This window comes from Sorex araneus, chromosome X (genome assembly GCF_027595985.1).
Source record: "Sorex araneus isolate mSorAra2 chromosome X, mSorAra2.pri, whole genome shotgun sequence".
In the NCBI taxonomy this organism is placed as follows: Eukaryota; Metazoa; Chordata; class Mammalia; order Eulipotyphla; family Soricidae; genus Sorex; species Sorex araneus.
This window is the reverse complement of record NC_073313.1, coordinates 247,116,724-247,188,812: the sequence shown is the minus strand read 5'-3', so window position 1 is coordinate 247,188,812 and position 72,089 is coordinate 247,116,724.

Genomic DNA, 72,089 nt, shown 5'->3' with positions numbered 1-72,089 from the left:
AGCTTCTTTGTAGGCTGATGCAAATATTCAGTAATAAGGTTACAGGGAGAGGCTTTTAACTCTGTGTTTACAACTCTGTAAGTATGCTTAAAATCATGCTACTGTATTTTAAATAGGGACATGCCTCTAAGAACTATAAGTGACTTCGAAATAAATTGGGGACCAGAGAGATAGTCTAGTGTGTAGTGTGCTTACTTTGCATGTGGCGAGCATGAGTTCGATCCCAAGCTCCACACAGAGTCCCCTATATCCTGTCATAAGTCATCCCTGAGCACAGATCAGGAGTAAGTCTGGAGCACCACTGTGTGCGGCCCCCAAACAAAAGAAATAAATTCATTAGAAACAAACATGGCTGCATAGATGGTCGATTGATCCACATAAACACCTCGATTTTTCAGTTTTATTCCATATAAGGACATAGAAAACAGCTCTTCTCTGGTGGGGGTGGGGGTTCCTAGCTGTGCTTAGGAGGCCCAGAGACCCCAAAGACGAGTGGCAGTCAACCAGGTGGGGGTCCAATGCAAGGGTCTGAGGATGTGATGCTGCTGGTTTCTTGTAGAGTCAGGGATAAGTGGGCCACCCTGGGGATGCTTGCGGGGTCTGTTGGTCCACCCTGGGGATGTTTGCAGCACCTCTGGGCTATACCTGATGATGCTAACAGAGCCTTCTGGTTTACCCTGTGGGTGTTCTCAGGACATCCTGATTCACCTTGGTAATGTTTAGAAGCTTTCCTGGTCCACCCTGGTGATCCTCACCGGGCCTTCTGGGCTATACCTGGTGATGTGCAGGGAACCATGTAGTTCCAGAGAGCAAACCTGGGGCCTTGCATGTACCATAATTCACGAATCACAAATCACAAAATCCCGTTAATCGTCGATTTCTCGAGCGGGCTCAGTAACCTCTCATTTCGTCCTTTCCCTGAGATCTTAGAAGTCTCTCTCGACTCGGCCCTCCCAACGATGTCGCACTGGAGGCTCTTTCAGGGTCAAGGGAATGAGATCCAGCTTGTTACTGGATTTAGCATATGAATACACCATGGGAAGCTTGCAAGGCTGTCCCATGTGGGCAGGAAACTCTCAGAAGCTTGCCAGTTTCTCCCAGAGAGAGAAGCAGGCTACATGATACCGCACACTTCTGATAGCTTGCTTTTAAGTCTCTCTCTGGATGTTGGCCGTTGATGGGATTACACACACCTGGGTTCCTCTGCCGGTACCTTCATGCATGAGGCCTGTCCAAACGTGTGGAGAGGGGCCTCCAGCATGGCTGTAGCTAGGTTCTGGTGGTCTTCGGCCGCCGGGAGCTCTGCTCGGGGTGGGGAGGGAAGTTGGAGCCCATCCCCTCTGAAGAACTCCGGGGAAGACAGGCAGGCATGTGGGCAAGAGACTCTCTGCCCATAATTACTGTACTTTTAGCTCCAACATTGCCTATATTTTTTTGTTTGTTTGCTTTTGGGCCACCCTCTGTAATACTCAGGGATTACTCCTAGATTTGCACTCAGGAATCACTCCTGGTGGCTCTGGGGGCCATATGGATTGCCAGGGATCAAGCCCGGGTCCACCCAACACAGAAACACTATTACACCACACACAAAATAATGGGATATTTGGCTGCTTCCTCCATTTTTCCTCCATTTGAATCCATATCCCAGTATTTCCTGAAGTGAAAAGGAAGCTTTCTTCTTGGCCTAAAAATGAGGGAGTGAGGAACAAACAGCAGCACGAGAGGGAGAGGCATATAGGCTTGTGTTTCTGCTGATGAGGCCAAGATGACCGGAGAGGAGGTGACACAGCCATGGGCACTCATTTGAAAACCTTCCTCATCTGATCCCAAATTCTTCGTTATTAAAAATGGACCCTCAGGCCGGCCCCAATATGATGATGAACTTCCGAGTAAACTCAGTCTACCTGTGTGGTGAATGACTTTGCCCTTTTTTTTAATTAATTATTTTTTTTTAATGAATCACCGTGGGGTACAGTTACAGACTAAGAAACTTTCATGCTTACGTTTCAGTGACCCCCTCACCAGTGCCCATTCTCCACCACCAATGATCGAGGTATCCCTCCCACCACTCCCACCCTCACTCCCACCCCGCCTTGCCTCTGTGGTAGGGCATTCCCTTTTGCTGTCTCTCCTTATGGGTGTTGTGGTTTGCAATAGAGGTATTAAATTGCCATCATTTGGTCTATGGCCTACTTTCAGCACACATCTCCCATCCCGAGCGGGCCTTCCAAGCACCCCAGCCTTGGTGGTTCCTTTTCTATCTGAGCTGCCCTTTCCCCCTGCATGTGAGGCCAGCTTCCAAGCCATGGAACAATCCTCCTGGTATTCATCTCTACTATTCTTGGATGACTTTGCCTTTTGATTAGATCTGCTTTGCAATTCTTTGTGGGAGTCTATAGGTCTTTAATATTTTATATCTCATTGTCATATTTTTGTCTTCTTTCCTATCTCAGGCCTGTGAGTTTATTTTTATTCATAATGGAGTCCTTGAGGGAGATAACTATTCTTTTATAAATATTTAGCAATACATTTTGCTGTTTGTTTCTAATAAGTCATTTTAGCAGGTTAATGACATTTCTTCTATTTGTTGATGAATAATTTTTCCTCAAAATCAGGGATGAATGTGAAGTTTTACCCAATTTGTGGGGGCATCCATCATAATGGTTGCATGTGTGTTGATTTTTTCCTTCTTTAATCCGTTCATGTGGAGAATTGCATTAATGCATTTCCTAATCTATTTTCAATCATTCATTTGGCATTCATTTCACACATATTTGTTTAGTGCCTTCTACATGGCAGATGCTGTTCTGAGTACCAGTGATACAGTAATAAGCAAAACAGACATTATTCTTTAAAAACATTGCTAAATGCAATCTGCTAACATTTATTTTTCTGCACTTACATTTTAGACTCTATCTCAAGAATTATTTAAACACACACACACAAAGATATATGGCACATTGTTTAAAAATGTTAATGTCTATCCATAGGGGAGGGTTGAAATGCATTTTGTCTTAGCAGTATCAAATGAAACATAGCAGTTCAAATACACACAAGTAGGGCGAGACTGAAATAAAACCAAGAGGCGGTTTTATGTATTTGTATTATCTTGTCATTTGTAAAAATAAATAGGAACCTATATGTGTTCATATCATCCATGGGCAATAATATCTAGAAGAATATGAAAAAAGAATGCCAAAAAGGGGAGAGAGAGAGGCAGAGAGACAGAGAGAGAGATAGAGATAGATACAGAGATAGAGTGACAGAGAGACAGGGAGACGCAGGGAGAGAGAGCAAGAGGGAGAGAGAGAGAGAGGAATTGCCTGTTACAGATGAAGGTGGGAGGTAGTGGTTGGGAGGGCAGAAGGGAAACTGAGGACAGTAGTGGCAGGAACTATACACTGGTGAAGGGATGGGCATTAGAACACTATATGACTGAAACCCAATCACAATCAACTTTGTAACTGTGTAAAAGAAAAAGAATATGAAACGAAGGGCAAAGATATTGAACCTGGGCAGGGTGCTTGCTTGTCTCACAGATGGTGGGCCTTGGTTCTATCCCCAACAGCACATAAGGTGCCCGAAGCACTGAGCCAGGAGTGATCTCTGAACACAGAATATGACACAACAACTATTAATAGAAGATTTTTTAGTAGAAGAGTTTGGACCACACCTTATAGTACTCAGGGTCTTACTCCTAGCTCTGTGCTCATGGGTCACTCCTATTGGTGCTCCAGGGGCCATCTGTGGTGACAGGGATTGAACAGAGGTCAGCTGCGTGTAAAGCAACTGCTTTAACCCTTGTACTAACTCTCCAGTCAAGTAATAGATTCCTTTAAAAAAAATTTTAATTTATTTTGACAGTATTACCAGTATTATATTACCAGCAGACTCCTTTGAAATGCTGATGAGAAATGAAGGCACAAAGACAAATTTTCAGTTTTCAATATATATCCTAGTACTTGATATGAAAAGTTCCAATTTTTGCAATAGGCAGGTGTGATTGTTGCAACTACAAAGGGAGAAAAATTAATGACAGAGCTTGAGGCTTGAAAGGAGGACACGGAAGAACATTTTGAACTCCGTGGGTCATTGGTCAATTGCAAGCCACGGAGCTGTCAAGCGAACTTGAAGAAGATTTTTTTTTCCCCCGCACTGTGGAAAAGAGTATATAATAGCATCAGAAAGGCTGAAGCAGTGGTAGGTAAAATTTCTAGAGACACTCCCCGGCCTCACTTCTCTCTGCTGCTTCACTGCTCTCAAGACAGCTGCCACCAGGAAATAAGAAGTGTGGCCAGGAAGCTGGAGTGCAGGATGTGGCCACCTCACGGTCAGTCTCCTGTCCCATTCAACCCACTTTCAAATTCTGTTCCAGCATGAGAGAGTGTTTGATGGAAAGAATTTAAGTCTCGTCGGAAGCCCTACTTGCAGAGGAGTCTAAAAATAGAATTTTCAGGTTCCCCAAATGCACCTGTATGCATTCTCTAGAGAGAGAACGCGTGCCTCGACCAGCCAACAGCACGTGACTTTCAAATATAATAAATGGTTGCTTCCGCACAAGAGCTAAGAAGATCATTTGTTCACTGGAAACGTCCCTTGCACTATGTTAATAATAGATATTTATTGTAGAGAAATGAGAAAATAAGCAAGCACACAAAAGAAAAAGGTCAGTAAAAATCATCTGAAATCTCACCATTCAAAGTAAGTCAGGCATAGTATTTACATATGCCTGACCTTTTGGGCGTATGTACAGAAAATCCTCACACACTTAAAAACCTAGAATCCTATTGTTGATGGAATCTACTTTAAATGTGTAGAAAAGCTTGATGCGGAGTTTAAGAAACAAAGTTAATTAAAAGTCACAAAACATGTACTGCCTTAATAACTTAATTAAAAAACTTGTTGAAATAATAGACACAGTGGTTTTTAAAAATGAAGTTCATGTTTGAATTGCTTTTATCAAGTCTAAGATAGGCTATCCTTTCTTCAATTTTAATGCATTCTATTGTTTTATCTCGTAAGCACTTGTTTTGTGGGAACTTAAAACATTTTTTTTGTAACATCTCCTTTCATATCTTAACTAGTATTGGGGAAAGTCTAAATACTTTTCAGCATTCAAACAATGGAATAAACTTACAATACTAGTAATTAGCACAACGGGTAAGACGTTTGCCTTGCACGCTGCCAAACCAGGTTCGATTCCTCAACTCCTGTCAGAGAGCCTGGCAAGCTACCTAGAGTATCTTGCCCCCATGGCATGGCAGAGTCTGGCAAGCTACCTGTGGCGTATTCAATATGCCAAAAACAGTAACAAGGCTCACAAAGGAGACGTTACTGGTGCCTGCTTGAGCAAATCGATGAGCAATGGGATGACAGTGACAGTGACACTAGTAATTAACCATGCAACATGTCCCACAGACCACAATTTCTCAGTTGCTACCTTCATAAAGTATATAGGTCTAACCTGCTGTCAGGTATAACTCTGCAAGACTGGACAGCCCATGAAGAGATTATCATCCTTAGGTGAAAGCTTCAGAATCCTGACTTTGATGTCCAGACCTGCTTTATATGTCCCAGGTGACCTTGAGCTCATTATGAATCATTGGATGTCTGAATTCATGAATCTGAGCATGGGGATTAAAAGTAGTTCCTATTTGCTTCCTGGAGTTTGACAAGGGCTGCCAGCTCCCTTGCAGAGAATGTCCTATATACATACTAGAGCTAATTAAAGGAAGGACAGTAATGTGGTCCAAGAGATAGTTAAATAGAGTTCTTTGATTTGGGTGTAGATTTTAATCTTGAAAGAACAGCCACAAGCAATGACCAAATTTTCAAATAGCAAAAGAGCGCATATTTCAGATCGTGAATGGATTAGAAGACTACTTCAAATGAAAGATTTTTTTTTCAGCAATATACAGTCTTCTATCTACTGGTCAAATAAGCTTAGTACATATTCCATATATTTACATATAGTATCGGGTAAGACTTACATAAATTAAATGTGCTTATTTATGGAGATGGAGCTATATGAGAACTGAATTTTCCAACTTACTAAATTATTTCCCCAGAAAGAATAGGTTTTATTTATTACTTAGAAAACTATAAGCAAATGGATTTTTAAATTTATGTCATAATGCAAGTTGTGCTTTACTGGATGTATTTTGAGGATGGGGCAGGTAGGTGAGGGAACAAAGAAAGGAAAAATGTGCTTCTTAAATTATTTTTCCTAGTGTATGTATGTGCATGGGCTGGAGCGATAGTACAGTTGATAGGGTGTTTGCCTTGCACGCAGCTGACTCAGGGTCAATTCCTCTATCTCTCTCAGAGAGCCGGGAAAACTACCAAGAGTATCTCGTCTGCACGGCAGAGCCTGGCAAGCTACCTGTGGCATATTCGATATGCCAAAACCAGTAACAACAAGTCTCACAATGGAGATGTTACTGGTGCCCGCTCGAGCAAATCGATGAGCAATGGGATGACAGTGACAGTGAAAGTGATGTATGTACATACTTGTGTGGGGGGGATTGGAAGAGGTGAGAGGAAAGGGGTAGGTGAGAGGAGTAAGACCCTTTCAGTTATTTGTGACCCTAACTTCTCACCTGTCAGATGACCTGAACTTTTACTTGCAGATTTTTCTGTACAATCAATGTTGTCCTCTCAAAACTCAATTTATCTTCCTCAACTTTTATTTTCCCATATATCACTAGGTGAAGAACTTAACTCATTCCCTCCCTCGCCTTTTTCATTCAAGAGTGTATAATTATTCCATCCTATGTTTTCAACTTACAGCTCCTGAATCTAGCCCAGTCCCTTGTTCTGTTACAATAACATCCTTTCCACTGTTTCCTGAACATGGCTCACACACCAGCACTTTTATGTTCAATAATCACCAATACTGAGCAGGGGAGATAGATCAAGTGGTAGAGCACATGTTTAACATGTGTGGAATCCTGAATTCTATGCTGGCACCTCTGGGTATCCTGAATGGTGTATTCCTAATGGCCCAAAGCACCACTGGGATGGCACCATCACATTGAGAACCACTAGCTGTGTCAACTGAGCTCTGTTCAAATGGTCTTGATGCCCTCAGCATTGTCTCCACAGAAGAATTAACCTTAGTAAAAGATAATCAAATCCAACCATACCCATTCTCAAAACCCTTTCAGATATTTTCAAGGCCTTCCTTATAGATTCTTTAACCTACCTTCTCAAGCTTAAAGAAGAGGGACAGACATAGAATGATTGAATTCATTAGAACCTCATGCCCCTGCACCAGGCTGTCTTCACCAGGGCCTCTAGGAGGGGGCGGGTTGAGTTTCCCTCCCTGCCCCAAGCAGAACCCCGGCAGCAGAAAACCTCCAGAACTCAACCACAGAAATGCTCAAGGCCACTCTCCACACACTCAGATGAGCCTCATGCATGAAGGAACTGGCAGAGGAACCCAGGTATGTGGGACTCAAGACAGAGATCTCCAAGCCTGCTCGGATCAGGACTCCACACAGAACCCCCATTTTCCAGTAGCTTGGCAGTCACACCCACAAATTGCCCCTGGTGCCATGGAATCCCATCAACGGCCAAGATCCAGAGACTATAAAACAAAGCTCCAGGAAGTGTGTGGCCGCAAATGCGGCTGAATGACCTCTTTTAGTCTAGGCTACTAATGTACCTAAAGCAGCACACGTGTTTGGTTTTAACATACTTGCTTGAATTCTCTTATATACATTCTCCATCCCTCTTGGAGAGTCTGGCAAGCTTTTGGGAGTGTCCTGCCCACACAGCAGAGCCTGGCAAGTTCCCCATGGCATATTTGATATGCCAACAGCAGTAACAATAATGGGTCTTATTCCCCTGATTCTGAAAGAACCTCCAGTACAGCACCGATGACAAGGATGAGTAAGGAGAGGCTGCTAAGATCTCAGGGCTGGGATAAATGGAGATGTTACTAGTGCCTGCTCAAGCAAATCGATGAACAACAGGATGATAGTGATAGAGTGATATATTATGAGACGAATATCCAAGGACAATAAAAACAAGGACCAGGAGGATTGGTCCGTGGTTGGCAGCCTGCCTCAAGAGCTGGTGAAGAGAACAGTTGGAATAGAGAAAGGACCATTATCGCAATGATGATTGGAAATGATTGCTCTGGATGGGAGATGTGTGCTGAAAGTGGGTAGGGGACCAAATATGATGGCCTCTTGGTATCTGCCTTGCAAACAATAACACCCCGAAGTGGAGACAGAGAGAGAGATAAGAGAGAGAGGAGAGAGAGAGAGAGGTATTTGGGGGATATTGGTGGTGGGAAATTAAACTGGTGGAGGGATGGGTGTTGGAACATTATAAGACTGAAACCTCATCTTGAAAGCTTTGTAACTATATCTCACAATGATTCAATTAAAACAAATTGAATCAAATTAAAAACAATAAAAAATAATCCCTTTTGCTCCTGCTGTTTGCCCTGCTCATGCTACTTCCTTGGACTTCACCATCACTTCCACACATCCATATCCTTGTCATTTCAGACGCACTTCAAAGTCCTTGGGAACTGTCTGCCGTTCCTCTCCCTGAACTGCTCAATATCTTTCTTTCATATCACATAACACTCCATCTTTTCTTTTCTTGGCCCTGGCCACTTTCCATGGTGCACTGTGGTTATTTGTGCTTTCTGGGTTCCCAGTTATAAATACCTTGTCTTATTTGACTTGGTATTTTCCACTGTAGACGGGTAATAAATATAAGCTATTAAAGATTTGGATTCAAGACTGTTTCTGGGTTAGATCCCACCAGGGTAGCTATACCACGATGTCTATTGAGCTTTTGAAAAAAAAATTAACTTCCCTGGCCACAAAAGCACCATTTAGTGCATGAGGGCAACAATTTATTAAATGATCCTTTACCAGAGGATAGTTGTGATTTTTAGTTATTATCTTTAAGATGAGTTGCCAATATTTAACACCACCTGGTCTTGTGGGGGTAGGAATTGTGAGCTTTTTGTGGATTGTAAGCCCTAAATCCACATGGATGTCTCTGAAGTTAGAAAATAGTGGAGTAGTTTATTAATAACTTTAGAAATTACAGGCAATGAAATGTGTTTTAAATTTCTCATTATACTTTGTCCACTTTTTTTCCTCTGCTCTGCCTCTTGCCCTTCTGATTTATTTGTTTATAAACTTCTTTCTTGTACAGGTGAGCTCCAGGCTATATTTTAGTGGTTCTGTTGGGTGAGCTGCCAACCTCTGTGAATGATCGCCCACCGTGCTTTCGGCGGTGGGAGGAGCTTGGTGAGGAGAGAGGGGAGGTGTTTACTTAGAGGAAGACGGGGGTTTTATTGAAGACCAGATGCGATCTCTCAGTTACATCAGCCATTCACCTCCATCCTTTGGTGGGTGGGGGGTTACTCGTAGGCCACAGAAAACCCCCCAGCTATATAACTAATTGTACAGGTTTCCAGTCAGCAGCATGCAGTTTTCAAAGAGAAGAGTTATTCAAACATGGAACGTGAAGAAACTTTTTTTCAACAAACCAGTTTGTGATTTGAGCATTAGACCAATTACATGCATTATCTTCCTTGTTTATTTGTTTTGGGTCCCTACCTGGTGGTGCTTGGAAGTCACTCTTGACATGCTCAGGGGAGCAGGTAGTGCTGGGGTCCAACCCAGATCTCCTGCATACTCAGCCTGTTGAACTTTCCTGCCCACAGATGTACCATTGATATGCACTTAGGTTATTTCCTTTGATCCTAAGGAGTCTGATTAATTCTGGTTTCCCTAATCTGATTTCTAGACTTAAGGGCTGTGATCAAAGTCCCTGACCCACAGGAAACACCTGCAATGTGCTAATCTTGACAATCTTTTGGGGGATCGCCCAATTCTTTAAATTATAGGAAACGATTAATGGGGGAGAGAAATGGCATTTATTTGGACAAAGTGACCTGTTTTAATTACATGTAGGATTATATTCTAAAACAAGCCTAGACAGGCCTTTATACTGCCTAACTCCAAATGAATTATCCTCTCAATGATTTAGTAAAAAAAAATATATAAAATTTTTACTGAACAATATTTGCAATTGCTGTGAAATTACCCAAAATTCGCATTGGACACTCTTAGGAAGAATGCACTCATTTTAACACTCTGATAGATTAATTGAATGGGGGGAAATTAGAAAAGACTATAAAAAGAAAATAAAGCCACAGTAACTTATAGCAGATTTCTTCTGATCATTGAGTTTCAGCAGAAACTAGGAAGGCTAAGACTAGTACTCGAGGTTGCATGCACTCCACGTTTAAAAGTGACATGCGAACCATCTATGTATTACAGCATAGAGGAAGAGGTCAGGGCCATTAGACCAAGGTGATTACCCATGTGGAGAGCTTGGAACAGTTAAATTTCTTCTTCCTTACCTTAGTCAAGTGAAATATGTCTTGTAGAAGGTCTATTTGAGGACTTGACCTTTGTTCTCTGGAGTCTGATAAATTCAGAACTGAGACTTACTTAGAGAAATCCTAAGAGTCTGAACAGAAATGCTCATGAGCTGTTTCCTTGAAGATAGGACAAAAGGTGTTTCTTATGGTTCAGACACAGATTCTGTTGAAAGGAACAAAGGAATTATAGTAGAACAGAATTTGTCAGGGGCCAGAAAAGTAGTACAGCAGGGAAGGCTCTACTTGTTTGTCCTGGGTTCAACCCCCAGCACCATATATGGTCCTTGTGCAATGCCAGCAGTGATCCCTGCTCACAGATGCAGGAGTAAACCCTGAGCACAGCGGGGTTTATTTTGTTGTAGTTTGTTTTTTGCATTGCCTTGTAAAAAAATTAGAATTTGAGACTGGAGTGATAGTACAGCAGGTAGGGCGTTTGCCTTGCACGCAGCCTACCCGGGTTCGATTCCCAGTATCCCATATGGTCCCCTGAGCACCGCCAGGAGTAATTTCTGAGTGCAAAACCAGGAGTAACTCCTGTGCATTGCCAGATGTGACCCAGAAAAGCAAAATAAAAAAATAGAATTTGCCAGACTACTACATGAAGGGGCATTGTGGACTCAATCTCATGCAAAATAGTGCAAGTCTAGGAACTGAAGGGAGTGTATTAGAGGACCTGCACTGTGAGTGCAGGAAGCAGTGACAATTAGAGGCACCCAGAGATGAATGTCCAATGGATTTGCAAATGATCCCTCTGAAAGAAATCAAGCTCCAAATTGAAGAGCAGCAACTCCACAATGCAGTAAGTCATCCAGAAAGGTCTTTCTTTTGCCTCTAGCCCTCATCCTCTCCCCTGACCAATACCAGAAGCCACACATTTCGGTCAGCAAATTATGCAGGTAGCAAAAAGAGAGGCCTGGCTCCCATTCCTTTTTCATTGTTCAGTCTTTGATATAAAGTGGGGCTGAGCTTTACTGCTTATTCTGGGAAAAAGGTAAATAACATTAAATAATAATTTGGAGTTTTGCTATTACAGTTGGTAGGAGTTCTGCAATGCTTAGATCGGACTGGACAATTTTATCATGTAAAGTCTCTTGCTCTATTATTTATGAGTCACCAGAAACAGTGTAATAACTCTATGATATTTCATCTAAAGGACTGGGCACAGTGACTCTGCAGAGTGGACTTGTAGAAACGTACTGAGAAAACACGGTTAGTTATTGTGTTCTGTTTCAGCACTCACCTGAGATAATTACCCACAGAAAACCAGTATTTCCTCCAGTCTTTTTTTTATATGCCTGTATGCATTTTGAAAGAACCAAGTTGGCACCCTATCATGTTGATTACATTGTATGCTTCCCCAAGTGTTTTCTTTAATGAAGTTTTGAAACAAACTTTAATTTTACTTTACTAAAGTTTTAAAAAGAAAGTCGGGCAACACAAACATAGCTGGAAATGATCACTCTGGATAAGAACTGTGTATTGAAAATAGGTAAAAGAACAAACACAATGACCTCTCAGTATCTGCATGGCAAACCTCCAAAGGAGAGAGAGATTGAGAGAGAGAAAGAGAGAGAGAGAGTGAGAAACAGACAGACAGAGACAGAGATAGAGAAAGAGACAGAGACAGAGAGACAGAGGACAGAGACAGAGAGACAGAAGACAGAGACAGAGAAAGAGACACAGAGAGAGTCACAGAAAGTCTCTCACAGAGAAACACAAACAGAGAAAGAGACAAAGAGAGACACAGAGAGAAGGAAAGTGCCTGCCAGAGAGACAGGCTGGTGGTGGGTAGTAGGAGAGAGACTGGGTACATTGGTCGTGAAGAATGTGCACTGGTGGTGGTATGGGTGTTGGAACAACGTATAGACTGAAGCCCTCTCATGAACAGCTTTGTAATTGTGTATCTCACGGTGATTAAATTAAGAAAAAACAAAAATAAAAGAGAGAGTCAGGCAATAAGAGCAAAATCCTTTAGAAATACAAGGGTGGATCTGAAAGCAGTCAGGCTACTTATTACCATAATTTTTTGGGGAAAGGTGAAAGCAATTATGACACTGTAGAGGAACTATCATTCAGAACTATTACTTGCCTTGCAAATTAGAGTCGCCTCATTTTGTGGATAGAAGTGCGGCACTGCAGCAAGAGTTTTATACTTCATTTCAGTCCTACAGAGAACTCAGGGTATGAGTCCCTGGTCTGTCCCCTTTATCCTGAATTATCAGTCTCAGCTGAAGTATCAGAAACACCTGGAAATTGCAGCGAGACAATAATCTTGACACTCTATTATTAATTATGTCTCCTACCCAGATGGTGTTTTTATTTCTGGTATGTTTTATCTTTCTTGTGTAGATTTCATGCCCCTGGGGCAGGGACCACTTTTCCATTTTGTCTTATCTTAAGCGATAGCTCAGCATGAAAATATGATTTAAAAAAATGAATGTGTGCACGTAGGATTAATAAAAAAATGATGTTCTTAGGAATAGTTTCAAAATTGACAATGTCACAGGTTGATTTTTCAACCTGTGTCTTGAAATGATAATATGCTCAGAGTTTTAGGTTTTCCAGAATATTTTCCTATCAAAGGCAAAAGATTTATGAGGTCTTCATTAGTAAGAATGCCACGTATTAAAGATTCCGATAATCAGATGATCTTTTTAAACTAAGGAGTGACTGTAAAATAACGTCAAATCCCCTTTGCTCACATCACCACTGTTAAGGGAGAGTTAATGAGAGGTATGCATTATTTGGTATACCTATTTCATTTTATTTTATTTTCATTTTATTTGTTTACTTGTTCATTTTTTTATTGAATCACAGTGATATACCCAGCTGCAAAGTTGTTCATGATTGGATTTCAGTCATAGAACATTCCAACACCCATCCCTTCCAATACCCCTTGGTTGTACATTTCCTACAACAAATGTCCCCAGTTTTCCTTCTGCCCTCCCCTCACCCACCACCACCCATATCTCTCTCTCACTCTCTCTCTCTCTCACTCTCTCTCTCTCTCTCTCTCTCTCTCCTTTTGAGCCTTATGGTTTGCAATACAGATAAAAAAATGTTATCAGGTATATCCCTACTTTCGACCGCTCAGTTCCTGTCCAAAATGATCGATCATTTCCAACTACTATTGTCATGTTGGTCCCTTCTTTACCCTAATTGCCTTTAGCCCCACACACATTCTTGGGGCAAACTTCCAACCATTGAACAGTCTTCCTGGCCCCTATTTTCCCCTATTCATTATATCCTACATATAGAATATGTGTGGATATAGAATATAGAACGCAGTCATTCTATACCAGTTCTTCTTCTGACTCATTTCACTCAGCATGTAAACTCTACACTCTCCATGCTATACCTATTTTTAATCGATGATTTAATTGATAATACTAAGTAAAAGCGTCATATAAGAATTAAAGAAAAAAATGAAGTGAAATGAATGTTTTCAATTCTAGGCCCATATTCCTACATGCAGTAATAAACTCAGCAGCTCTTTTGATGTTCGATAGACATGAATATTCCATTATGCTATGATCTCCAACATCTCTTAATGTGTTTTTGATTCTGAGGCAACATGTTACTTATTGTTTCACATGGCTTGCATAGTCACTCTACTCCAATCATTCAAATAGTCTTATCTTTGTAAACATTTGAATTTCCCCAAACAAGCTGTTACCCAAACGGTCTGCCTGATTTGTCTGTTTTGGGAAGTCAACTCAGATATCTAGTCAATCATTGGCATCACTGAGTAGTACTGCTTAAGAAACTTTAAGCGATAAAATCACAGAAAAGTTTATGCTGAATAAGTATTAGAAAGGGATCTTAAAACAGTAACATTAAATATGAATAAAAACAGTTGTGGAAAGCAAATGACTTATCAAATGACTATAATTGAGCTAAGATGTGTATTCCCAGAGTTTGGTGAGAACTCAGGCAGAATATGGCACCATTCTTTTTTAAATCAGGGTGATACTCTGGTTGAGGAAAGGATGAGAGGGTCTACTTAAGTCGTGGATGATGATGATGATGATGATGATGATGATGATGATGATGATGATGATGATGATGATGATGATTTGCTTTTTGGGTCACACCTGGCGATGCACAGGGGTTACTCCTGGCTCTGCACTCAGGAATTACCCCTGGAGGTGCTCAGAGGACCATATGGGATGCTGGGAATCGAACCCAGGTCGGTCGTGTGCAAGGCAAATGCCCTACCCACTGTGCTATTGCTCCAGTTCCAAGTCGTGGATTATTTACATGGTTGGATTTATGCATTTCTTCCAACTCCCAGCTGTCAGGAGGATGATTTAACTTTCGAAGGACATATGAATCCTCATCACTTACTCAGCTGCTTATGCTTCTAATTTAAATTTTAATTAGAACATATAGACATTACTGCTGAAATTCATTAGGCTACTTTGACTTCTAGAGGTGGAGGTTCAGTTTCAATTTTTGCAAACCTCTTCTACCTCTAGTGCTTCAAGTTCAGTAAATTGTTTCCTCTATCTAGTTGCTTAACTCAAACATAAGGGAATCTCCGACAGTTTTCTCGTTTACCAGCTCATCCCTCTGTGAAACCATCCAATCGAGTCTTGTTGGTGCTACTTGTTAAGTGCTCTTCACTTGTCTACTTTTTTCCTTCATGATTGCCACTCTTTTGGACAAAGCTACTGTCCTAACGTGTTTCTCCCTAAATATCTTACTCTTCTCCAGAGTAGTCTGAATAGGAGAACAATGACTCCTGCTAGCCTCAGGACAAAGTACATAGTAACAAACATATTCCCAAGATTCTATTGCCTTCCCATAATCTTTTATTCTCCACTTGCATATTCCCTTCTTGAAGAATATAATTCACAGGTTTTGCTCATCCTGAATACTTTTACCCTACCCTTTACTCCACATTTACTTTTATATTTTTTTTAAATTGAGATCCAATTATTTATTAATTTTCACTAAAAGTTTGCAAAAAATGTTAAATAATTTTACAGTCAAATTTATCATACATCAAAATTGATATCAGTGGAATAAAAATAGAGAAATAAGCTGAATATAGGGTTGTTATCCAAAACTCAAGCTTGTTTATAATAGACTAAAACAGTGATCTCAAAAGAGTAATTTACTCACTCAATTTCTTCTGCACCGGTAGTTAAGGGCTAATCAATTTCTATATGTTGGGGCTGCTCTTAAACCATATTTGAATGACCATGTAATGCCAGGGATTGAACCCAGACCTCTTGCCTGCAAATCATGGACTCAGTAAATTGAGCTATTTCTTCAGCTGGACTCACTCCATTCCCCTCAGAAAATCAGTGACCTCTTCATTCTTTTGTTTTGTTTTGTTTTAGGGCCTCACCTGGCAGTGTCCAGAGCTTACTCCTGGCTCTGGCTCAGGGATAACTCCTGATAGGGCCCTGGAGACCCTATGTGATGCCAAGATTTTGAACCCCAATTGACTGTGCATAAGGCAAGAGCCTTATCCACTGTAATATCCCTTTGGCCTCTGTTTATGAATTTATTCATTTCCTCCAAAAGACATTGATATCTAAAGCTCTTTATTTTTCTACTTTGTCTTTCTCTTTGTCTCATCTACCCTTTATCTATCGACTTACTTATCTACAAGAGAAACACTGCTTTAGTAAAAGGTAGACTTTTTGCCAGAGATTTTGCCAACAAGACTAGAAGAGTCTGTGACATTTCATTCTTTAATATACATAGAGACCATAGAGAAATATGACATTCTTTACTTTAAGAACACGAACCACATTGAGGAACAAAGTCTGATATTATCAACAGTTGATGTTTCTTAGTATATAGAGATTTGGGTTATTTATGGAGAAGGCCAAGGGTGAGGCATTTCAGAATACAGTAGAAATTGCACTAATTTTTGGAATGACCATCCTCATAGTAAGGATCCAAGGATAATTGTCATTGCAGTTTGAAGTGTCTGGAGAGTGGTGAGGGAGAAAGGATATATGTGGATGATAACTTTCTAGAACAAGAGAAGCATCTGTTCTGGATCAATAACAGAATTTGAGTCATTATGGGGTGAGAAACTTACAGATGCAGATAAGTATAAATGGGATCATGGAGAGCTTATAGAGAAAAAAGGATGACAGTTGAATAACTTTATATATTTAAATTGGCCCCTTTCTCTTTAATAACTATACTTAATCAACATCATACCATTTTCTTCTCATAGATCTGATTTTTGTTACATAATTATAAAGCCAAATTGTGAGAGGAAATAATAAAAGCAATCTTATTCTTCATCTTAAACCTCTTTTCAGCCAATCTTCTTACTCCTGGGTGCTCTCATAGCAGTTGGTAATCCCCCTTTTGAAACAACTATCACATTTTAATTTATTTGTTCAATATCTTATTTTCCACCAGGGTTTAAGTTTCATGATTCTATTTGTCCAATTCAAGCTTTGAAAATTCTGTCAAATACAAGACCTGCTTGGTGCTCAAATACACTTAAAAAAATGAAACAGGAAGCCATAGAGCTTTATGGAAAAAATATGTATGTGAAGTAAAAAACATCTGAGAAAATTGGTTAGGGAGGACTAGCAAATTATGCTACTTTTTGAAATAAAATAAAGCATTAGAATAAAGAACAGGCATAAAAATAAATAAAATCATGTCAAATCTTCCCTTCTAAAAATGAATAAGATTAAAACAACTAGAGGGACTGGAGAGTAGCTCAAAGCGCTGAGCTCATGTTCTGCATGCAAAAGGCCTGGATTTAACCCCCAGTCCTGCACAGTCTCCTGGGAACTGCTTGGAGCAATCCTCAAGAACTGAACTTGGAGTAGCCTCTGAGCACCACCAGCAAAACAAAACCAACCCCCTATGTTCTTTACATGAATCTTCCCTGTATTTATCGCCTACATGTACCGATGAAAAATAAGTTGATAATTTTTTTTTATATTAAACATATTATGGGTTTCTTTTCTTTTGCTTTGGTTTGTTTTGTTCACCCTTGGCTATGCTCAAGGCTTAGTGCTGACTTTACTCTCAGGGTTCACCTCTGGAGGGCTTGGGGACCCTCTGGGATGCTATGGATTAAGCCTACGTTGGACACATGCAAGGCAAGCATCTTACCCGTGGTACCATCTCTTTGGTCCAAGGTTATTTTTCAACACTAATCATACTATGAAATTGTTCTGATGCCATTAAATATTTTTTTGAAATGTCATTTTGCTTTCCATGGTCTATAGAGTCTGTAATAGATCCCTACATTCTTGCCTATTGCAGATTGCTTATACTTTAAATTTATTTTTGTTGTAGTGTACAATTACAATAATATTTCAGTCTACAGAAATGTAGAAATTTGCTGCATACCATAGTCACTGATATTCCTCCCTCATCCCATGCCACCCTGGGTTCCACCTTTCTTTCCCCCACCTGTCCGTACTATGTGTTGGCTGACAATTATGGTTTTGGTACATACTGTTACCTCATGTTACTACTACCAATATGCCCTAGACATTCCACCTATGGTTTTATGTCACTTCCAGATCTGAAATTGCTCATATGTTTATTATTAATTTTTTTCTGGTAATAGCGATTAAACCCATGCATGTAAGGTAAGAGCTTTTCCTCTGAGTCATATCCCAGTATAATGTTATTACTATTTAATTGTTATAATATTGTGTATTATAACACATTATGTGTTGTAACACAGCTCCAGGCTGTTTTCACTCGGGGCACCCAAGAGGGGGGCAGGTGAGAACCCTTCCTGCCCCAAGGGACCCAACCCCGGCAGCCGACCTCAACCCAACCCCAACTACCCAACCGCTGCCATGCTCCAGGCCACTTTCCGGACACATTATAAGACACTTCCTACCCATTTTTCATAATTACCACACCATATTTGATGGAGTTTAGATAGTAGGCAACAAATCATAGAGTAATATATATGTATATATATTCATATATGTATATATGTATATATATGGGCTGGAGAGACAGCACAGCGTGTTATCCTTTCACATGGTGTTCACCTTTCATGAGGCTGACCCGTGTTCAATTCCTCCGCCCCTCTCGGAGAGGCTGGCAAGCTATCGAGAGTATCGTGCCCGCACGGCAGAGCCTGGCAAGCTACCCGTGGCTTATTGGATATGCCAAAAACAGTAGCAATAAGTCTCACAATGAGAGACGTTACTGGTGCCCGCTCAAACAAATTGATGAGCAACGGTGTGGAGAGCCTCCAGGGGACGTGCCTCGAAAACAACACCTGTTTCCTGTTATTGCACCGGCTTCGAAAACAACTCCTAATAGGAAACAGGATGTTCTGTCACGCTCAGGAGGTGTAACCAGCCTATCAGCTGTAGACACTTGGGATAAACAAGCAGGAGAGGGATATATAAGGAGGGGAAGCCGCCTAGTTAGACGTTCTTCATTGCCCCTCTTCCCCAATGCATGAGAAGGTCCCTGAATAAATCGCTGCAAGAAGAATCTCCGGGTTGCGTATTTCTTTGCTGGTTGATGTGGCGCACAACACAACGGGATGACAGTGACTATATATATAGTGTGTGTATGTATGTGTGTGTGTATATATATATATATATACATACACACACACATACATACACACACACATACCTCTTGGAGAGCCTGGCAAACTAACGAGAGTATCTCACTCACACGGTCAGGCCTGGAAAGCTACCCGTGGTGTATTTGATATGACAAAAGCAATAACAATAGGTCTCATTCCCCTGATCCTGGAAGACGAGTAAGGAGAGATGCTAAAATCTCAGGGCTGGGAGGGATAGAGATGTTACTGGTGCCCACTCGAGTAAATCAATGAACAATGGGATGACAGTGATACAATACTGTGTATTCAGAAATGCTCAAAGACCCAAGACACTCGTGATGTTCCTGAGGGTGAGGAGGCATATGGTGCTGGAGGCTGGACCCACTGCCTTCACTTGCAAGACTTCTGTTCTGACACTCATGCTACATGTTTTCATTCATATGTGAAGTACATGACATTCCTTATGAAATGTCATGTCATGACTATGTCCGTGACTCTCAGAATATCTAGGAGGGATGAGATGGTGTATTACTGAACGGTCTTTTTATTGAGCAGAATGGTTAGGCTTGGACTCTGGAACTAACCCCAGACTTGGGTCAGAACTCTGTGACTTCCCAGTGGTGTGACCTTGAACATGTTGCTCAATATCTCTAGCTTCTTAATCTTAAAATGTAATGCCATGGCAAGATACGCTATCTGTAAACCCTACTGAGCTTATTTCAGTGCACAGTTCTAGCTACTTTCCTTCAATCGGCCCTGCTAATCCAAATTATACTTTGTTTTTATTAACTCTTTTTTTTTTTGCTTTTTGGGTCACACCCAGAGATGCACAGGGGTTACTCCTGGCTCTGCACTCAAGAATTAGTCCTGCCTGGCTGTGCTTGGGGGACCATATGGGATGCTGGGAATCAACCCGGGTTGGCCGCATGCAAGGCAAATGCCCTACCCGCTGTGCTATCACTCCAGCCCCTTTATTAACTCTTGAAGCACAGCTTGTTTTTCATTTTATTTGCATAAGACATACCCGTAGCTTTTTATGTACAAAAAAGAAATGTATCTATAGATCCTGGACTGAAGATCTTCTCTTGCTGTGCTCTCACTCTTCCTCTTCAATCTTTGTTTTCTTTCCTTTCTTGCTTTTTGTCTTAACTTTTCTTGATGTCTTCACTCTGAATGTCCTTTACCACTATTCAGCCCCAACCTTGTAATTAAGGGCTCAGGTCAAACTTCTAGAAAGTTGTTCTTAACTCACTTACTTTAAAGTGCCTCTTCTTTCTTTTGTGTTCTTGTGCACTTTACTTATATTTGGTCACCTAACTTTTTTTAAAATTCATTGTATTTATTTGTTATTTTGGAGAACTTATGCCAACCAGCTATTCTGGCCTTTGGAGATATGCAATAAATATGTGCCAAAATATTAAATATATTCCAATGTGCTTGGGATTGGACACAACTACATTTTGGAATCAGATTAAGTCCTACCAATTCACACTGTTTTACTCCTGTGGTGGTGATTGAGAACTAATGCAGTAATAAACATAAAATATATAGAAGGAACTTTAACATAATTTATTTTTGCTTTCTGTGGTGCTCTCTTATTCTATAATTGTTATCTTAAATTTTCTGCATCAATGTCTTAAAATATGTGTACTATAGTAAGCAATTTCTTTGTTTTCACACAGAACACTTACATTGCGAATAGGTGCAATGGATGAAATAACTATTCCTATGACTTCATGATATTGCTTGGTTGCATTCTGGAATATTCTATCAATGAGAAGTCAAAGGTAAGGGTGAGAATGGGCTCATGAGTGTGACATTTAACTGCATGAAAGAGCAGTAGTTTCATAGGATCTAAGGGTGTTTACACAGGGTTTTGATTGGCACCAACTCTAGAGCTCTAGTCTCAGGGAACGGAGAACAAAAGGAAGCTATACATGCAACCTGTGATACATGTATCAATTCCAGGTAGATTTTCCTGAATCTTGTACCACCACAAGCATCTCTCAGTTAACCCATGTGGGTTTTAGGGCAGAGAACACAGATCTGGCTCAGCACAATCTAATGGTCTTAATTTTACATCTGACTTGTAAAATCTAAGTTTAAATGCACATGGGAAGAGTATATTCTAGGTGCTGTTAAGCAGATGTTTTTGTCAAGTAGAAGTTATGGGGGACATTTAAAAAGTTTTGGTTTTTTTTTCTTTTTAATTGGCAGTTTGTGCATGTAGCTGGTGGAGCCTATTTATGCTACAATAGCAGCTTTGTGGCACCGTTTAAAATGCCAAAATCAGAACAACAGTCTGTGTGATTCCCTATGCAGATGGCACTCTACTTACTCCATGGCATTTGGATAAATATCTAAATAATTTCCACATGGTGTAGCCTTGATCAGTATGACAATGAGCCTTGCCGATTGCTTTTGGGGAGAGTAATCCCTTTCTGTTAGGCATCAGATAATAGAGACCCAAAGAAGGTGGAAAGAAGGAGATGAAGGTAGGGGGCTGGATAGAGAGAATACAGTGAGTAGGGCATTTGCCTTGCATGGGGCCAACCCAGGTTCGAATCCCTGCATCTCATAAGGTCTCTGAGCATCACCAGATGTAATTCATGAATGCAGAGCTAGGAGTAATCCTGGATCAAGGCTGAGTGTGGACCTAAAACAAAACAACAAAGAAACTAAAGCAGCCTACCTTCTTATGTATTAGTTTTTGAAAAATGAACCAAAAAAGCTTACTTATGTTAACTACTGATGCTTTTGAAGTATTTAAGATGGTAAGTGCATGCACTGTAGCACTGTCATCCCGTAGTTCATCTATTTGCTCGAGCGGGCATCAGTAATGTCTCCATTGTGAGACTTATTGTTATTGTTTTTGGCATATCGAATGTGCTGTGGGTAGCTTGTCAGGCTCTGCCTTGCGGGTGGAATACTCTTGGTAGCTTGCCAGGCTCTCCGAGAGGGACAGAGAAATCAAACCTGGGTCAGCCACATGTAAGACAAATGCCCTACCTGCTGTGCTATCGCTCCAGCCCTGGTAAGTGGTATATAATAATGTTAAGACATGAAAATGTAATGATAGATGTATGTAATAAATATATACATGTTAGGCATACAAAGATGACCAGAGTTATGGTTTAATTTTTCATTTATGCTTGACAGAACTAACCTTTGCAGAAAGGCCATGGAAGCCCTGAGCACTGCTGGGTGTGGCCCAACTGCTCCCCACCTCCCGAAATAAAAAAAGGAAGAGAGATGAAGGGAGGGTTCAGAAGTCGGATGCTTAGACCAAGTATAACAAGCTTTCAAAGGATCTGCTATAGGAGTTGAATTATTTTTTTTATTAAATTATAATACATTATTTATAAGTTATTAGCACTGTCGCACTGTCACTGTAGCACTGTCATCCCGTTGTTCACCGATTTGCTTGAGCAGGCACCAGTAACGTCTCCATTGTGAGACTTGTTGTTACTGTTTTTGGCATATTGAATACGCCACGGGTAGCTTGCCAATCTCTTCCATGCAGGCGGGATATTCTTGGTAGCTTGCTGGGCTCTCTGAGAGGGACAGAAGAATCAAACCTGGGTTAGCCGCATGCAAGGCAAATGCCCTACCCACTGTGCTATCGCTCCAGCCTATTTTTCACAAAAAATTTCTAAGTTCTTTGAATATAGAACTCCAGGTACATTTTATTTTTATTTTTTAAAATTAGGACAGCATTTTTCAACACAAAAAGAATGAAGATAAACACACTGGTTTTAAAATTTACAATTTTGCATTTATTCTCTCTTCATCATAAGCCTTAAACCTTGCTACACGTTATGCCTTGCAGTACCATAAAACATGCATAAGTTTTTTTTATGGTATAGATATTTCTCAAATATTAGCTTATGGACTAATGGTATTGAGTGATAAAACTTTTGAACTAAGTAATCAAGAGACAGGAAGCTGGCATTATTACTTTATAATGAGGAGTTGAAACTAGTAATTTAGTCATTAACAGGTTCATGATTACAAAGCAATCAGAAAAGATAAAATGCTATGAAAAAACTTGGGAAGAAACACAATGAGGTCAGACAATGCCTTACAGAAATTCATCATAGAGCAATCAAATATGTGACTGTGGTTTGGAATTTTTCCTTTTAATAAAGGAAAGCTTTGAAGCTTGAAATATTTTAGATATTGTCTTTCAGTAATGAATTCTGTCCCCCATAGTGAACAGCTGTGGATGGCAGTGGACACCGGTATACCAGTCCACCTGAGGTATCAGAGACACCTGAGGTGTCTGCCTGTGCGTTTCTGTATCAGAAATTGTCCCCCCAACAATACCCCCAAGATTGGGATAGTTCCCATGGCAAAACAGTTTAGGTCATTTAGAATGTAATCTAGGCAAGCAAGAGCACATGCAGGAAAGAACAGACTGAAAAAACAGTTTAGAGTGTTTAGATGTAGAGGTCAACATAGGTATAACTGAGTATTAAAGTTAGTAATGGGATATTCCTGATAACCTCTCAGTATCTGTATTGCAAACCACAATGCCCCAAAGAGGGGAGGGAGTGAGAGAGAGATGTGTGAGAGAAAGAGAGAGAGAGAGAGAGAGAGAGAGAGAGAGAGAGAGAGAGTAGAAAAGAACCTACCATAGAGACAGGGGAGGTGGGGAGGTGATTGGACACTGGTTCTGGGAAATGTACACTGGGGGAGGGAAGGGTGTTGGAACACTGGGAACACTGTATGACTGAAACCTAATCATGAGTAGCTTTTTAAGAGTATATTTCACAGTGATTAAATAAAAAAAAAAGTAAAAGAAAAAGGAATAAAGGTAAAAGAGGGGCTGGAGTGGTAATACAGTGGGTAGGGTGTTTGCCTTGCATGTGGTTGACCTGGGTTTGATACCTGTATCCCATATGGTTCCCCCAAGCTCTACCAGGAGTAATTCCTGAGTGCAGAGCCAGGAGTAACCCCTGAACATTGTTGGGAGTAACCCCTGAACATTGTTGGGTGTGACCCAAAAAGCAAAAAAAAAACAAAAAGTAGGAAAAAGAATAGAGAATAGTCATATATTTACTCTATACTTTAAAAGAGTCTGCTCATGGGCTATGTGACATACACCAACCTCTGCTCTTCACATAACTGTTGAAATTTGATGTGCTTAGTAACTGTCCTTAATGTCTCTGTCAACTTAAACAATGATTGACATGTTGGGGGGCCAGGGTTGAGGAGTAAAACGTGTACTGTGAGGTCACTCAGGGCTGATCACGTGAGCCCAAAGCTTGGACAATTCTTGTGTGTTTGTTTGTCTCTCTATGTGTTTATTTCTCTCATTCTCTGTAACTGACCCCCTGCTGGCCAGAGGTCCAAGGTATCAGTTCTGTTGGCTTTAGACAGCTCTGTGTCACAGTCAGTGTGTGTGAATGAAGTGGGGTATTTCTGCCACAAGGAAAAGCCAGCAACGCCTGCTGGTGGGGGTTGTTCCTTTGGCTTGGGGTGTGATTTGCAATTTCTAGTTGCCACAATATAGATCTTCATCAGGGACTCTGATTTGTACCTGGCTTTTTTCTTGACTTGGTGGAGAATCACTACTTTGGTCTTGTCACCTGTGCCATCATCCTTTGTGGCATTGGTGAAAATGAAGAATCCTAGGCTCTGCCCTTACCGCAGGGAAGGACACCCTTTCTATCTGGAGGGCTGGAAGTGAGCATTAGCAACTCCTTTGGAAAGATTATTATCTTTTAAAATCCAGTAAGGTAAAAATACTTTAATCAAATGCACATATGCCTCCCATCACAACTAAGAGACACGGTTTTACTTTTCCTTGAATTTTTCATAAAAGAGCATATTGCAGCTACAATTTAAGCTCTTTGTGTTTCCCTAGATTCACCCCCCTCCTTATAATTGCAGTCATAAATACGGTATTTCTTGAGTCTATGAAATAGACTGTTATAGAGTCCTTTTATTGAGGACATTATGGTTCCCTTGGTGCTTAGGGGTGGGGGAGACTCCTTTTTAACAGTTCTTGTGGGAATTTATACATTTTCTCAAATCTCAAGGAAAATCAGTTGTGAAACTGGAAACATTCGGAAACATAATTGTTTTATAGAAATTGCATCTTTGTTACTGTTGGTGGTGGTTATTGCACGGGGCAGTGCTCAGGGCTTAATCTTGGCTCTGTGCTCAGGGATCACTGCTGGTGAGGCTCAGGGGACCTCATGTGGTGGCGGGGATTGAACCTGAGTTAGCTACATGCAAGGCAAGTTCTTGATGTGCTATACTATCCCTCTGGCCCCTAAATTTTTTTTTTTTTGGTTGGATGAGAAGGCAGAAATTGGTGACAAGCAGAGCTAGAAATTGGGGCTGATGACTTTAGGTGCCCGGACAACGGTGTCTAGGAGACAAGTGGTGACCCTCTAAGCAGAGTGCTGCATGGGACTATATTGCCAGTGTGTGTTCATGGGCCTATCCGCTGCTCAGGAAGAGTTGATCTTGTAAATGATAAAATTATTTGTAATTATTTATAAGCTTATATGACTATTAAAGCTATATTTTAGGATTACACTCAATAACTCTTAGTTACACTCAATAACTTTTAGAGTCAAAATGGCTTTAGTCTATCAATTTTAGCACATCTTTTTTTTTTTTTTTAAAGAAGAGGGAGGATTAGGCCATACATGGCAAGGGACTCAGGGACTATTTCTGGCTCTCTGCTCACAAGTGAGCTTTGGAAGTATTTGGAGAGAACTATATGTGGTGCTGGATTGTATCGGAGTCAGGCACAAGCTAAGCACCTTACTGCCTGTCCTCTCTCTCTGGCCCAGCACCTGATTGTTATTCTCACCTTGCTAGGAGATTCAAACATTATGTAATTTGAATACAAGTTGACAATATTCACTGACATTTTCCAGTGTTTGAATATGAAATTAGTTTATTATAAAGTAGACAAAGGGTGTTTCTTGAGGACAAAGAAAATTAGTTCATATTTAGCAATAAGTACTCTCCCTTCTGATACTCTTGTACACATTTTTAAGATTTGACCAGCATGAATACTAAACAAAAACCATTTATATATATATATGAAATATTAACTATCTTTTTTTATAAAATAACATTTGTTGGCATTGTTAAGTTACCCTTTAAAATGTTTCTGTCATCTAACATCACGCAGAGATAACTTGTTATGAACATATTTATGTCAGTCACACTAAGAGACTAGTTAATAATAAGCCACGTATTATTTATATGTATATATATAGCCATGTATATATAATAGTAAGCCATATGTTTATTTAAAATTTTTTAACATTATTTTTTTAAATATGAAGGCACCATCATCTACATATTCATGGTTGAATTTTCCGTGTGTGTTGTTCTAACACCAATCTCACCATTGTTACTTCCATCCACCAATCTCCCTAGGATCCCTCCCACCCTCCAGCTTTCTTGTAAACAGACATATCTTTAAGTTTGCTTTTATTGTTATTTTTTTTAAAAGATGTTCTCAATCCATTTACTGTAAGCCTCCTATAGAAAAATGATTATATGGGGGTTTTTCCTTCCTTTTTAGCTTTCTAGTCTACTAGGGATTCTAGTAATATATCTCCTCAATTCTTTCTTCAATCATTTCCAATTAAGTCCATCAAAGGTATTTTTCACCTTTGTTATGATTTTCCCCTCTATAATTTTTTTATTTTTTTTCAATTCTTAGGTTACCTCCCTCTCCACTTATATTTCCCATCTGTTCTTTCACGCTATTTTACTAACTAGGGATCTTAGCATATTAGTATTAGTTGTTTCAAATTCTTGGTCTGATGATTTCAATATCTCTGCATGTCGGATTTTGAGGCTTGCTTTATAATTTAAAGTTACATTTTTTGCCTCATGATGTACCTTGCAATATTTTCCTAATAGCTGGGTATGATTCTCTGAATAAAAAGAAGTATTGTAACAGAGTTTTAGTAACAGCCTTGATGAGATGTCAGGGAAGGGGATTCAGCCTATTGTTTCACACTGAGGTCTTTAGTGGTTCTTTGCCTCTGGACTTGAATCTCAGGAGTGTTTCTGGTTTGTACTCTCCCCTTTAACACAAGAAGGATTGCCTGAGGTCTAATGGAGTTGAGTATTCCCCCCTTCTAGGTGAGTGAGCCTTTGATAACACCCAACTGGAAAGGCTTATTTAACTAGTTTCCCTGTAGGGGAGGCCTTATTACGCTGAATAGAATGCTTTGATGCATTCAAGAGTTCTATTTTCCTTTACCTCTCTCAGAAGACTTGAAGGGATTTTTCTCTCATATTTTCTAGATATTCCCTAGGGACATTTGTTCTCCTAGACGAAAATCCAAATCTCACAGTACACTAGGATTCCCTCTCTCCCCCAACACCCCCCCCATCACCCCCCCGCAACACACACATACACATACACACAAACTGGGTATCCTCCCTACTATAACCCCTCTGACTTACCTGCACTAAGACTTCAGCAATCCATCAATTATAATTTGAGGCTCACTCCCAACGTTCTCTTCAGCAGGTAGTTTCTGCTACCTGAATGTCTTTCTCTCTGGTAAGCCACAACTCCCATTTCTCACCTACTTGTCTGTAATCTTGAAGACTATAGTTTGCTCTGTGTCCTTCTCTTTTCTGAATCCGAGAAGAGTTATTGATTTTTTATTCTCCTCAGCTTTTTTACTTGTTTGACCAGAGTGGTGCGTTGGGAGCTTCCTATATGGGCAACGGGAAGTCCGCCATTTCCTTTTCTCTGATGGGCATCTATTCCGGTTTTCCACTTTCAAAAATAGTGAGCCAATGAGTATCCATGTCAAGCTCTCCTAGAGATATTTAGGCACATAAAACTAGAAGTTGTATTTGTGACTTTTAAGATATTGTTTCCTCAGTAAAATATAGATTTTTACTGAGCTTTTTTAAAGGTTAAAACAAATCACCCTTCACTGGCAGTGTTTGTATGTTCTTATCTCCCCCTATTTCTGATACCAGATTTTTATCCTTGGTGGCCTGCTAGATGTGGAATTGTATCTGACTGTTTTAATATGTTAATGTCACATTATCCTCATTTTCAGAGTGAAGACATTAAGGCAAAACAAAGATTAATCACTTACTCTGCCATTGATTTAATAGAGAATTCTGAAGCAGACAAATGGAAAAGTGAGTCACTGAAGTAAAATTTCCCTTTTGATAAATTTCCAAGCTTGAATTTCTAGTTGTGCTCTGCAAGTTATAAAAGAGGCAGCTCTCAAAAAATAATCTGACTTTTGGAAACCATCAATCTAACATTGATTCTTGAACATATACAAGTGGTGTTGTTTGATAAAAGGCTTTGGACTCAGGAAAAAACTTGGGGTGGGGGGGTACAATTAATTATACCAGATGATTTCAAGGTGGGCAAACAATCTGTAAGTCACTGAATTGTCTCACCTGTATAATGAGTAGGACCAAAGAATTTTATTTCTCATTTTTAATAGAAAACTTTTAGTTATCCTCCCCATCCCACAACCCCCCCCCCACTTTATATGACAGATAAATGCTGTGCAACTTTGGTTTAAAAGGTAGAGCATCTCTCAGAACCTTATCCTCTTTCTCTGTGTCATGCATGCTGTCTCTGTAAAAATTCCCAGGTTTCTGAGAAAAACAAATTAGGAATCACTTGTGGGGATGATTCCATATGCTAAAAGTGCCAATCTTGCAAGGTTGACGCCATGAGCTCAATTCTTGGTTCCAAACACCACACAGAGCTGTCTGCTGTCTGAAATTCCCTATGTTGCAACAGAATGTACTATGTCCTGAAACAAATCTAGGTGTACAAACTCTAGAACTAAAGTGGTCGACTCCCAGCAAGCACCACAACACACAAAAAGATGGGTGAATGCTGTGGCCAGGCTGGAGTATGCCCAGTGACAAGCACTACAACCAAGAATGTTATCCCCACCTAATCATAACAGTGGCGAACAAAGAAGGGGAAAGGGAACAAAGAAATTAGGTTAGAGAAACAGTCTCACTGAGAAAATAGTCTATGAGCCCTATCCCTAGTAACTAGTAACATCAATGAATATAGATATTCTCAAAAATAGTCCAGTGTTGTAAAAATAAATACAATTATTTCCTCAACTTCCCACTGTTTTTATGTGTCTTGTTTTGTGTCAATTATCACCTTTTTTAACACGTTAACCCATGCTGGCATTTCTTGTACTGTCAGTTCAGTATTTATGCTGGTCATGACCTTGAGGCAGATATTCTAGATTAACTGACCAATGAGAAGTGTGTTTGACACACAGCAAGCATATATATATATATATTTATTTCGGGTCATACCCGGCTATGCACAGGGCTTACTCCTGACTCTGCACTCAGGAATTACTCCTGGCGGTGCTCAGGGGACTACATGGGATGCCAGGAATGGAACCTGAGTCAGCTGTGTGCGAGGCAAACACCCTACCCACTGTGCTATTGCTCCAGCCCCAGCAAGCATATTCTGTATTTAAACACTGATTGCCATATCTTTACCCAAATAGTAATAGCTATAATGGTCAAGCCCCCCAAATTCTATAAGTACTTTAAGTATCATATGATGGTTGATTTCTGGTTTCTCTGTAGTTGTGTTTGGGGTGTGTGTGTGTATGTGTGTGTATGTGTGTTTGTGTGTATGCATGCATAAACTACTTTAGATGATTCTTCCTCCAACTCTTTATTAAGGAAAGTAAAATGGATTCAAAGAAGCCAATTAGAATGTACTTTGCTTTTTGGAGGACCAGTTTTATCTCAGCTTATACTATCTTTTCTTGTGAGAATAAATCAGTTTACATTTTGCATAGAGAGATCTTTTGCATTTTTAATATTCAATTCCCAGCAAAATGTTCCTCAATGCAGTAGAAAGCTCATAATAATTAGTCCCTTGGATCTGAAAAACATTCATGCAATTACACCCAGTGATCAACACCCAAGCACACGTATTTATTAACTGGTATCTGAAGTATTATGAGGCGAGAAAAAGTATATGTGGAAATGATAGGGAAAAAATGACCACGATTTAAAACCAAGCTACATGATGAATAATTTATTGCCTTTGAATAATTTTATTTATTTTTAAATTCATGGAAGCATGAAAAATTAAGCCACTGAACTATTTCCTTTGCTAAGGGAAAGAAAACAACCAAAGTCATAAATATCATATCACTTTAAGAGAATTGGACCTTAGTGCTTGAATTTTTTTAAACCAAGGCTTGAAATTTTATTCACTGATTATTGTAAGTTCTTAGTATGGGCAACTGGATGCAGACTCGCTGGCATATGAATGTTCCTGTGTTAATTGGAATACAGGAAACAGTAAAACAATAAGAAAGATTAAGAGTTGTTTTTCTCAGAAATTTAGTTATCCTTTAATTGCCTATTTTCAATGTCAGAGATGGCATAGGTAAAATAAGCAAATAAAAAAAAAAGAAAAATGAAGAAAACAATTCATTGAACAGGGCAGATAACAACAAGAAATTGTTACTTTATAGAAATAAAAAGTAAAGAAATAGCTATTTAAGCTTTAGAATCACATTTTGGAGATAAACTTGGGATTCTAAGTATAAGAGAATTCCGTCAGCTGAAAAAAATTTTTATCCCTTTCTTGTATAATTGAAAAAGTTGCATCATTTTATTTCTTCTCTAGGACTGTCCTAAGATTTATTATAGGTACTGTTTCATAATAGAGAAGTGTTAGCATAAACATTAAACAATTAGGGAATAATTAAAATATGTTATAGCTCAACTATATGCTAGAATATGCCCATTAAAATTACATCAAAAAAGCTACTAGGAATTATTTTAAAATAATATTTAATTATAGGGAAATCTGTAATGTTATGAGAAAAAGAAGATTACAGAATGAAATAGAAAGTAGATTCTTCAAAAGGGAATACCCTGCCATAGTGGCAGTGTGGGGTGGGGGGAGACGGGACTGGGAAGGGGGGGCGGGATGTTGGGTTTACTGGTGGTGGAGAATGGGCACTGGTGAAGGGATGGGTTATCAAACTTTGTAAGGGAGAAACATGAGCACAAAAATGTATAAATCTGTAACTGTACCCTCACGTTGACTCACTAATTAAAAATAAACTATAAAAAAAAAAGAAAGTAGATTCTTGGTTTTGTAAGAAAATTTGTATTTACATATTGAATGTGTAGAAAAAGGATATGTAAGAAGTAACGCACTATTCATTTCCTAATAAGTAAATATAGTATTATAAAACTACAGTGTCCTTTGGTTCATTGTTTTGCTCTCTTATGATAAGTTATCTTATGCAAGTACATATATTTTTAGTGAAATAAATAGTTTTATTTAGAAATTGGAAAGGAAAGAAGAGTGATGGAAGAGAAGATGGGGAAGAAAGGAGAGTTCTATAAGGTAAAGGAAAAGAAATCACACATTTCTGTGTATGGGAGTATCGGGTATGGGAGACTACAGAATGGAGAGCAACTCTTTCTCTTTTCAGAAAATTTTTTGTTCCATAATAGTTCTTGATATATAATAAATTATTGATAATTACTTACTGAAATGGCTGTGTATTATCATTTTAGGGCATTATAAATTGAAGTGAGAATGTGATGAATTTTTTAACCAAGTATTGAGTTATTTTAATAAGGGATTTTTACATTTTGTGTGGAGAAATACTTAAGAATTTTGGCTCTGGAGCCAAAAAGATAGTTCAGCAGGTAAGGTGCTTGTTTTGCATACAGTTGACTGGGGTTCAATCCCTGACACCATATATGATCTCTTGAGCACTATTAGACATGATCTCTGAGTTTAGTGGCCAGAGTATCCTTGAGAACTTCTAGGTTTGGCAGAAAAAAAGAAAGAAGAAAAAAAGGAATGAAGAAAGAAAGAAAGAAAGAAAGAAAGAAAGAAAGAAAGAAAGAAAGAAAGAAAGAAAGAAAGAAAGAAAGAAAGAAAGAAAGAAAGAAAGAAAGAAAGAAAGAAAGAAAGAGAAGAAGAAAGAGAGAAAAAGAAAGAAAAAAGGAGGGAAGGAAGGAAGGAAGGAAGGAAGGAAGGAAGGAAGGAAGGAAGGAAGGAAGGAAGGAAGGAAGGAAGGAAGGAAGGAAGGAAGGAAGGAAGGAAGGAAGGAAGGAAGGAAGAAGTGACAACTCTGAAGAGGGGCTGGGAATGTAGTCCCAACCTTTTAAGCACCAGGCTGAGTTCAATCCCTGATGCTGCCCACATTTTCCATGCTTGATCCTTATCTCAGCTGTTTATGCCTGGAGCCAGTACAGTGGGCAGGGCACTTGCTTTGCATGAAGCCAACAAGAGTTTGATCTCTGGGACCACATAGGGTCTTCTGAGCCCTGCCAGCAGTGATTCTTAGGCAAAGAGCCAAGAGTAAGCCTTGAGCACTGCCGGCTGTACCTGCCCCCGTCCTCCAAAAGCAAAAACAAAAACGGAACAACCAAAACAGAACAAAGAAAGGTGAAACTCTTATCACACACAACGTTAAGATTGTGAAAGCATCTAACAGGTGTGTGATCCCTTCCCCAACTGTGAGTATGTGTGTGAGCTTCACAATTAAAGAGTGTCATGCCCAGTACCGGTCACAATCAAATGTGACAGCACCCAACCAATCATGTGGATGATCCTTCATCATCACAAAAGAATGGAAGGAAATGGAGGCGGAGTGGAGGATGCTAATTCTGGAAGTCATGTGTCTGGGTTTAGATGCAGTGTGCCCTGACCTTACCCTCTTTGTCAGGACTCAGATTTGACAGGTTAGTATTAGTGTTCCTTGAGATGACCCACACAAGTGCATGTCATAAGTGTCTGGATAACTCCAAATGATTCCTGATGGTGTTTTAATTCTGAACAAAATTATAAGTACATGCAAACAAGACAAAATACAATGGTATTATTTAAAAATTAATATTGAAGTAATATTTCATTATAAGGTCATATAAGGTTTTTAGTTTTGCTACAAGCACAAGTGTCCAAGATTTGTCAGATTTAACAGGTATTGTCTAGAAATATTTCAAAACATTTGTTACTATTGTTGTAAAGTTATTATTATGATAGCACTGCCATCCTGTTTTTTATGAATTTGCTCGAGGGGGCACCACTAATGTCTCCTTTGTGAAACTTGTTGTTACTGTTTTTGGCGTATCGAAAATACCACGGGTAGCTTGCCAGGCTCTGCAGTGTGGGCGGGATACTCTCAGTAGCTTTCCGGGTTCTCCAAGAGGGATGGAGAAATCGAACCTGGGTCAGCCTCATGCAAGGCAAACGCCCTACTCACTGTGCTATTGCATCAGTCCATTATTATTGTAAAGATAATTAATATTCTTTCTGTAAAGTAACATGAAAATGTGATCCCACTTATGGCTGTTTCTCTATTTCTATAGATCTATTTATCCATTCATCCATACATTTCCCCATCTGTACAGAGAGATATTGAGAGTGATGTTAGCACGGGTTATTTTGGAGTAGCATACTTTTAAGTGGATTGGTGTCCTATATTTATACTTTTCTTTAATTGTTGACTATCTTATGAGAATCATGTCTTAAAAATGGACGGTTTTACTTAAAAACACAGAGTAAAAATGAACATCAGCCCATCTTCTGAAATTATTATAAATACAAACAAAATGGACAGAATTTTACTGAATGTTTCACCTGTGGGCAAAGCAATGGTAGAATTGAGTATGCATTACTCTCTTTTCTGATCCAGATTAGAAGTAGAATAAATTTAACAGAGAATTTTTAATTAGGAGAAATGAGACTTTTGCACATTTTTAAAGCTTCATTTTGCATAAGAAGATGAATATGCCTTATGTTCTTGAGCAAATATGTCCTAATTAGATGTGGTTCTGCAGAGAATCTATTACAAAAAAGATGTTCGTACTGAAAAGAATTATTTGACATTATTTCTTCAGTGTTTTAATATTAATAACGTTTCTGATACATAGAAATACATAGAAAGAACTACCTCATAATAACTGAGAAAAAGAAGAAATTTCAATAGAACCAGCCCCGTCTCCAATTACTGAATCCTCTGTATACATACTCAGAGGTATTAACGACAGCTACAGCTACTTGCTATGTTGCAAAACAATATCCAGATCTCCCTCCAGAACCTAAACGCTCAGTCACCAGGCCTTTAGCAAGAATAAATTGCCCTCAGCTCAAAATTACTATTTATAAAATGGCCATGGCTCCATATGGAGGGAAGGGGTCAAAAGAAGAGGATCTGTCTTGTGTTCTCTTACCATTTCTACCTCCATAGTCCTGGTACCACACCCAGAGAGTACTTCTGATAGGGCTCAGATATCATGTGAAGTACCAGGGATTGTTTCCGGGTTGGCCATCTGCAAAGCAAGTGCCCTACCCACTGCCTATCTCTCCAGTCTCAAGACAGATGCTAGATAGATGCCATCTAGGAGTCTTGAGAACAGTTCATAAATTAGACATAAAATTTAAAACAACGAACACTACATAATGTTACTGGTGAGTTTCATTCTTCAAAGTACTAAAGAAAGAACTTTATTATTATCCCCAGAGAAGTAAGGATAGTACTGTTACTAAATTTAAATTTAAATCTGTACTATTTTTTTCAGTGTTTCGATCCAATGGATTTTTCTTCTCTCTCTCTCTCTCTCTCTCTCTCTCTCTCTCTCTCTCTCTCTCTCTTCTCTCTCTCTCCCTCTCCCTATCCCTTTCTTTTTTTTCTCGACTAGCTTCAGGATCAGGGTGTTGTCTTAATGGGGGGGGGTGGTAGAGTTTCTTTCTATGCAGGAACTCAGATTCCATTTCGAGCACTGAGTGGTTCTCTGGCACACCAAGAGTAATTCCCAGATACTTCCAGGAGTAACCCCCAAACAAGCAAAAAGCTTTATATTTGGATCACGATTTTACTATAGACCTTTTGATTTATTACTCCACAGAATTTCTAAATGCATTATTTTTATTTAATGGAATCCTTAGGATTTTCCACATTCATTAAGACTTGTAACTTGATCATTCTTTCAGAGTTTTTCTGATTTGGTACTATAGTTTGAACTATTTTATTACTATAATCTTGGGATGCCATCTCATTAGGCTCTTAGGTTGTTTTCACCATTACAAATCCCATTTCTCTTTCTTTGATATCTTTCTCCTTTTTGCTGGAATATAATTTTAAGTATTATTTTTTACAAAGGATATTGAAAGTATTAAAAGTTTTTTGAGTCCTCATATATTAGAAATATAATTATTTTGTCCATACTTTTGCTTGATATTGATAGGATAGTCTTAAAAATAGAAGTTGTAATCATTTCCCCTTATGTATTTGATGGCATTAATTATTTTTTAGGATATCCTGTGTTGTTAATGTTGAAGTTAAACTAGTTCTTTTTCATTTTGCTATTAGATTTCTTCCACACTTGGAATTTTTCTCAAATTTCTGGAGACTTATAGTCTGCCTCTTAAAATCTTAGGCTTGAGAAATTTCACCCCAATATGATTGTGTGAGCTTCTTATCATTCATTCTTCTTGACATTGTCTTTTCAATTTGAAAGTCTTTGTATTTTCAAGGAATTGTTTTTACTTTCTTCATCATTTCTTTGAATTCTCTCTATATTATTCACAAGGAATGCCAGGTAGACAGATGTTGTGCCTTCTGGATGTAGCTTCTGTGTGCTTTATTTTTTCTCTGCTTCATCATTTTATCTTTTATCTTTAACTTATAAGGGATTTTATTTTTGTGTTATCTCTGAGGTACCTAACTTGGCTTTTTCCATATCCTTTCTAAGACTCAGTCTCACTGGTTATTTTTAATCTCTTAGCAATGATATATATATATATATATATATATAAATATAATATGTAAGAATCCATTCTCATCTCAATTTTTTCTTTTTCTTTTAAAAAAAATACCAACCTGTGCTATTATCTTTCAGGATAACTCCACATTTATTTGAAGAGAATAGAAGTGTATTTCCAAATTTTTTGATTAATTCTGCTTTTTTAACCTTCATATCATTTTGTTTTGGAGGGGGCACCCCTGTGGTATTCAGGAGTTACTCCTGGATCTGAGCTCAGGGGTCACCTCTAAGTGATGATGGAGATTTGAACCTGGTCTTGCACCATGCAAAGCAGGCACTCAGTTTACTAAGCTACCTCTCTGGTACTTCACCATATTTATTTTATTTGTTTATTCTGGCCATGTTATCCCACCTGGCCAATGGCCAGAGACTATAAAACCAAGCTCCCTGAGGAGAGCGACGCAGAATCTCTTGCCCCTGTACCTGGCTGTTTTCACCAAAGCCCCTTGGAGTGGGTGGGTTGAGTTTCCCTCCCCACCCTGAGCAGAGCCCTCGAAGTTGAAGTCCTCCGGAACCCAGCCACAGCCATGCTCAAGGCTCCTCTCCACATGTTCTGATGAGGCTCACGCATGAAGGAACGGGTAGAGGAACCCAGGTGTGTGGGACTCGGGACTGAGACCTCCAGGCCTGCTCGGATTGGGACTGGGCGTTTTCTGCCCAGATCCCCCATTTTCCAGTAGCTAGGCGGTCACACCCAGGGACTGCCTTGGGCACCATGTAATCCCACCAATGGCCAACATCCAGAAAGTATAAAACCAAGCTCCTGGAAGCATGTGGCCGAGAAATCTTATAGCCTAGTTCTTCCTCTCAGAGAACCTGGCAAGCTACTGAGAGTTTTCTGCCCATGGGAGAGCCTGGCAAGCTCCCCGTGGTGTATTCATAGCCAAAACCAGTAGCGATAATGGGTCTCATTCCTCTGACCCTGAAAGAGCCTCCAATGCAGCACCATTGGGAAGGACAAGTAGAGAGGATTCTAAAATGTCAGGGCTAGGACGAATGGAGATGTTACTGAGACTGCTCGAGAAAATAGACGATCAACAGGATGATGATGATGATGATGATGATGATGATGATGATGATGATGATGATGATGATGATGATGATGATGATGATGATTCTGGCCATGATCTTTTCTGTACTTGTTTTCATCACCTGGCTAGCAAGCAGTCTAGATTAATTTGTGTCATATGACCAGTGTAGGTTTTCTTTGTGGTTGGATACCTCTTTCATTTCAATGGTCTTTCCGGAATGGAGAAGCATGTTAGATTAGGAATAGCTTCAGATTTTGGGCGGTACTCTTTTCCCTAAGAGGTGAGGGTCGTAATTCTGCTTTTTGATGCTAGATAATTCTGTCATTGCTTTACTAAGAATACAGTGAAGAGTGGTGTGCTGTTCTGAGAGCAGGCCTTAAAAGACCAGGTGGCTTCAACATCTCTTGGGAACCTCACTCTTGGAATCCAGCCATCACACCGGGAAGCAGCCCAGGTGTCTCCTTAGTTCCTATGGAGAAGAATTAATGCCTATGACTCACAGCTCTGGGCAAACTCTCAGTCAGACACCGGTGTTAACTGGCTGGCTCTGTGAGGGAGGCATCTTGGAAATGCCCCGGTGATGCCATGTGCAGTAGAAATGTGCTGTGCCCATCACGTCTGCCCAGATAGCTCATCATAAGGACAGTGCAGGCTTCCTGCTGTTTTATGTGGTTGTGTTTTGGGATGGCTGGTTATCCATCTGTGGCTCTGGAACAGAGGCTGATTCTAGAGGTCTGCAAAAGGGGGCAGATTCTGCTCATGAAGAAATTTCCTTTTGAGGAGAAGGACCAGGAGTAGTGAGGCAAATGAAACACAAGACACTTAGGATGATGGAACCAAGCCAGATAAAGAAAGCAAATGCCAGATAATCGCCAAAACTTACCGAGCTATTCCCTTGAAACAGGTGCACATTTTTGAATGCAAATCATAGCTTTATTTTTTTTGAAGACAACTTCTCTAACACCATAAATATTCAATGCAACTTTGATGCAACTTAAACATTGAAAATATAACTAAATTCTCTTCTCTGGTGTTTTCAACCGTTCAAGATCTAGAAAATGCATTCTCCACATCTCCCACTTCACCGTATGATAATTCCTCTGATCTCAGCACCACTCAAATATGAATGCTCTGTGTGTCCATAGTCTCTCTCAGGAAAGATTCTCACACTATCAATTCCTTTTTTTAAATTTTTTATTAGTGAGCCACCAAGAGGTACAGTAACAGACTTTCAAACTTTCATGCTTGCGTTTCAGTCATACAATGATCGAGTACCCATCCCTTCACCAGGGCCCATTTTTCCACCACCAATGGTCCCAGCATCCCTCCCATCATCCACACCCCAGCCCACCCCATCCCAGCTCACCTCCGTGGCAGGGCATTCCCTTTTGTTCTCTCTCTCCTTTTGGGTGTTGTGGTTTACAATAGAGGCATTGAGTGGCCATTGTGTTCGATCTATAGTCTACATTCACATGCATCTCCGAACCTGAGTGGGTCCTCCAAATACCCTTTACTTGGTGTTCCCTTCTCTATCTGAGCTGTTTTCCCCCCAGCATGTGAGGCTGGCTTTTAAGCCATGGGGCAAACCTCCTTGTCCTTCTCTCTACTATTCGTGGTGGGTGTTAGTCTCCTATTCTGTTTCTTTATATTCCACAAATGAGTGCAATCTTTCTATGTCTATCCCTCTCTTCCTGACTCATTTCACTTAACATGATACTTTCCATGTTGATCCATTTATATGCAAATTTCATGACTTCATCTTTTCTAACAGCTGCATAGTATTTCATTGTGTAGATGTACCAAAGTTTCTTTAATCAGTCATTAGTTCTTGGGCACTCGTTTTTTTTTTTTTCAGATTTTGACTATTGTAGATAGTGTAGCAATGAACATACAAGTGCTGATGTCATTTCTACTATACTATTTTTTCTCTCCAGGATATATTCCCAGAGTGGTATTGCTGGGTCAAATGGGAGCACAATTTCTAATTTTTTGAGAATTGCCCATACTGTTTTCCAAAAGGGCTGAACCAGTTGGCATTCCAACCAGCAGTGAAGGAGAGTCCCCTTCTCCCTACATCTGTGCCAACATCGGTTGCTTTTGTTCTTCTGGATGTGTGCCAGTCTCTATGGTGTGAGATGGTATCTCATTGTTGTTTTGATCTGCATCTCCCTGATAACTAGTGATGAAGAGCATTTTTTCATGTGCCTTTTGGCCATTCAGATCTCTTCTTTGAGAAAGTTTCTGTTCATTTCATTGCCCCATTTTCTGATGGGGCTGGATGTTTTCTTCTTGTAGAGTTCAACCAGTGCTTTGTATATCCTTGATATCCACCCTTTATCAGATGGGTATTGGGTGAATATCCTTTCCCATTCTGTAGACTGATTTTGTATTTCAGTCCTTATTTCTTTCGAGGTGCAGAAGCTTCTTCGTTTAAAATAGTCCCATTTGTTTATCTCTGTTTCCTCTTGCTTGGCCGTGGTGTGTCATCTTTGAAGATACCTTTAGCTTCAATGTCATGGAGGGTTTTACCAACTTTGTCTTCGATGTACCTAATGGATTCTGGTCTGATGTTAAGGTCTTTAATCCATTTTGATCTGACTTTTGTACATACACTATCAATTCTTAATTTTCAAGACATCACATTTCCTTTTAGACTGAAATCTAAGAACAAAAGCCTTTCTGGATTCCTTAGTCTTTTTCTCCAAGAACCCACAATTTGCTCACAGAGCTCTCACGGCATGTATATTGATTTGCCTTACATTCTAATTAAGTGTGCCTATGTTTGTCTGCCTCACCAGAACTCAGCTCCTAGAGGAAGCAAAAGTTTCCCTGTTCAGCTTGTTAGTCCAACAGTTATTTGTCCTTTGCAAATAGACAAAAATGAGTTTTTATGGAGCTGAACTAGCTCTATTAGGAAGTAGCTGGTTTTAAGAGAGCTCTGTATGCTAGATATGATTATATTCTTTTAGATCACGAAATCCTGTTAATCACCGATTTCTCAGGCGGGCTCAGTAACCTATCATTTCGTCCTTTCTCTGAGATCTTAGAAGTCTATCTGGACTTGGCCCTCCTAACGATGTCTCACTGGAGGCTCTTTCAGGGTCAGGGGAATGAGATACAGCTTGTTACTGGATTTAGCATATGAATACACCATGGGAAGCTTGCAAGGCTGTCCCATGTGGGCAGGAAACTCTCAGAAGATTGCCAGAAGAGTCCCACTGAATGGGACTCTCATTCTTTTAGATAGGAGAAGTCTTTTTCTACTCCTTAAAATTCATTTCATTTCAAACTTAAAATTTTCGTTTATTCCTTCATTCACCCATCCCAAAGGATGTATTATTTTTCAAAATATTTATCTTTCATTCAAGGAAGTTTTGTGAAGCCACTTGTGTCTCTGATCTCTGCTGCTCTTTCAGAGTCTGGGTTTGGGGATTCCCTGTCTCCTGCACTCTTCCACATGTTACCTCTGAGAACACTGGCTGCCTCTCCCTGATTCCGTTATTTATCTCTTCCTTAACTCCAAAGTCTGAACCTCTGTTATAAGCCACCCTCCTTCTTCTCTTGCTGTTACGAGTTGCTATTAAAAATCATCTATTGACTACTATTGTAGCGGCATAAGGAGAGGGTGCGGTTATGAATTTTCAATTAATGAAGATGTGTGTTCAATTAATTATCCTTTTATTGGGTGGGCATACTTTCCAAGCAGTGCTCAGGGCGTCTGGGGGCCCCTCCTGGTGATACCTGCATAACCAAGTCCAGTGCTCCACTTGGTGATGATGCTTGTCTAAGTGATGAGGTGGCCCATGAGGACAATCCTGATTGCATTCAGGGTCTCCAAGGTCACACCTGGTGGTACTGGATATAAAACCCAGGTTCCTGTACATGCAAAACATCCACCCTAACTACTCATTCTTTTCAACTGGAAATTCCAGTATGATATTCTAGATATTTCTGTTCTGAACAGTTACAAAGTATGTTCTTCAACTGTATTTGTCACAATATTTATCAACAATATTTTCTTCAGCAAAATTTCTTTTCTAGTTTCTCTTCTTTATCTATCAAATGATTGAGAGTCAAGGTGAAATTTAAAACTATTTTCCAGGGCCTGGCAAAGTGCCTACCTTACAATTGTATGAGGTTTACAATTCCCCGCTGCTACCTACATGATCTTGATAGTTACATTGTCTGGGACCCCTGGTGTCACAATGAGCATACAATCTCTGGATACCACAGTCAGATGTGTGTGAATATTGAATCTCAGGATGTATGTACTTCATGGTAAGGAGGGTGACTTCTTTTTAGCAAGAGAGAGCAGAGCAACTCCTGCTGAACACTACTGTCAGAATAGGTAAAAACACCAGAACTAAAGGGATGTGAAGTCAGCATGAGCTCAAGCACATACACAGATACATACACACACACACACACACACACACACACACACACAAATACACAGAGTGCCATGGTCCAAGGTATAAGAACCACCATCATCCAGTGTGGTGTGAGTGTGTGTTTGTGTGTGTATGTGTGTGTGTGTGTGTGTGTGTGTATGATCCTTGATCATTATAATGTAGGCAGCTAGACAGGAAAGGGCAATGGAATTACTAGAAAATAATAAAACCAATAGCCCCAAGGCTGCAAAATTTCCACCTTACAGACACAGGATCTAGGGCCTGATAAGACCCTAACCCGACCCAACAAACCCAGAGAAGTTTCTAGCAAGAATGAAGATTCCAGGAAAGGAATTTCAAAGAAGATGACCACTCTCAACTCTACCCCCTTGTCAACCACCCCAGCAACAGACTCTTGCTTGCGTAGAAAGCCCCATGTGGGCTAGCTTGGGAAAAACCCTATAAAAGCCAACTTGAACAAAGGAAGTGCATGCATATGCTGCCCAAGCCTATGTGCTGTTTATGTCCATGTGGCCATGCACATGTGGTGCCGGAACACAAGTGTCCCCTACATCTCTCCTCTTGAGATGTGTACTGGGGCTCTCTCTGCCTTTGAAGAAGCCCTCATTCTCTCTTGAACACATTACTCTCTCTCTCTTTCTCTCCCTCCTTTCTTTTCTTCAAAACCTCCAAATAAAATGTTTTTACTTCAGTAGATAAACGGAAATTCTTTTCTGTGAGAAAGACAAGGACCTAGAAGCCTTGGTAAGGCCTAGAACTGGCTTTATTTTCCTACAAAGAACAACTCTCACTCCAGATTTTTTCTTTTAGCCTTTTGGGTTACATCCGGTGATGCACAGGGGTTATTCCTGGCTTTGCACTCAGGAATTACTCCTGGCGGTGCTCGGGGACCATATAGGATGCTGAGAATTGAACCCAGGTCGGCCGTGTGCAAAACAAACGCCCTGTGATAACGGCGCTGTACTATTGCTCCAGCCCCTCACTCCAGCTTTAGTCCACAATTCCCCGAGTCATCGGGTGGTGGGGATTAACTCCCATGCCGAGCAGATCAAGTGGGCGTCAGGTGTGGCTTGATGGGGCTCGTGGGGCTCAGAGGTTCTGGCCATTACTGCACTGGGCTCATTGCAGACTTTATCAGTCCTAGCGTTCCTGGCTGGTCCTGGGAAGCAAAGGTGGATTAGGAGAAAGTGGCCGTCTCTCTCTTCTCTGCCTTGCATGAACCACCCATGGTGTAGGTGGAGGGGAGCCCACTGACTTCAGTTGCAACAATAATAGCAGCAAAATAAAGGGGAAAGAAACAAAGGCGTTATCCCTTTGAGAGAAGTATTTCAGATCTAGCATTCTAGTGAATTGTGTTCGAAGGCAATGAAGATATTTAGTTTTCCAATATTGAGATTTATTTGTGTACATCTATCATAGGATGCCATGACTGGGAAAATAAAAAAAATAGCTTAGATTAAATAGAATTTACCTATATTCCAACGAGTTTCCCATTGGCAGATTTTGAATGAGAGAGAAGGACATTCTTTTTTTCTTAAATTATTATTTTATTTCCTAATATCTGTTTCATTTTTCTTTGCTCTTTTTTTCTTTTTGGGTCACACCCAGCAATGCACAGGGGTTACTCCTGGCTCTACGCTCAGGTATTACTCCTGGCGGTGCTCAGGGGACCAGATAGAGTGGTGGGAATCGAACCTGGGTTGGCTGCGTGCAAGGGAAACGCCCTACCCGCTCTGCTATTGCTCCAGCACCCAAGAGAGAAGGACATTCTTAATGCACAGAAAACCCTTGTGTTCATTTTGCACAATGATCTGATTCTTAAAGAAGCCAGGACAGAGATCAGAAGCAGTCACTGAGTTAGTCTCTTATAACCCAAAGGACCCGTGTATGTGCTCTGGTCACTATGTGTTCCAGTGCTTTATAAGATGACTCAGTCACATATACCAAATACAGACAATCTTAGTTGTTTTAGAAATAAATATGTAAAGCATGCTGAATCCACCATTATGAATCATGTGCCCTGTTGTTCTGTTCAGTATTTGCAATATTTACTTACATATTTTTCTACAAACTTCTAAAAACATATAACACTTAAAACAGAAGAGAGACGTTCCAGGTTCTGCATGTAGATTGGAAGAGGGATGCAGTTCCTCTCCTGGTGGATTGTTTTTCTGGAAGGTTTGTGTGTGCTCTTTAATCAAACCTAATTTCTCATAATTCAGGTGTCTGGAATGGTTAATATTAGAAATCACATGATAATATAATTCAGCATGAGGGTGGGGGAAAGAACCCTCACCCTCATGCTGAAGGTGGGAAGGTGGGAAAGGGGAAATCCCTGGTAACTGTGGAGTGAAGAATGCATCACATTTAAGGATGAGCTGGGTTTCTTCTGATCCTTAAGAACAGAAGAAATCTGCAAGAAAATGCTAAATCCTGGACTTGGACTTCAAAACCAGAAAATGGAATCAGACCAAGGGAGGATTGTCAGAGCTGTGAGAACACCCTGGGGAGAAGAATTGCTTGCTAAGCAAGTACACCTAACTCCCTATAAATATTAATGCTTTGGTTATACAGAAACAAGTTCACATTCTACACCTTACAATCCCCTCGGGTTGAGTTTTAGCTTGCCTTTCATTTTCCATAGAGACCCATGTTATCAATCTAAAATGGAAATTACTCTGTTGTGGTGGAGGACCCTCCCCCGCCCGCAATCACTACCACCACAGAAGTGGTAAGTAGGAAATATTACCCATTTTTCCTTTTGGAAAAGAGTACCTCTGATGCCTATTTTGCATTTTCTTATTCAAAGTGATGCACCAGGAAATATTCTGACAAGGTCAAAGGGAATCTAGAAAATGCACCCCTGCAGATAATTGACTGAGTGAAAGTGACAATGTGGGATGTATATATACAAAAACCTGACTCTTGCAATATATAACTAGAGAAACAAAGAAAACTGAAAAAAAAAACCACGAAACATTATCATGAATCTGAAGTTCTTACCAAAGGCTGTTTAGAGTCTACAAAGTTAAACCATCAACTACTGTTCTCTCTACCATTTCAACCAGAATCCCTTATCTTTCTCAATCCCTATCTACCCTATCCAGGTAGGATGTGCATGGCAAATAAGGAATGTAGTACCTAAATAGATCTTTTATTATTTTCTTCTCAGGGAGGTCTAATGGGTTTCCATGAATCAATGGTGCCTATTCCTTTTGTTCTTCAAAATCTACAAATTTGATTTTTGTTGTTGCATCACATCTGGCTATGTTCAGGATTTACCCCTGGCTCTGTGCTCAAGGATCACTTTTGGATGTACATGAGAAACCAAATGTGGTACCAAGGATCAACTAGGGTTAGCAAACCACAAGCAAAACAGGTATCATACCCCTGGTACCATACCCCTGTACTCTTTCTTTGGACCTACAAATTTGAATTTTTATAAAGTAACGTTATGTATATTTTAAATATTTAGAACCAACTTCCAAATAATCTGTTTTAAACCTTGACAGTAAGGCTCACTGTGTGACTAAGACATGTTTCTGAGGACACCCGGGGATATTCCTGAATTCTTTTATAAGAATCGTGTTTTGATCAGAGGAGGTGCTTTCTAGTGTTTATTGACAAAATCAAGGCAACCCTGCTTTTCCATGATATTTTGCTACTGCTGCTTATCAAAGGTTTCCATGGCTTATAGCCATCTTCAACTACTCTTCGTGAAGCAAGAGAATTCAGAAGCCCTCTACAAATGTTAAGCTAAGGGACTCAGTGGTGAGGATATATTAATAGCAAAGGGCAGGCTGATAGTGCTTCTCATGCTTCGAGATCAGTCACTTTTCCACAATAAAAGAAAATGGTCCCATTCTGAAAGTCTCTGCTCAGTAGTTATAATGCACTCCTGATTTCTACCTTAATTCCCCAGGTGATGATGACATCATTTCCAAAACATCCTTACAAGTCAAGAGGTAGGTGACCCAAGGCTTCATAGGAAATCCACCTGCAAGAGGATGAAATGATTATGTGGGCCTGTTTTCTTTCCAAATATATCACTACTGAGAGAGCTTACTCTATTAATTTTATGCATGAATACCTTGTTTGTTCTAAAGGAGAGAGCACTAGGCTATGGGAGCAAAATATCATTAGGCTTAGAAGAGGATGGGATCGGCAATGCTTTGTCATCAAGGGTCATTGGACACAAATTTTGTGTCATTCTTTACGTTTTGATTCAGTGATAAATAAAGCTATTGGTTTGTAGTAAAAAGATGTGATATTTGACATCGGTGAAGTGGTATTCCACTGAAACACAAGGTGAAAGTGTAGCGGTTTTGATCACTTGTTCACTCATTTCACTTCAGGGCCTGGTGGTTATTGGTCAGCCTCTTCTAAATTTGATGCTTGGTGTTGGAAGGAAAGCCAATTTCAGTTTGATTTCATTTGTGGTATATTTTCTGTTCCTCTGATGGTCAGTTTAGTGCTGTGAGGAAAACTAAGGAGCAAAGCCGGGTGTGAGAGAGAGGTGCTTATACACGTCTCCGACTACCACACAATGATGTGATGGGAATCTTCTGCATCGTGTACATAATTATTATTCCTTCAGCTGGTGACTAACAGTGTATTATACAGCATTAAGAATGTAATCGATCTTTCAGTTCTCAGGTACCCTCTCATTACACATCTTGGCATTATCTCCGTTTTCTTGAGAGCGGCGCTTCAGCCTAGAGAATTTAATAATTTTAGTGGTCTGTGTATTTTATACAAGACTGAGGAGGTTGGCATTCGGGTTGTCAGTTTCTAAGGCCATGATTTCCACACTATGTTCTACCCCCCTTCAACTCGTGGAAACACTTAGCGCAATATTTGGGATTCAGTGACTGATTAAAATTCATGAGAAAGTTACCTCTTTACAAGTATTTTTAAAATTTTAGAGCATCATTATGTGGCGGTCACTGTTAGGTGGGAGTCTAAATGATAAAAGTCTCTCCAGGGAGATGGTGGATAAAATAACACTTTCAAACAAGACTAATAAAGGTGCATAAATTATAAGAAGGCTGTAAAGTGCCAAAGCACATGCAACTCTGGAAAAGAAGTGCATTAAAGGAATGGCTTAGCAGTCTGAAGGAAACATGTGGAGCAGATGCTATTTGAGGAAAGTAAGGATGAGAGTTGTGTTTGGAGCATCAGGGCTACAGCAGCTAGGGGCATAAATGGGATAGGAAGGTTGTCTCAGAAGCTGAGTAGGATCAAGTAAGTATGGCTTGGGCATCTGGATACTTCTCAAGGAGAAGGGGAAGTTCCCAATGGATTCCAAAGTGAGTAGCAACTGGCTTGCCTTTCAGAAAGGTCATTCTTTTAGAACATGCTCAGGGTCCAACCACTTGCTCTCAGATTCTGCAGGACAGGACTTAAGAAAAAAATCTTTTGGGAGACGCAGTCTTCTCTGTCCCATTCCAATGATAACTTTGAAATAACAACAACAAAAAAATGCCAGCATCAGATGCTGTAATCTTTTCTTTGCTTCAGGAAATATGACAGGTATATTCTTTTTTTCTCCTTTTTTTCCCTATGAACTCTAAGCCTGCAAGTTATTATCTGCTTACTGAAGTGTTAGATATTCTTGTTATGATGTGTCAGCACTGTGTAGGGGTGCTGCTGGTCTGAGATGGTTCTCTTCACCTTGTAAAGTGTAATTTGTAGGTGTGATTTAAGGTTCTGAGTTTGATCCCTTTCCCGAATTTTGAACATTGTCATATGAGTTTGCTATTCAACAAGTATTTTTTTCCAGCCATATTGAGATACAATAGACACACAACAGCGTATGTTGTATGTTGTACCTTAACAACACTTATGGTATACAGTGTGCTGATTTGCTATACTTATGTTTGAAACATCAGTTAGCACCTGCACCAAGTCGCATATTTTTTTCATTATGGTAAGAATAGTTAAGATATATTCTCAACAACTTTCAAGTATAGGATATACCAATAATAACCATAATCTCTATGTTCTACACTAGAGCTCCAGAAATTATGTATAACAGCTTATTACTGACTCTGCACTCAGGGATCACTCACTAAGTCAGGCAGGACTCAGGGGACCATATGGGATGCCAGAGATGAAACCCAGGTTGGTCACATGCAAGGCAAACTCCCGAACTTCTGTACTGTCAGTCCTGCCCCAATACCTTCATTTTTTTTAGCAAACTTTGTGGCCAAATTTCCCAAATCTTCCTTTATCTTACTCATATATTTCTTTTTTGTTTTTGTTTTTGTTTTTTTTTAAATTATTTTATTGACTCACCATGTGGAAAGTTACAAAGTTCTCAGGCTTATGTCTCAGTTATACAATGCTCGAACACCCATCCATTCATCAGTGCCCATATTCCACCACCAAAAACCCCAGTAAACCTCCCAACCACCCACCCACCCGCCCCCACCTGCGTAGCTGATAAACTTCACTTCATTTTCTCTTTACCTTGGTTATATTTCAACACAAAACTCACTATTATTGTTGGAGTTCCCCCCCCCCAAAAAAAAACAGCCCTACTGACAAGGAAGCATTTGATAATTAGTTTTCCATTGCTGAGAATGACAAGATATGAAGTCGAGCGGCCGCAATAGTGGCCGCGCAGTTTAGGATTTCTGTATTTTAGTATTTTAGTAATTAAGTCCAGGGAGATTTATGTTAGAAATTGCATCATTTCCATTCCTGGGTCAGCATGGGGCAATGGCTTAGTTCACAGTCTAGAGACATGGCTGCAAACAGTTGCTGGGACCAAAAGTATTCTAGCTGGCCACTGAATCGTGGTCGATCAGCAGCAGAGCGGCCACACAAGTGTGACCACTCGGGTCGAATCTCGGTGGAGCGTGCACCTATATCACCCGAGACTGCCCCCGCGTCCCGCTGTTTCAAGTTCGTAAGTCTTTTTTTTTTGTTTGGTTTGTTTCTCCTTCCCGTGCCACCAAGTTCATACCTACTTAATAGTCCTCATAATATGGTGGACGCCACACTGCTTCTCCACTCATATATTTATTTCCCTCCCTCCCTCCCTTCCTTCCTCCCTCCCTTCCTTCCTTCCTTCCTTCCTTCCTTCCTTCCTTCCTTCCTTCCTTCCTTCCTTCCTTCCTTCCTTCCTTCCTTCCTTTCCTTCCTTCCTTCCTTCCTTCCTTCCTTCCTTCCTTCCTTCCTTCCTTCCTTCCTTCCTTCCTTTCCTTCCTCCTTCCTTCCTTCCTTCCTTCCTTCCTTCCTTCCTTCCTTCCTTCCTTCCTTCCTTCCTTCCTTCCTTCCTTCCTTCCTTCCTTCTCTCTCTCTCTTCTCTCTCTTTCTCTCTTTCTCTCTCTCTCTCTCTTTCTTTCTTTCTTTCTTCTTCTTTCTTTCTTCTTTCTTTCTTTCTTTCTTTCTTTCTTTCTTTCTTTCTTTCTTTCTTTCTTTCTTTCCTTCTTCCTTCTTCTCTCTCTCTCTTTCTCTCTCTTTCTCTCTTTCTTTCTTCTTTCTTTCTTCTTTCTTTCTTTCTTTCTTTCTTTTCTTCTTTCTTTCTTTCTTCTTTCTTTCTTTCTTTCTTTCTTTCCTTCCTTCTCCTTCCTTCTCCTTCCTTCCTTCCTTCCTTCCTTCTTCTTCCTCCTTCCTCCTTCTTTCTTTCTTTCTTTCTTTCTTTCTTTCTTTCTTTCTTTCTTTCTTTCTTTCTTTCTTTCTTTCTTTCTTTCCTCCATACTTGGTGATACTCAGGGTTTACTTCTGGCTGTAGACTCAGAAATCACTCCTGGCAGTGCCCAGGAGAACATATGGATGCCAGGATCAGACCTGCATCAGTCACATGCAAGGCCCGCACTCTACCAGCCTTGCTATTTCTCCTACTCCTCAGATATTTCTTAAATAATTGTTCTTAGTAGATTCCACATTATGTGCTCAGTATTCAGTGGTGAAGAAGAAACTCAGTTTTGTCTTCACAGAGTCAACAGTTCAGGTCCAGAGTTTACTCCAAAATTTAGACTTCTTCATCCAGTTGTCTGCTGGGCCTGTTTCTAAAATAAAAACTTGGAAATTATGGAACACGTACTCAGAGAGCTTGCAATGATTCCAGATGTTAACTTTTAGTGCTGTCTTGCTGGAGTCATTTGCCACTGCATACCTTAGTATTCCATTGACCCTGGTGTCAGATCCTTTCACTTGAAACATTTGGCAGAAGCTTTATACCTTGTTCCCCTCATCATACCCTTTTCTATTCTAAAAATTAACATCCTAATGGAGCTTCGTTCCTTTGTACTTCACTGTTGCTCGAATAGCCTCACTGATTAGGCAGGTCTGTAATCATTCAAGTCTTTGCTGAATGTTTGTTTGAAATTCACCTTTTTTACAATTCTACTAGTGTCTTGTATATCCTGGATATTAATCCTTAGATATTCATCGTCCCCACAGCAGAGCCAGGCAAGCTACCCGTGGCGTATTCGATATGCCAAAAACAGTAACAACAAGCCTCACAATGGAGATGTTACTGGTGCCCACTAGAGCAAATCAATGAACAACAGGTTGACAGTGCTACAGTACATTAATCCCTTATCAGATGGATATTGGGGGAGAAGAAGTGAACAGAAGTTTCCTCAAAAAAGAAATACAAGTGGCCAAAAAGCACATAAAAAATGCTCCACATTGCTAGTCATCAGGGAGATGCAAATCAAAACAACAATGAGATATCATCTCACACCACAGACACTGGCACACATTCAAAAGAACAAAAGCAACCAGTAATGGCATAGATGTGGGGAAAAAAAGATGCTCTTTCACTGTTGATGGGAATGCTGACTGATCCAGCTTTTCTGGAAAACAATATGGGTAGTCCTGCAGAAACTAGAAATTGAGCTTCTATATAACCCCGCAATACCACTTCTGGAATATATCCCAAGGAAGCACAAAAGCACAATAGAAATGACATCTGTACCTATCTATATATTCATTGCAGCACTGTTCACAATAGCCAAAGTTGGAAACAACCCAAGTGCCCTAGAACAGGTGACTGGTTAAAGAAACTTTGGAACATATACACAATGGAATACTATGCAGCTGTTAGGCGAGATGAAGTCATGAAATTTGCTTATAAATGGATAGACTTGGAGAGTATCATGCTAAGTGAAGTGAGTCAGAAAGAGGGGGACAGACATCGAAGAACTGCACTCATTTGTGGAATATAGAATAACTTCAAATGAGGCTGACACCCAAGGACAGTCAATAAAAGGGCCAGAAGCATAGCTTGAATCCTGCTTCATGATCAGAGGGAGAAGACAGATGGAATAGAGAAGGATCAACAAGAAAATGATGGCTGAAGGAATCGGTTGGGATTGGAGATGTGTGCTGGAAGTAGATACTGGACCAAACATGATGACCTCTCAGTCTCTGTGTTGCAAGCCATGATGCCCAAAAGTGGAGAGAGAGTATGGGGAATATTGTCTGCCATGGAGGCAGGGGGAGGGTCAGAAAGGGAGGGTATACCGGGGATATTAGTGGTGGAGAATGTGCACTGGTGGAGGGATGGGTGTTTGATCATTGTGTGATTGTAACCCAACGAGTGACTATCTCATGGTGATTCAATAAAGATTTTAAAAATATTTTAAAAAAGGAAAATTCACCTTTCGAAAGGACAGGTCTGATGAATCCCTCCCTTTCGCCTCATAATCTGTGGCACCCACTTTCCTACTAAAAGAAATCCCTACTCTTAAGATGAACTCAGCAGGCCCAATCATTCAGCAATTTTCTCCTCCAGACACCCTTAGTTTGGTTAAGCTGTGTGCTTTCTCTTCTCCAAACAAAGCTCCTGCTTTCTTACTTTTGTTCCTTTTGCTAATGAGGTTCCCTCCAGCTGGAATAGCTTCCTAAAATATGTCATCTGTCAAATTCCATCTTTCAAGACTTATCCCAAATGCCACCTTCTTCATTAAGCCATTCTTGAGTTCCACAACAAGATATGTTCTTTCTCTTGTTTTTTTTCTTCAGTCTGTCAGCAGATAAAATACGGATAAAAGACAGCTTGTAAACAGGTGTTCATTGTGTCAGCCATTTATGAATATAGTGTAGTCTCGCAGCTACACTTCTTGTTTCTCATAAACTTTTCCTATTCTGTCTTATCCTGTTAACTGTGAATCCATTTTTCAGTGCATCTTACAAATACTTGTTGGTCACCTACTGTATCAAGCCTTCTGTAGTTGAGTGGAAAAGCTCAACTTTTGTAGTTGAAGGGAAAGCTCCTGAGTCCATCAATGACACAGTTGCCTGTAGAGAGACATGATCTCAGGACTGGAATTTTAAGATCTGCTCCCTAAGTGGCAGAACCATTATTTTTATAAGGAAATAAGGTGTGTCTGAATAATAAAGATTCTCCTCTCAAGTGCAGTGAATGCAGCCTATGCCTCAGCAGCCTCCTGCATGATAAGAGGGACTGTGCCATGTCTTTGTCCTCTGTACATACGACCTGCTGCTTATTCGATCCTTTGAGAATAAACCAAAACTTAAAGTCTGCTTTGAACTGCATCTAAAGAACAATTCTCACCTTAGAAGACATCTCACTCGAGCTCGGGTGCTCTCTTTTAGAAAAATAAAGCATTATGATGGCAGAAGGCAGGCCTTGGGCACCTCACCCCACTGTAGATATCATGGTCTTATTTCATTTTCCACAACATTACAACAGACCCCACCGGACCTTTCCATTTATCAGAAGTTGAATCATCCTGCTTTTAGAGCAGTAGAGGAAAGGAGATTTGGTCATGTGAACTCAGTTGACGACCCACACTTCCCCAGATGTAGATAAACCGACTCCAAAGGCCTCTTCATTATTCAGGGGAGTGATGACTCACTTTCTTTCTTTCTTTTTTTTTTATTGAATCACCATGTGAAAAGTTACAAAGCTTTAAGTCTCAGTCATACAGTGATCAAAAACCCATCCCTTCACCAGTGCACATGTCCCACCACCAAGAATCCCGGTATACCTCCCATCCCACGCTCTCCTACCCCCCCCCTCCCGGGTGGCTGATGATTTTGGTTTTCCTTTCTTTTTACTTTGATTACATTCAATATTTCAACAGGAAACTCACTATTATTGTTTGGAATTTTCCCCCAACAATCAAAACCTGCTGAAAAGGCAGCATTTGATGATTTGTTTTTCATTGTTGAGAATGAAGAGCATATGAGGTCGCGCGGCCATCAGAGCGGCCCACGTGGTTTTGGATTTCTGGTATTTTAGCAACTAAGTCCAGAGAAATTTCTGCCAGAAATTTCATCATTGCAAGCTTGTACCTTTGTTTAGTGGGGCCTTATAAGGTGGCGGGTCGTCAGGGAAAGAAAAAAGCCGAGAGAGGAGAAAACCTTTCTCCTCCAATGGCGGCATTGCTTAGTTCACAGTATATAGAGGCATTTCTGCAAGAATCTGCTGGTGCCTAAAGTAGTGAGCCTTGAGGATCATGGGTGTTCAACAACGGAGGGGCAGCACGTGTGCAGCCGCTCCGGGTCAAATCTGGGTGGAGAGCGATTTCATTTGGCTCTTTCATTTCTTTTAAGAAAGACTTTTGCTAAATACTCATAACCCCGAGTCATCTCTTCCTCCTCAGCAGGATATTGAATTCCTAAGTTGTGGGCTGACTAGGGGTACTTGATCTAGTGTGTACAAGGTGGATGTAGCATGAGGAGAAAGATGCCTTAGGTCTCGTATTTGCACAGATGACTTTTAAGATTCTCGTTTCAAAGAAAGTCTAGATTAGTTGCTGCAATAAAATATTTTTAAAGATCTTAAAATCTTAGAGCTCATACATAAAGAGAACTTGATAGCATTTCCCCATAATCACAATATCCCCAGGAATCAAAGGCATAGAACTTTCAGTTATAAAATAAATCACAAGCTTGTAATGGATAGCATAGTGACTATAGTTTATAGTACCATATAACATATTTGCAAGTTGTTAAGAAAATAGACCTTAAAAGTTCTTATACCAAGGAAAGAACTTTTTTTTTTAATTGAATCACCATGAGAAACAGTTACAAAGCTTTTCAGTTTAAGCCTCGGTCATACAATGATCAAACACCCATCCCTTCACCAGAGCACATTTTCCACCACCAAGAACCCCAGTGTACCCCCCCTCCCACCTCCACCTGTATGTGTGCAGATGACTTCCACTTTACTCTCTCTCCACTTTGATTGCATTCAATATCTCCACAAAAGACCCACCATTATTATTTGGAATTTTCCCCAACAATCAGATATGCCAAAAAGGCATCATTAGATAATTTGTTTTCTATTGCTGATTATGTTATTAATTATGTTATTATGTTATTACCCAACTGCCGCCACGCTCCAGGTTGCTTTCCCGGACACTCGGCCAAGCCTCACACATAAATGAAGTCCTATGGAACCCAGATAATGCGGAACTTTGAACCTTGGACTCTGGACTCAAGGGACCTGGAAGCAGAGATCCTCTGCCTGCTATCACCAAATCTCTGGTGACCCAGGGATTACACCCATAAGCCACACCCTGCCACATCCTGCTGGCACCAGATAATCTCCTCATTGGCCACCCTCCAGATCTCAAAGGCTGCTCCTCCCAGACAGGAGTATAAAATGAGGCCCCCATAGTCATGCCACTGGACTCCGTGCCAGGCTGTTTTCACTTGGGGTGCCCCAGAGGGGGAGGGGGAGTACCCTTCCACCCCAAGGGACCCAGGCCTGGCAGCTGACCTCCACTACCCAACCACTGTCACACTCCAGGCCGCTTTCCAACACATTATAAGACAACGTCCTACCCATTTTCCATAATTACTACACCATATTTGATGGAGTTCAGACAGTAGGCAACAATATATATATGTATGTGTGTGTGTATATATATTGTGTGTGTGTGTATATATATATATATATATATATATATATATATATATACCTCTCAAGAGCCCAGCAAACTACCAAGAGTATCCCGCCCACACAGTCAGAGCCTGGCAATCTACCCATGACATATTCGATATGCCAAAAACAGTAATGATAGGTCTCATGATAGGTCTCATTGTCCTGACCCTGAAAGAGCCTCCAATCATTGGGAAAGATGAGTAAGGAGAAGCCACTAAAATCTCAGGGCTGGGCTGAATGAAGACGTTACTGGTGCCTGCTTGATTAAATCGACGAACAACGAGATGACAGTGATACAGTGATTGCTGGGTATGAAGAGCATATGATGTTGCGTGGCTGCGATAGAGGCCGTGCGATTTTGGATTTCTGATAATTTAGTAATAAGTCTGGAGGGATTTCTGCCAAAAGTCTCTGGGTTCCGAGATTGGCTTGTATGCCTATGGGATCATGGCCGTTCAGAAACCAGAGGAGCCATTCATGGGCGACAACTTGAGGCCTCATCAGGATGGGGAGAAGGGCTGGTTCCACCTCTCCATCCTGTGGGGCCCCGCATGTCTCCTCACTGCAGTCTCACACCTGGCTGTCCAATAGGCTCTGAAAAGGTGCAGTCCTGCGCTGCTGGGTTCCGAGATTGGTTTGTGTGCCTCTGGGATCATGGCTGTTCAGGAGCCGGAGGAGCCGTTCGTGGGAGACAATTTGGGGCCTCATTCAGGACGGGCCAAGAAAAACTTTTTTTTTTTATTAGTTTATTTTTAATTAGAGAGTCATCGTGAGGGTACAGTTACAGATTTATACATTTTTGTGCTCATGTTTCCCCCATACAAAGTTCAATAACCCATCCCTTCACCAGTGCCCATTCTCCACCACCAGTAAACCCAACATCCCTCCCACCCTCCCCAGTCCCGTCTCTCCCCACCCCACCAAGAAAAACTTTTTAAAATGTCTGTAAGGACGGATGTTTACTAGAATTGCAATTATTTTTTGCAACATATACAAATACTGAATCATTGTGTTGCATAACTAACACTATGATATATGACAATTATTTCTAAGAAGGGGGTGCCAGAGAGATAGTACAGTTGGTAAGGCAATTGCTTTGCATGCATCTAACCCTGGCTTAATCCCCAACACCTCGTATGGTGCCCTGAGTTTACTAGGAGTGAACTTTGAGTTCAGAGTCAGGAGCAGACCCTGAGAACAGCAGTCTGTGACCAAGGTGGGGTGAAAAAGGAGAATTGACACTTTTGCTTTATGCCAGTATGATGTGATAGGGAATGACTTCACACTCTCAACTTAAATAAATAAACTGGTAGTGAAACCCACAAACAATCCCTAAATCATCTATTCTAAACTCTCAGTTTAAAAAATATTTTTAAACTCAGGACTTGAGACATAACAAGGGTTAAGGAAGTTTCTTACATCCCATTGATCCTGGTTGATATCCTGCACCCCACGTCTTCCTTCCTTCCTTCCTTCCTTCCTTCCTTCCTTCCTTCCTTCCTTCCTTCCTTCCTTCCTTCCTTCCTTCCTTCCTTCCTTCCTTCCTTCCTTCCTTCCTTCCCTCCTTCCTTCCTTCCTTCCATCCTTCCTTTCTTCCTTCCTTCCTTCCTTTTTTTTCTTCCTTCCTTCATTTCTCTTTTTCTTTCTCTTTCTTTCTCCCTCCCTCCTTGTTTCCTTCCTTCCTTCCTTCCTTCCTTCCTTCCTTCCTTCCTTCCTTCCTTCCTTCCTTCCTTCCTTCCTTCCTTCCTTCCTTCCCTCTCTCCCTCCTTTCTTTCTTTCTTTCTTTCTTTCTTTCTTTCTTTCTTTCTTTCTTTCTTTCTTTCTTTCTTTCTTTCTTTCTTTCTTTCTTTCTTTCTTTCTTTCTTTCTTTCTTTCTTTCTTTCCTTTCTCTCTCTCTCTCTTTCTCTCTCTCTTTCTCTCTCTCTTTCTCTCTCTCTTTCTCTCTCTCTTTCTTTCTTTCTTTCTTTCTTTCTTTCTTTCTTTCTTTCTTTCTTTCTTTCTTTCTTTCTTTCTTTCTTTCTTTCTTTCTTTCTTTCTTTCTTTCTTTCTTTCTTTCTTTCTTTTCTTTCCTTTCTCTCTTTCCTTTATTCTGTGCTCTTCACTCTCCAGGTAAGTCTAATGTCAGCCATAGTTGAGAACCGGTGGTCCAAACTTTAGGGCAGGAGTCTTAGCCCACATAGTTTATGGACCTAACTTTAAAACTTCAATTAATAAGGGCGACACTTCACACAAAATTATTTTGCCTGTGATATTATGATGATAATAAGATCTGAAATCTGTTGACTTAAAAGATTTTGCTAAATGAAACTCTAGTATGTAGTTCTTAAAATATCTTCCATATATGCCAATAAAGACTTGTAAAGTGAAGGTTGTTTGTCTTTATTTGTTTTTTGGGACCACACCCAGGACACCCTAAGTAAAACAGGGATTTGAACATGGGTCAGTATGCAAAGCAAGAGGCTTGAACCCTGTAATATCTCTCTGGCCTTGAATGTTTCTATTTTGAAGTGAATTTGAAGGGACTATAAGTTCATGAAAAGAAAAACCTTCCTTAAGAACTTGCAGACCAGTAGTTTTATATTGTGGATTTTTAATGATTAGAGGGCTATTGCATGTATAATTTGCTTTGCTCTGGAAATCTGAAATAGCTTGACGTTTCTTAACAATATTTTTGTATTATAATTTTATCTTACCTAATTTTATGCCTTTTGCCTACTTGCTCTGACTTAATAGCTCTAAGGAAACATACTTTAATAGCCAATGTAATATTTTTCTTACCAAAATGAATTCTTCTGCAATGATTTCTTTGTAGCACAGCCCTTGGTCTCATTCACAAAACCCAAACATTGTCTGGCATCTCAAGGTTTCCCTTTATCAAGGTTCTAAAACAGCTGGTTAAAGAGCCAGTGACTTGAGAATGAAAGTAATTTCTTTCTTTGAGTGCGTGGTGCCTCTTCTTATGGAGATAGCAGTCCATAGCTACACATTGCCTCACTATACTTATCATTCCATTTGGAAAAACATGTCACATAGGGCCAAAGAGATCCAGTTACGCTGTGGATTCTGCTTAAATGAATACCTGATGAAGCGATAAACCCCTTTAAAAATGAATTTGCTGCTCTCATCAATTCCTTGCGACTCTATTGCAAGTCTGGAAAATATATCAAATAATGAAACTTGATCATCTGACCCAGCTAAATGCTGTAAGCACGGTCTCCGGCTACACATATGGTAAGTTTTTAAATTGAATTTCTGTTTTATAAAAAAGCAAACCCTCTCTAGAAGAATGTCTTTTCCATTTTCCAGATAGCACATTCAAAAATCAAGCTATACATAGAATTTAAACAAATTATATTGGAGTACTTAGATAAACGTGGAATCAATTTACATTACGTACAGTGACACCATTATTAACTGTGGGAGTAAAATATACTTGATTTATTTTTCTTTTTCTGTCTACCACTGGATAGATAATCCACGCGGGCCAAATTTCAAACAGGGAAGCTGTCCTAATTGGCAGCTGTAAGAGAGCACCTAGAGAGGTTATCTCCTTTTTCATTGCCTTTTGAACGCTGTGTGAATAGTCCTTGGGGTGAGTGAACATATTTTGATCAAAAAGTCATTATCAGAGCTAGAAATTCATGCCTCCCAGAAGCACAACTTTTATCCAAGTGCCTCATTTTACCCTGATGAGAGCTTAGCGTGCCTCACAGGAACACTGAAACTAATTGTTATAACAAATTAATTAATGACATGTACAGAAGGAGTTATTCCCTCGCATGAAGAAGGCCAGAAAGGCTGCATATATAATTTTTTCTTAATCATTTAATTGTAATGGAATGAATAGATAGCACCTAGTTTCCTTGGGTCTCCGAAAATTAAAGCCCTAGGTGTGTTTTATTGGTGGCTGGGGAGGAGTTAAATAGCCTTTCAGTGTCAATCTTCCTTTGTTATTTTCTCAGACCTACAGAGCAGCTTTCAAATGAGAACTGGAACTTCTCATCATTATGTGTCCATATAAAAAGGCACTGTTGACCTTGCAGCAGTAAACTATGGATGCCTAATCTATTTTTTTTTTCCAGTTGAGATGAGTTTTCACAGATTCTGCCATGCTTTCTGACTCCGCCCTCTTTGGGGCGAGTTGCCTTTTACATTTTGAGATAACTATTTAAACTTTTAACAGTAGATTATTAAGTTGTCTGCTACTTCCTCATCTAATACTTACACCCCGGTTTTCCTTTGGATAACTAGTTCTTCCTCATTTAGGTCCATATGGTTGACTGAAGTTTCTCTCTTACATTCTGGAGGTCAGGTACAGGGACTTGGTAGAAGGAATGTCAGCTTAATCACTGATTGGTTCAGGGATAGACTCTTGATTAAGACACTTTGGGTTCTTTACACTGATTGGACCAAGGACAGTCATGAAACTTTGGTTTTTTCAGATTGATAGGTTCAGGGACAGGCATACGATGACAAAACTTGGGTTCTTGCTGAAATTTTTTTGTAAAATTATATTTTTTCCGGAGTTACTTGGGAGTAATTTGAGAGCTCCTATTAGGCATCTGTATAATTACTCAAGGAGAGCCTATCTGAAGGAAGTAAGCTTACAAGGTATGTTGGTAAAGATTACTACAGTTTAAGTATGTAGATCTAGTTTTACTTGAAGTAAACCCCCTTGAAGTTTGAACTATAAGCATCCAAAATACCTGTTTGTTGAATTGAATTGCTGACAAAGAGCACTCTCATATATATACTCTATGCTTATTATTTCAGGATATTATGTTCAGAAAGATATGCTCTTAAATAGAGTTCCCACCAAATATAACTGATTTTGCTGAATTATAATAATTTTCAATACTAAAAATCACAGAGTCCTAGGCAGAAGGGAGTTAAGAAATTCTTACTTTCAAATCAACATGAAAAGTATCATGCTAAGTGAAATGAGTCAGGAAGAGAGAGACAGACATAGAAAGATTGCAGTCAACTGTGGAATATAAAATTACAGAGTAGGAGACTAACACCCAAGAATAGTAGAAATAAGTACCAGGAAGTTGACTCCATGGCTTGGAAGCTGGGCTCACATTCTGGGGAAAAGGCAGCTCAGATAGAGAAGGGAACACCAAGTAAAATGTGGTCGGAGGTCAGGTGGGGGAAGGGTGATGCGGGCCGAATATAGACTAGAGACTGAACACAATGGCCACTCAGCACCTTTATTGCAAACCACAACACCTAATCAGAGAGAGAGAACAAAAGGGAATACCCTGCCACAGAGGCAGGGTGGGGTGGGGGAGATGGGATTGGGGGGTGGGAGGGATGCTGGGTTTATTGGTGGTGGAGAATGGGCACTAGTGAAGGGATGGGTTCTCCAACATTGTATGAGGGAAACACGAGCACAAAAATGTATAAATCTGTAACTGCACCCTCACGGTGATTCACTAGTTAAAAAAATAAATTAATTAAAAAAAAGAAATTCTTACTTTACAGAGAAAATCTTGGAAATTTTGAATGGGAATGCTATTACCATTTCTATGTCTGATGTGAAGATTCATGTCTTTATCTACAATCATGATTTGACTAGAAAGTACATTAAACTTGAGATACAAAAGACATTTTCCATAAAGTTGATACGGGCTATATCTATAGACCATCCTGAGAAGAAAGTTTATAAGTAGGGGTAAATTATTTGAGATAAATATACAGCAAATTTTAATTATTTGAAATAAATTAAATAATATAATTATTTTGTAATTATTTTAATAAAAATGTCTAATTAGGTAGAAAGTAAGTGGTCCCATGAGCAGACAGTATGGTCAGTTCTAGGGTATGACATGATCAGGTATTTTTATCTGAACTTGTGGGTTCCTCTTGATTTTTTTTTTGTAGCCTTTTCTTTTCTCAAACTCTACCAGTGTTGATTATCTGAGTTTGGAGGTCTGAAATCATTTGAGAGGGGCTGTTTAAACTGGGATAAAGGCTCTCCCATGGACTATCTTTTGTTCTTCATTTAGATATTCTGGGAATACTAATATAAATCAAGGGTTTCAGAACAATCTGTAGCCTATTTTGTACAGGCCTCAGTTGTTCCATGGGTCAGCAGGAAACAGATAATTGACTATGTGTGGGAATGAGTGAAGCTAATTAGTTCTGATAGGGATCCGAAGTAGGATCTTGGCTGAAATCACATCATCCTCCATCCCTTCAAACACATTGGACATAGAGAAACAAATGAAAAGTTGGCAAAGCCAGTCTTTTATGTGCCATATGGTTCATGATCACAGACATCATCTGGCAGCTGAAATCAAGAATTTCACCTTATCTCTCTTTAGCTTTGCCCTCAAACGTTAGACCAATGAATTAATAGCCACAATTATTAATTGCTATGGATTGATAACCAAGAAATTTATTGATGAGAATCGGGTGATTGATGAGATCGGGTAGAGGGATGGGTGTTTGAACATTGTGAGATTGTAACCCAAACATGAAAGCTTGTAACTATCTCACTGTGATTCAATAAAATTAAAATGAATTTTTTTAAAAAGTGCAAACTTTAAAAAGAGACAATATTCATCCCATCTTATACACCACAAAATTCAGATTAATTTCTGTTCAAAAATTATTACAAAGGTGTAAATTCTTCCTAGAATTAATAATTTTCCTATTCTTCCACATTTAATAAATAAACTTGCTTCTCAAAAAAAAGAGCCACCATAAATTTGACTATAAAATAAGCTTTTTTTCGGTTTCATCTAGATAATAAAAGGGTATATTTTTTAAAAAAAGAAATTGATTGATGGTGATTAATGTCAATTGATACTTATTCACTATAATTTTAGTTGGGATGAGCTTCACCTTCTGAAAAATCTTTTTTCCGTGTATTTTAAGTAACGCCTATGGACGGTGTGGTGGATCAAATACTTCCTTTCCAAAATTCATGTGAAAGTTCTAATGCTCAGTATCTTAGTGTAGCCAGATTTTGAGATAAGACATGGAGAGGGATCACTGAATTCCAATGAGGCACTAGGTGGGTCACGGAGGATGTTTCCTTTGCCCACTCCCCACACTCATCTCCTCTTCTCCTGAGCTAGCCTCCATGTTTTTGATGGAAGCTAAGAGTTTTGTTTTTGGTTTATTTTCTCAGTGGTTTTCTTTGGCTGTCTACATATGTAGTAACTGTTAGGTCATGTCTTTTATTTCTTGACCTATTTTCCTTACCCTTATCACCTTAATTCTATTCCCAAAAGTCACTTTTTCTTATTTTTAAACAACCGCGTAATATTCCATTACATATACATGTGTGTGTTACAGTTTTTTCCAGTTGTTTTTTTTTTCAATTTGATTGTTTGTTTTAAACCTTTCTTTAGGGCTTAGAGGGAGAGTTGGGGAGTTAAAGCACTTGCTTAAGATCTTGCCGACCAGGGTTGAAATATCCCGAACCAATTATGGACCCCCCAGCTCCAGCAGGAGTGACCGTTGAGCAGAGGCAGGAACAGACCCTAAACACTGACAGGTGATCACCCTCCAGTATGTAGATAATATTCCTTACTTCAACCTTTCATGATCCATCTGTATTTGATATATTTATTGTAGTCATATGAGATAAATCCTGCTCTTTGATGTCACCATTTTCTTTTCTGCTTACCAAATTTATACCATTTACTTTAGGATTATTGTTGGCACATAGATTTAATCACTACCATTCTTTCTTTTAGTTTTGTGGTTTTGATATTTTCTTCCTCATAGAAATCTGCATCCTTTGTATGCTTTTCCCTAATGATGCTTTTCGTTTCCTGGACTTTTCTTCAAGTGCTTTTGTTCCAGATTGTTTTGTTTGTTTTGTGTTGTTTGCACAACACCCAGTTGTCATCAGGGCCTTTCACTCAGAGATCACTTGGGGACCATTTGGTGTCCAGGAATGAATCAGTTTGGCCATGCGCAAGGCAAGTACTGTACCCACTACACTACCCAGTCTCCACCGTCTCAAATTTTTGCTTCACATATGACGTGAAATTTGATTTTATGTCAATACCTAAGAGGATTTAAAACTCTTAAAATAGTTTATTGATATTGCTTCTCATACTAAATAGATTCTATCTTGTTCCTACTTGGAACTTTATTATATTGTTATCTCATCTTATTCTTTTCTGAGTCAGTATTACTGCTTATCATTATACTCAAGATTTTATATTTCGTTTTGAAATATAGTAATTTTGCCTGGTTTGCTTGTTTGTTTCAGTTTTTGTTGAGATGTGCTGGTTTACAAGTGTATATATTTTAGTGATAAATTTAATGATTACTCAAAATATTTGTTATCTCACCACAACCACAACCATAGTACCTTCCACAAATATCAGTTGGATAATTGGATACTTAAAACACCCCCCCTCCCTTACTCACACCCCCATTAATTGAAAATCCCTCTATTCTCAGAGTTAGAAAATTTGTTTTCATTTATCATATATATATAGCTATATGTTTACATACATATGTGTTGCTTTTTAAAGATTATAATTTATAATAGTCATAAAGCTCATGGTCCTTATACACAAAGTTACTTTATTTTTAGTTTTTTTAAAGGTCAGTTGTACACTTTTTTTTTTTAATTGAATCACCGTGAACTACAGTTACAAAGCTTTCATGTTTGAGTTTCAGTCATACAATGATCGAATATCTGTCCTTTCACTGGCACCAAAGTGCCCAAAATTCTTTTTTGTTCTGTTTTTCTGTTAAAAAAAATACCTTTAAATATTTCTTGTAGTGTTGATCTGGTGGTGGTAAACTCAGCTTTTATTTGTCAGGAAAAGCCTTTTCCATCATATTTAAATGTCAGTTTTGCAAGGTAAAGTATTCTTGGTTAGAAGGTTTATTTTTAATTTTTTACAAATATCAATATGTCATTGTACTGCTTTCTAGTATGTATGTAGAGTTTCTGCTGATAAATGATGACACCATGATTGGAGTGCCTTTGTATGCTATAACATTCTAACTTTTAGGGGCTTAAGTGCAGAGCCAGGAGTTACAAGTGAGCATCGCCCAGACACTTTTAACCTGTAGAATTCTTTGGTATTTTTTCTTTATCATTGATTTGATAATTTCACAGTGCTATGTGTGGAATGTAGAATATCTTTCTATATTTAGAAACACGCATTCCACCAGCTTTCTAGATTTCTTTGGTTAGCTCTTCCTACAGGTTTGGGAAGTTATTAGTTATTATTTCTTCAGATTTCCTGTTAACAACAATTGCTAACCTGGCTTTGCTAAGTGTGATGGTGAGTAGTTGTGTGTGATGTATATAATCAGCACTAGCATGACAGTTGAAGTTGTTTTGTTACATATTTAACTGTCACACACTAATTAGCTGAATTTACATTTCTCAGGTGACTGGTTAGATTCATCATTTTTCCATATGTTTCTTTTACAATTTATTTCACTTATTTTTTGAAATTTCTGGTCACAGTTTGGACCAATTTTTCCTTGCACTGTTGGCTTATTAATTATAAATTTCTAAGAATTCCTTAAATATGTTGCATGTCAGTTATTTGCTGGTTATGAGTAAAAATATCTTATCTCACCATCTCACCTTGTCCTATATTTTTAATGGGTCCGGTGGTTTATTTTGTTGCACAGAAACTTTAATTTTTATGTTGACTTTGGTTTTAAAAGTGTATTCTATTTGTGTATATTTAAATTATTCTCTACCACAAGTTTATAAAAATGTTTTGTTAATATTAGTTTAGACATTTAGAAGTTTTTTCTATATATTAACATTGCATATTAGCCCTTTTGGAATTGATTTTGCTTCTGAAATGAAGTAGGGAATCATACTACAACTATTCTGGTTATGATTACTTAATATGCCATTCAATTTTCACTAGTCTAAATTGTAATCTCTCTCATAAATCGAGTGTGTAGATTGTTTTGAGGGTCTTTGGTTTGCTTAATTGGCCTAATTAGTTATGCATAACTCACTCTATTTCAAGGGTTAGTTATATTAGATATCTGATACAGATACCCCATGACCTATTGTCTTCCTTCGCCAAGATATTTTGGAATACTTGCCAGTATAGCATTCTGGGTCAGCTCACACTGGGAACAAAGTGAAGAAGAGTCTTTATTTAATTTAATTAATTAATTAATTCATTTGTTCCTTTTTGGGTCACACCCAGCAATGCTCAGGGGTTACTCCTGACTCTGCACTCAGGAATTACCCCTGACAGTGCTTGGGGGACCTTATGGGATGCCAGGGATCGAACCCAGATCGACCTGTACAAGACAAATGCCCTACCCACTGTAACATCACCCCGGACCCAAGAAGAGTCTTTATTACTATATTACTGTACGGAGCAATAGCACAGCGGGTAGGGCATTTGCCTTGCATGCGGCCGACCCGTGTTCAATTCCTCTGTCCCTCTTGGAGAGCTGCAAGCAACCCAGATTATCCTGCCCACACGGCAGAGCCTGGCAAGCTACCGATGGCATATTGGATATGCCAAAACCAGTCATAACAAGTCTCACGATGGAGACGTTACTGGTGCCTGCTCGAGCAAATCTTTGAACAATGGGACGGCAGTGCTACAGCACTACAGTGCTCCGTCTGACCTAGAATAAGATCTTAAGATATAGTACTTAAGCACTAAGTCTCAGTTTTCTCATGTGTAAGATAGTGATGACATAGTACCTACCTTATAGACCTGGTTACCCTGTAGATTAAAGGGTTGTGTTTGAAGTCCTTTGAAAAGTACATGATATATAGAAAATGATATTAAGCACAAGTTGTTAATCCATAAATAAATTTTCCATAGTGACCTACTAAGATATTCAATAGAATTTCATTAAACTTACCTGTAACTTATGGAATGATGGACATAAAAACAATTTTGGGGAAACACCTGGTGGTTCCCAGGGCTTATTCCTTGCTCTGTGCTCAGAGATCACCCCTTGCTGTGCTAGGAGACTATGTACACTGCTGGAGATGAACCAAGATTTGGGATGCAAGGCAAGTGCCTAACCCTTGTACTATCTCTCTAGCCCATATTTTTTAAAGAAAGGTTTTGATAGTTCTTTAATAATACTCAATAGGTCATTTGTTCTATCTTAGATGTTCTCTTTTATTCTTTGCCATTATTATTAATTGTGCTTTAAATTAGTATTTTTGCTGAGTTTCAATTTTTAATTGTATTTATTTTTTGTTTGGGGGGCCACACCTTGTGGTGCTCAGGGATTATTCCTGGCTCTGTGCTCAGGGGTTACTTTGGTGGTGCCCAAGGGACCATAGGAGAGCTTGCCATACAACCTGGGCTGGCCACATGCAATGAAAGTGGAAAGTGTCCTACCCACTTAGTGATCTCTTTGGCACCTTTGATAAATTTTAAATAAATTTAAGTTTCCTAAAAAAAATTAATGATTTTGATAGTATTAGTCAAATTTCTTAGGTAATTTGGGGGAGAATTTTTATAGTATTCTGTTTATGAGCATAGCAATTTTTAAATTTAAGTATTTGATTAGTAACATGAAAATCACATTAATGTCATTTCAGACACATTAGTGTTATTCCTAAGCACTTTTTTGCTGCTTATTGTGAGGCAATCTTTATTTTTATTACACTATTTATTTGGGTGTGACTACAATGATCTTTCCATAGTTATCCTGTTGATGAACTCTATTAGTTTTTACAAGTTGTTTGATATTTTCTTGGATTTATCTATACAATCACATCATCTGAAAATAATGAAATGTTTCAGTAACACTCATGTTATTTTTTTAATCAATTTTTATCGACTTGGGAATCTAGTAAAATATTAAGCAGTAAGAATGCTAGAAAGTAATTGCAAATAATTTTTATAGAGTAACAGAACTTAGTGGCTAAGGGAACTCTGAAATCATATCAACAACATATTTGTACCATATACACCCATATATATTAGATTACACTTCCACTTTGAATAAGTTTTTACTTTTGCTTGATTTCATGGCTCTATGCATTATCCTTGGAGGAATACTGGTTCTTTGGTTTATACAGATGTTCCAAATGAAAAATTTCATTGTATTTTAGAAAAGAAAGGAAAATTCCATTAATTCATATAATAATTCATCTTATTAGAAGAGTGTTTAAATGTTAGCCTACTGTCAGGTTCATGGTCAGCAATACACATTTTTCAAAATTATACTTTTTACCTAAAAGTTCAAATCCTGTCAATTACCAATGACTAGTGTCAATTTTATTTGGTTTTTTGCAAGTGACCTCCAGAGGGCACTGGAATTTTGCTATTCCCAGCACATACATTGAAACTAGGCTTCATAGCTGTCTGTTTCTTTATCAATTGATATTTATCACGTATCATCATCATCAAGTGCTCACAACACAATTTTATTTTCCTGTGTGTAAACTATAGGCAAAATAAAAACAAATTAGTCAAAATGTGAAAATATGTACATTTATGGCTTGGATATGGGAAGGAAATAGGTAATTTTCAATAGTTTGAGTTTTTTCAGAAATCCAAGATCCTTTGCAAAATGTTCTGAAATGGAATTCTTGATATGAAATACTCTGAGAATGTTACTAATTTCAAATATTCACTGTAAATATTTGTTAATTTAAATAATATGAATTGGTTTTTGAAGTTTTCTGTATAACAGGATTTGAAAAACAATAGGGAGATTTCTAAATTTTTCCCCTACATTTTATCAATGATTTGTTACTTGGTTCTAAATATTGACCCCTCTGATGACATTTCAAATTGTATGTATATTATGTAATATATGTACACATACAAACAGTTATATATTTATATATACATATACACAGTTTTATATATATGCATATATATAACTTTTTGCATATATATATATATATAGTGGAGTTGTGGAGCGAGTGAGCACAATTTGATCAACACAAATTAACCTTTAGGCTAAAGGTTATGTTTTCAATCCAGGTACCCAACATTTCTTGAACCTTAGATACCATATACTCTGCTTCTTATACTACAGATAACACAAAGATGAAACATAGGTACTTGCGTTTTGGGAAGACACAATCCAGTGACAAAATAGAATAAAACATTAAAATCTAACAATTAGCAATATTACAATATATGAGCAAAGCTATTTTATCTTAGGAAGAGGAACAATAAAAGGTTCTAGAAGAAATAAGAAAAATCCATAGAGAGGAGGCCATATTTATGCCTTCTGGAAGCGTAGGAGAATTTTCTTAGTAGGAAGATACTGAATGACCCTTCTCAGAACTCCAAGGCATTCAAATGAGGCTCTGACCAGATATGGAAGGTGAAACGATAGACAAATAGTAACCTGGAAAAAGAGGTAGGGATGTCAAAGGTAAAGTATACTTTTCAAATGTGTTATCATCTGCTGTAACCAAGTAAGAAGCCTAAGAAAAATTCTGTATTTCATGGCATTAAGCACTAATCCTAGCCTCAGTGATTTCTGAGGTAGAGGGAAGATAAAGCTTGCCTAGAAGTCTGCAGACTTAGAACCTAGGCCAGCTCCACCATTGATTAAACATTTATTAAAATGAGCTACCCATATCACCCATTGGAGCCTCAGAATCCCTAATAAGATAGTTCAGTAAGGGTTGGAAAGATATACAGAGCATACAGTGCTTGACATGTACACCCTCTGACCTGGGTTTGTTTCCTGGCACCACAAATGATCTGCTGAGAACCACTGGGCGTTAATCCTTGAGCACAGACCCAGGACCAATCCCTGAGCATAGCTGGGTGTGGCTCCCAAACAAACAAATGAAAGAGGTAATGTATTAATATCAGCTTTTCTGTCACTCCAGTAAGTTCTTGGGTTGTAAAATTAAATAGCATATTGGAAAGCACATTGAAAAATCTCAAAGTTCCAAACAAATATAAGTTTAGGTGTGAAGTATTCAGCAAGTTAATGGGTCAGACTACTGTAGTCATTTACTGGCATGATGTGTCAGCAAAGGGAACTTTTAAGGTATGCATACTAAAAAAAATAGTCTGGGAGATGTTTTGTCCTGAGGATATTTGACGGATTATGGTTGAGCTGCTGTCAAGATGAGTGCTTATATGCCAGACACTTGTTTATTAGTACATCTAATCTACCATTTTATAGATGGGGATATAAATGTATTAGGAGATATGCAAACTCATTTTTAATAAGAACAATTTAAGAGAATGTCACTTGGTCAGAGGGATCAGGGGTATTGCCTTTGTACACAGACAACCAATACATTAGTTATGAGAAAAGTGATTCGAGCTGTTCTTTCTTTAGCAAATGCTTTTAGTTGAGCAGAAGCTGGGACCTTCATCTTCTATCTTACATTTGTCTTTCATGTCTTGGGGGAAACAGCACATCTACATTTTTTTGGTATAAGATATAAAATTAGCTGAAGACCAATGTGATAAAGCAGTAACCTTGAATTATCTGAAAGTTAAGGAAGATTTAATGCTAAGAGTTATACATCTGAAACTGAAATTAGTCCCAGTGCTTCCCTTCTGCTCTCAGATTCTGGGCATACCAATAAAATATCAGAAGACATGCAATACACTGAAAATTTGTTCTTTGGGTTTCATAGTGCCTTGAATTAGAAGGTCTTTAACCTTGGCCTCATTTTTCCTGTGGGACCTGTTGCCAATGTTGCATAAGTGCTAGAACTATGAATCTGACACATAATTTTTCATCTGAGTGAAATTAAAATGGAAACCTTCAAAATTATACTGATTCTAGATATGCTCTATAGCATAAAGCTGAATTTAATCAGCTAATAAATGAGAATTTCAACACGTATGGGTAAAAATTACTTATATGAGAATGAATTGCTCATGTATCTTTTCTTTATCCAGCAATTCACATGTCTATAAACATAGGTAGATAAGAACAAGGCATTTTGCTGAATCTCTAAGATAATGGAGAATCCATTTTCCTTCATTTCACTTCATTCTGCTAAATATGACTCAACATGAATCCATTATTATCTATTGTCTTTACTTCTCTTTATATTTAGTAACTATTAAATAGCATGTTTAATAACATCTAGTAACTTTTTTGACATCTGAAAACATCTAGCAAACATCTCACTGAGTAAGCATGACTAGAATATAGAAGAATGTATGTCACACAGTACATATTGATTTCCTGGGCCTATGTATTTTCATTGGGCTTCTTCCTATGTGCTATAGTTTACATTTTCCCAGCATTATAGTCTTTGGTAAGCTTACAGCATCATAACTTTAACTATCTTTTGTACTGTTTGAACTGTTCATCTTGTACTCAATCTTGACCTTGCTTTGAACTTCAAATTCATATATATGCCCAATGGATTGCTTACAGAAGTTACTTTGAAATCTGAAACTTAGCAGGAAGAAAACTTAAAACTTACCATATTCTCATAAACCCAAACTATTCTTTTCCTTATAGTTTAGGTCTCACTTGGGTTATAATTGTTTCTCTCAACTCACATATTCAATTTTCAAGTCATCTTAATTTTATTGCTGAGATTTAGCACAAGGGGATCCACTTCTTTTTATCACCAGGCAACGTTTTTATGTAAATTTTTACTATTGTTTGTTTTTGAGAAGAAATGCTCTCTATTTCATCATCCATCTCATTATCTGGGGAAAGCATCACTTTCCCCAGATACATTTTCAAGGTATAGTCAGAATTAGAATTTTCTCTCCAGCATGTATACTTAACTATGTAGCTTCCTGCAGTAAACTCACTCAGAGGTTTCTTTATAGCCACAGATTGAAATTTAATTCCCTAATAGAGCTCACAGGATCCTTCCTGACTTGGCTTATGCCTGCTGTATTATGTTAACCTCTGTTTGAGGAACCATGGTTTTGCTTCTGTGTCTCCACATATGCACTGTTGCTTGCCAACACATCTTTATTTCAGTGTGTTACTTTGACTGCATCAGCTTGCTCTCCTCTCTGCATCTGGTTAGCTTTTGTTCATCTCTGGAGAATCAGTCAAGCATCTTTTCTTTCCAGAAAGCCCTCTGAAGTCCAGTTGAGAATGATTAGTCTCTGTATATTTCATCACCTCCTATGAAAATTTCTTTATGTATTGAATTTTTCAGTTTTGTCAGTATCTCCATTTGCAATGAATCTTTTATTAAGATTATCTTAGACATTAAAAAATTGAATAGTTTGCATAAGGTTTCTTTTATATTTTAGCGAGGGTTTTGAGTCATTGAGTAAACAATTGAAGAATATCTTAGAGTAATTTGTTTTTGGGTGGAGTGAACCTGACAAGCTACCAAGAGTCTATTGCCCACATGGGAGAGCTTTGCAAGCTCCCCATGGTGTATTCATATCCCAAATGCAGTAAAAGATATATACATACCTCTCGGAGATCCCGACAAGCTACTGAGAGCATCCCGCCCACACGGCAGAGCCTGGCAAGCTACCTGTGGTGTATTCCATATGCCAAAAACAGTAACGATAGGTCTCATTCCCCTGACCCTGAAAGAGCCTCCAATCGTTGGGAAAGACGAGTAAGGAGAAGCTGCTAAAATCTCAGGGCTGAGTGTAATAGAGACGTTACTGGTATCCTCTTGAGTAAGTTGATGAACAATGGGAAGACAGTGAAAGTGACGGGGTGGAGTGAGGGCACACGTAGTAGTGTGGATAGTTGTGCAGGGCTGAGGATTGAATCCAGGTGACTTGCATGCAGTGTGTGCTCATTCCTTAGAGTTATCTATTCCACTTAAAACCAGGTTCTAGGATAAGTATTTGGTTATAAAAATCTTAAAGGATACACATCAAAGTTTCAAGTTACCTTTGCATTATGTAGTCAGTATCTGATATTGGAAACAGTTTCCGGTATTTGGTTCACTTTTAGAATTTAGAATTTATGTGGTCATAGGTAATGTTGTATGAATTAATTCAAGTTTTAGAAATGTAAGTACCTTTAAGTGTGAATTGTTAACAATTCTCATTGTATTAAGATAATAATATATAATCTCCACGAGCCCCTTCTGCACTGGACATTCTAGGTATCAAAGACACCTTAGAATAAAAATAATACTATACTGTTAGAAAGGATGAAATCATGAAATTTGCATGTAAGTGGATCAACATGGAGAATATCATATTAGGTGAAATGAGTCAGAAAGAGAGGGACAGACTAAAAAGATTGCACTCATTTGTGGAATATGGGAGACTTACACACAAAAATAGTAGAGATGAATACCATGAGGATTGCTCCATGGCTTGGAAGCCGTCTCACATGCAGGGGGAAAAGGCAGCTCAGATAGAGAAGGGACTACCAAGTATGGGGTGCTTGGAAGGCCCACTCGGGATGGGAGATACGTGCTGAAAGTAGACTACAGATGGAATGATGGCCATTCAATACCTCTATTGCAAATCACAACACCCATAAGGAGAGCGAGCGAGCAAAAGGGAATCCCCTGCCACAGAGGCGGGGTGGGGTGGGGGTTGGGGGAGGGATACAGGGATCATTGGTGGCGGAAAATGGGCATTGGTGAAGGGATGGGTACTTGATCATTGTATGACTGAAAGGTAAGCACAAAAGTTTGTAAGTCTGTAACTGTACCCCACAGTGATTCATTAAAAAATATAAATAAATATGTAAATAAATAAATATTTCCACTTAATTATAACTAGAATACCAGATCATCATTTTATCAAGTTGGTTATTTCTAAATGCAAATACTGAACCCATTGTGTAGTCATCTCCATTATATTTTAAGAAATCCATACTCTTTTAGCATGTTTCTTGGTCAGTTATTTCAATTTCCTTTGAGTTTATGAATCTTTCAAGTAAAAAAGAGTCTACTTTGAATAAACAGTACGTTAACATAGTCTTGAATACAGCATCCAACATGTTAATTGTCTCTCTGCTAAATATTTTTTCTTAGGTATCCTAAGATGTGAAGAAAGATATACATTATAAGTTTTTTTAAAAGTTTTTATTAGTGAATCACTGTGAGGTACAGTTACAAACTTATGAACTTTCATGTTTGCATATCAGTCATACGATG